This window comes from Vulpes lagopus, chromosome 6 (genome assembly GCF_018345385.1).
Source record: "Vulpes lagopus strain Blue_001 chromosome 6, ASM1834538v1, whole genome shotgun sequence".
NCBI classification, from domain to species: Eukaryota; Metazoa; Chordata; class Mammalia; order Carnivora; family Canidae; genus Vulpes; species Vulpes lagopus.
Window position 1 is genome coordinate 24,268,706 of NC_054829.1, and position 63,159 is coordinate 24,331,864.

A 63,159-nucleotide genomic window follows, 5' to 3' on the forward strand; every position below is an offset into this window, starting at 1 on the left:
CCCTGAGGAAGACTGGCTTAGTGAGTGCTCAATACACGTTGGTTCAATCAGTAAATAGGAAAATGGCCCTAGCGGACTTTTGTTATTCTTATCAGCCGTCCAGCATCTGAACTTGTCTCCTATGTTTGAGGAATTCATCCAACTCCAACAGAAGCTACACATTCCAGATAACCTCATTCTCCCTTTCAGCAGCTAGGACATAAGCTCATGAGTACTAATCAGAGCCACTCATCCCAGACTTCAAAACAGAAACTAATGATTGAAAGAAGCCAGGAACACAGGATCCCTTCTGGTCAGAGTGGAACCCCTACATATAGTTCCAGAGGTAGCATGCAGTGATGGTAATAAAGTAGAAAATCAAGTTCCACCTTACCATTCGTAGAGCTAGGGCCTGAAACTCCAATAAATATTCTCTAATAAAGTAAGATCCAACACAGTCAGATCAAAGGTCAAAAATTGGTGAGGGGAAAAAAAAAAAAATTGGTGAGGAAATGAGTCTGTCTCCCCCATTAAACCCAAACCAACCTCTTAACAGCAGCAGCAAATAAAAAACGGAAGCAAGCACTAGGTGGAGGTAGCCACCTTATATGGAGAAGGGGGGCCAGGCCTCCTTACCAGTCCAAGATCCTGGATAGGAGAAAGCAGAAGAAGGACCACAGTTCAAGCCTGACTTTTCATGAATGGCAATTCCAAGATAAAAAAGGGGCGATCCATCTGACCAACGTGGCTGGCAACCTTCCTATCTCAGTGGACCTGGAGGAGAGACAGCGAGAAACAAAGGAAGAAGCGGAGACCTCGAGCATGCTCTCCTCTATGTGCCCAACAATGACTAAGGAATGTAAATGCTTCCCTCTAAGTCCATGCTTTCAGCCAATGCATTAGGTGGTATGGCCAAGGAGCTCATTAGTACATAGATGTTAACTGAAAAATTGGAAGTGAGAACGGGGACACTGTTGGACTGACCTACCAACCAATCTGCACAGTATGGAGATGGAAAAAGCAAAGTAGAGAAAAAAAATCAGGAGAGAGCATGGTGAAATAAGCAGAATTCCAAAAAGGGAATGGCTATGCAGTGTGAAGTCATAACCATCAACCGAAGGGCTACTATATTTTGACAACTGCAAGTCACTGGTGAATCCAGCAAAAACGATTTTAATAGCAGTGAATGTAGCAACCAGGTTTTGGCATGGTGGTTCTCAGCCCCAGCTGCACCATTGGTTTTTTTTTTTTTTTAAAGATTTATTTATGATAGATAGAGAGAGAGAGAGAGAGAGAGGCAGAGACACAGGAGGAGGGAGAAGCAGGCTCTGTGCCGGGAGCCCGAGGCGGGACTCGATCCTGGGACTCCAGGATTGTGCCCTGGGCCAAAGGCAGGTGCTAAACCACTGAGCCACCCAGGGATCCCCATACACCATTGTTTTTAAAAATGAAGCCTGTTCCACCTCCCCATACTCATGTAATTGGTCTGTGGTCCAGTTGGGGGAATTAGGATTTTTAAAAATCTCCTGGGGTGGTCCTAACATGCAGCCAGGGTTAAAAAACCACTGCTTCAGTGGATTGAGAATTAATGAACAGGAAGTGTAAGTGTATTTTAGTGGTAGTCAAGGGGTTCAAAGGGTTCAGAAAGGTGTTTTCGTTTCAAGAGGGAATCTTTAAACATGTTCAAATGCAAAGCTGTGTCAGGAGTAAGAAGCTATAGCTAGACTGAACAAGGCATCTGATCCAAGAAGAGGGACTCTGAGCATAGGAGAAGGGATTTGTCTTGGGCAGGATAAGAACAAGAACGAAGTGAGGAAGGGTATATGTAAGGGTACACAATTGGGGGTACTCCTGTCTAATGCTTTATTACCTGTTAGGGGACGGGGGAGATTAGCTGCTGAGGTTGAGAGGAGGTGGAGGTAAGAAGAGTTAGAAATGGCCACAGTCTGCAATAGCTACTGACAACAGGATGGGATAAATACTGAGAGCAGTTCAAAATGTTGCCATGATTTTAGGGTGGCAAAGTCTGCATAATCATGACAATTGTTCATGGAAAAATACATGGCTCACTGGGAGGAGCAAGATGTAGAATCTACACATAGATTCTACATAAAATGGGTTCATTTAAGTCAAAGTCACCAAGGCCATTTATAAGTTTTCTGATATTTTTTTCTTTTTCAGTTAAAAACATTTGAATGAGGGATCTGCAAGGGTCAGAACTCACTTCTGGAGGAAAAAAAAAAAACATTTATTTTCATAATTTACATCTTAAAAATCTTTTTATATTCCCATAGTTTGAAAGCATCCAGTAACAACATTATTGGCCAGAGGTATTTTTAACTGGTTTTCAAGATGGAAAAGAAAAATTACATGTTTTAAAAAACTGCAAAGATTGAAAGGAGAGGTTAGCAGCTTACACATGTGTGTTAATCATGGTTTTTTTTTTTTTTTTTTTTTGCTTTTCTATAAAGTACAATGTTTTAACAGATTTAAAAAAACCCTTCTGGCTGGGAAAACACTGCCCCTCCCAGGGCTAGCTGATTCTTAGACAGCAAAGGATTCAGCCAGTAGCATGCTTTTGATGTGCAAACTAACCAGGTGTGATGGAGCCATACCCCCTCCATCTGGCCTGTTACATTCCAGAAGCAATCATCCCAGGCCCAGATACCAGATAACCACAGAGTGTATTGCAGCCCAAAGGCCCCAGAATAAGTCAAACTAGCCATTTCTGGACTGTTCACTATGCTTTGCCTTCCTAGAGGAAACCCCAATAAAGGCTCTGGCCTAAACCTACTGCTTGTTCCTGTCTTCTTTCTGCCTCCTGACCCAAACCTGGTGTTCGTCCTGTGGTCCTGAGTGACAAGCCGTGCCTTGTTTCCAGGGCAACTGTAACAACAAACTTCTTTCAGTGGCCCAGATATCTCTGAGCCCTCACTTAATCACCTTTATCAATTAAGTCCTACACACAAAACAGCATGAACATCTGAGAAATGATACCAGAGAACTCCTCTTTGGCCACACAAATTCCCAGAGAAAACGGGTTTGTGGGCATTAGTCATAAATTAGAGCCTAGCCCCATTCATTCAAATAAAACCGAAAGAAAAAAAATGGTTGTGATTTCATTACAAAGCTTTAGGATTAGAGTACCATATTCTGCAATGCTGAATCCATGAGTTAGACAACAACAACAAAAAATAGAACATGCAATTGCTATTGGCCACCAAGCCCTGTAGAATCACTGAAATGTAAAACAAAGACAATAGGGTGTGATTAAGTGGATCACTGAAAATTGATTTTTACATGCTCTGAAGTACCAAGATTAAGTCCTAGCAAAAGATCACCAATAACACAAGTATTTATTATACAACACTATGTACTCAGGGTGGTTTTTTCTTCCAATTATTTTCATTTTTGTCAGCCATATTTTAAAGACTTCATCATTATCATGCTGGAGAATACACGACATTTTCCCGGGAATCTAAGATGTAATGAACAAATATCATGAAATCATGGATGGCAGTACCTTACACAAATGTTTTACTGTCTATTGTGAAAAACGACTATCATTCACAGACTAAAAATTCATTGTTATATTTTAATCCACTTTAAAGGTTGTTTCCATCCACCTAAATATGACCTTGATGGCATTTTTCTCCACATCATTCATTCTCAGTATTTCCAGGAGATCTTTTAGGGGCTTTAAGAAAAAGCATGGGAAACAAAGACATTAACAATTTCTGCAAAGAATCATTCACAAAACAGGTCTATAGTTATGGAGGGAAATATACGTGTACCTCAGAGCTTAGGGGGATGCCCATATATTAAAACATTTAAGTACAGCACAGTCTGTGGTTCTCAAATCACTGGCGTGCACCAGAGTCCCCCAAAGGGCTAGTAAGACTGCCAGGCTCACCCTCAGTTTCCGATTCAGTGGGTCTGGTAGGGGCAAGTACGTACTGCTGCTGGTGGTCAAGGGGCCCCAGCACCCCTGACTAAGCATCTCTCCTTCTCTTCCTCATGCTTTCTCACTTCGGGACTTTGCCAAGATTGCCCTCCCTGGTGAACATCTTTGGGATCCGCCTCATTCTTTGATAGTGTGCTCGGAAAAGTTTTCACTCCAAAAACCCTGCAGTTTTGCCAAGTGCTTATCAGGTCTATTTGCGGTGACAGCCAAAGCTCTTCTGGCCCAAGGTCTGTTTTGCTGGGCTTGTTAAAAACCTTACAATCCACACTCTTCAGCAAGATCATTCACTTCCCTTGCTTCTTTTCAATGCTGCTGTTTCCAGGCATTTGACATTCATCTGTTTTGGGATCTTAATGTAGGTAAAAGCATCTCTGGGCCACCTTGCACTTAGTGTCACAGCAGAACCCACCGATTCCCTCACCTTTTCCCTCTGTACCACTTCTTGATGGGGTAAATCATAACTGACTGCTACCACCATTAGTAACTCCACTAGCTGGCATGACTGGAGCAGGAGATAAGAAAATACTGACAAGACAGCTCAAGCGTTAATAAAGGGAGCAGCTGGCACCAATGGCAAACTGCTTTTACCATCCCTCCTGTCACCCCATGCATCAAGATGCACCCTGCAAACTGTGCCCCCAACTGGACCACATCCACCACTGGTAGAGTCTGTTCTAGCCACTGTTTTCACCCAGTCTCTGATAAGGCTCACCAGACTTACAGAACACTATGGCTCCCAATGCTGCTACTTAGCTTTCTCCCTAGGAAACAAAAGGCGTATGGTTCAGACCACAGTAATGAAGCCAAACTAAAGAAAAGACCTGAAATGATCAAATTTCACCAGGAGCCCTCACCTGGAGCCAAATGGAGAAGCCCTCACATCAGCAATGACACTGCCAGCCTAGCTCCTTTCACATGACTCTAATTTGTCTGACTCCAAGTGACCTCTGTGATAGCCCTGTTCCTCTGCAGCTCCAGAACTTCCAATGCTGTGGTCCAGACTGTGTTTCTGATGCCAAAATGCAAGAAGATAGATCACAGTCATCTATGTGGGATTCATAAATAGTTTAATTACCTGTCGTCAGTGCGGAGCTTTACTCATTAGCAAAAAGGATGCCACAAGCATCACAGAATAAGAAATTTTATTTCAGCTTTTGGTCATTCTGCTGCCAAATGGCTTTGTTTGCAGCCTGTTTCACAGCTCAGCAAAACAATGTCTGATATTTTTAATTGCATTTGATTTCAAAAGACTTCAAGGTTAAATGCGCCTTATTTATCAAGCACACACCACTCAATAAAGATCACACTTTGCCCCACCTAAATTTGGCACCATGTAAACAGCTAATTCCCTCTTCTGCATGGGTTCTTACCAAAAAAGCAACACAAGAGTTGTGATGCAAATTAATCTGTTCCCTTTAAAATGCTGCATCGGGAAAACAATCTCAAATTCCCTTAAATGCATAAGCAACACTAATTTTTATGAATGATGCTCATGCAAGTGGATAATGTCTTGACTTCTGCTCCTTGTAGAAAATACAGAAGATCAGACAGGCAGATTGTGAAGCCAAGCTAGGATAAATCAGAAGCCTGAAATACGTAAGAACTGTGGAACTCCACTCCAGTTACCACTTCTGAGCAGATCAAATACATGTGAGCTCAATGATTATCCTCAAAGAAAGTCATGCTATCAGCTTTTTCAATAGACTATAAAACCTGATTTGAAATTATATCTTTTGTTGAAAGGTAACAGACTACTCAGTGTATGGTATCATACACTTTGCTATATAAAAAATAAATTTAAAATTTATGATTCAAAAAACACTCAATTCTAAGGTTATTCCTTCGGAATTGACTCATAGAAAACAAGCAAAGTAAGTTGGTTAATAATTCTGTCAGCATGCTCATGCGGCAGCTTAAAATGAGGAGCACAATTTACAACCCTGTATTGCAAAGTATTAATGGCTATTTCTTAGGCAATTAATTTTCTTCCCCACTTATTACAGGAAGATACGGCATTTTTGGATAATCCCCATTGTATGTATTCAAAATATGTAGAAAAGCATGCCCAAGAAAGATAATAAACATTCATGACACACTGTTTCAAAATTATGGGTCTCAGAGTGACTCAGATCTATCAATGAAAAACAAAAGATTATAACCCAGGGCAGAGGAAGGCTGAAAATCTGGGATTTTAGTCTTGGCTCGATCCTGTGATTTTTGGGCAAGTTGCTATACTCTGTGACCATTCTCGTCTCTGTAAAATGGCAGTACATCCTAGAGATGTTTAAAATGTAAATAAAGTTGTATATATAAATTATTTGTAATCACAGGTAGAAAAGAGAACTGCTTGGCAACAACAGTCTATCTGGACTGTGGAGGTCTGAATAAGCCATGATCATAGGACCTATCTCTTAAAGAGCCAGAGCTTAGCGCAAAGAAAATTATGTCCATGGATTTTTCCCTGAAATCCAACAAATTACATTAGAAATGTGTCTCAGGACACGATGGGAACTAGGTAAGAATGCACATATGACAATAAAACCCACCTTCTGCACTAAAACAACTTGGGAGTGCCACTTCATATTCAACAGGCACTTTATTTTCTATACTGCTATGGATACAGCCTCGAGGGATGACAGGAGAACCAGGGGTGACTCCCGGGGATCCTGGGTTGGCTTTAATGCTACTTCTCAACCCCATAATCTCCATCTGTCCCTCCCTCCACCAGACTTCTTGTTATGGACAACTGATATGTTATCCATCTTACAGAAAGTGCCATTTAAATTAGTTTCAAATCCCCCCCTCCAACTAGATTCACACATGTGCCCATCAACAAGGAAATCCTGGCATTAGCACTAAGAAGGACTATCCTTTTTAAAGGGAACAGGAGAGAGCAGCCCACCCTCACATTCTGTATGAGGAAAGGGGACAGCTGCGCTTTGGGGGGAAGGAGGCTCTGTTGCACTCAGCACCTATTCAGGAAGCACAGGAAATACCCAGGGGTGGGGCTGGGAGTTCTGTTAGCAGAGAAGTGGGCATTTAGAGGACCGTTTCTCTGTATTTCAAAGTAAATGTACTCAACTCGTACAAAAAAGAACCCTTCTGTCAACTAGGCCCCTGAATGACAGACACTCTTGATAATACTTTTTTAGAAAGGGCGGCTTCTCTCCAGCAGCTCCAGGCAGTCACTTATTCCTCATTTTGACAAAGGAGCATCCAACTTCAGGCATGGCTGTATATATAACTCCACACGCAGCTGAGCCGTCATAAACACGCCAAGTATAAAGGCGTGTCAAAAAGACATTTTTCTCCCCAAATATGGCCCCCAAGAAGCCATTATTATAATAGAGTGTGAATTTCTGCTACAGGTTATTGACCTATAAGCTAACAATAAAAATCCCATTTAGTACATAAAAGCTTATACTGTGACATGACTTATATTGTATTAAGACACAATACACAGACTATTTTAAGTTTGCTGAACAACTAAACCATTTCTTCATTATATTATGAATATACATATCCTCCTGTGGGAGAACACCAACTCTGGAGATGAGGCAAAGTATGGTGCAGCTGCTGAAGATCCCATTGGGCCATTTAGAAAAATGGAAGAAGTTCCCACCGTCCATGCTGCTGGTGTCTCCTCTGAAGCTCCCAAATGAGGACTTGGTGAATTTGGCTTATTGGCACTCTCAGTGAATCAAGACCATGCTCAAAGGCAAACTCTGTCTCTTGTAAACACAATCGCACACACAGGTCTTAACTCAGTGTTTACATCTGTCTAGAACTGGCTACAAATTTGGGACTTCTTCAAATGATATTAAAAGCTCTACATAAAAAGTATGCAAAAGCAGTTACTAGTTTTTCAAGAAAAGAGACATACCTGCAAAAAGCAACAGCTCTGTAAAAGGAGCTGTAGGTAGCTGTTGGGACAATGATAACATAACAAAGATAGCATAGGATGACCTTTTAAAAAAAAAAAATTGCTGCTGCAATACTTTACTTTAAAAAAAAAAAAAAACTGATTTCCACAACATGATTTTCTAAGAGAAAGTCCATTGCTTTGTTTGGAAGTAGGATCATCCTGGCGGTGAAAGGACTGGGAATGTCAATTATGATAAGCAAGACTCTGCAATACCAAGTCTAGGACGCATCTCACAACACCCAGTGGCTCCTGGTGGATGGAATCCTGCTCTTTAGCTGTATCCAGGGCTCTTTTCCGGTGGCATTTTAAAAAACGTAGCTGCAGCTGAGTCAGTGGCTTTCTCTGCGGCAGAGGTCCTGACCAACCACTCAGGGTTTGGAGGTTTCTGGACCTGTGATGCTGGTGTGGTTGGCTCCACTACATCCACGTGAACTGGTAAGGTGGTTACAATAAAAGGAAGGAAGGAGAGATCAAGGGGAGACAAATTAGAATCAGAGACACATCAATGCACAATTCTCTGAATCCTTTTATTTTATAACTTAAGAACCCAAGAGGCCACATAAGGCTTTTTTTTTTCTCAGTAAAGTATTTCTATACCTGAGAAAAATGGGTTCAACTGAACAAATATATAAATACAGTACAAATTCATATTCATATACTATAAATTCATAATGTAGTCATGATCATTTATTGCACTTATGTGCCAGGTAATATGCTATGTAGATACTGTACAACCATAATCTGATTTCCTAATGCAAACCCTTGGAGGTAGGAACTGTCATCTCCATTTTCTGGATCAAAACACTGAGGCAAAGATAGAACAGATATGTTGTTCAAGAACCCAACAGAGCTGGTTAAGTAGGTAGCAATATTCAAACTCAGACACTGGACTTCAAGCCCTAGGCTCTTTCTGTTACACGCTACGCCTCCAGTAACACAGTGTTTCCAATAAATAGCATATCATAAGAAAAATCACAAACTCAAGTCCAGCATTTTTCAACAAGGACACCAAAGACATTCTCAACATGATAATCATTGCTTGTGCAGGGTTGTCCTGTGTATCTTAGGACACTTACCATTCTGGACCCCATTCACTGAATGCTAAAAGCACTCCTCAGTCATTGTGATGACCACTGTCCTCACATTTACAAATGCCCCCTGAACAGAATGGTACAAACCACCATCACGCCCACTCTGTTCAGAGCAAATGAACATACACTAAAATACAGCAAAATCTAGAAAATTTTCAGTTTTACCTTATCACTCAAATAATCCTACTCCTAGGAATGTAACTAGAATAGTAATATTTAAATTGTGGGTCACAAAGTCAATTGAGTAGGTCATGACCAGTAATATTTTTCTTAATGAAAAAGAATAGGATATACAAAAGTGAACTCAAGAATTTATTTCAGATTTACATGTACACTCACATACATATTCAAGTATGAGTTCTTACTATAAGTTACTGCAAAAAAAAAATCTATAGGGTATGACTCTATGGCACATATGCAAGAGCTTCTTGAGGGTAACAGCTTTCAAACATTTTGGAACCTCAACCACAGTAGCAAGAAATACATTTGACACCACAACCCAAATCTCGGTCCTTCCCTCTCACACAAACACATGCACATACACACTCACTCATTCATATTTAGCTGAAAATAAATTTCATAAAACTGTACCTACAATTACTATATGGTATTCAACTACAGTAGGGAAAAAACCCTTATCCTAAGAAAACTTTTTTTCTATTTATTTTTTTTACTACAGTAAAATACACATAACACAAAATTTACCACTGTAATTTCTACATGTACAGTTCAGTGGCATTAAGTACACTCACACTGCTGTACAAGCATCACCACCATCCATATCCAGAACTTCTTCACTGTCTCAAATGGAAATACTATACCTATTAAATACCAACTCCTCCTCTCCTCCTTCCCCAGGCCCTGGCAACCATTACTATACTTTGTCTCTACCTATCTGACCATTCAAGGTATCTCATATAACGAATGACAAAGTATTGATCCTTTTGTGTCTGACTCACTTCACTTAGTATTATGTCATCATCCATGCTATAGCATGTCAGAATCTTCATCCTTTTCAAGGCCAAATAATACTCCCATAGCTATAAGTGTAAACCATATTTTGTTTATTGATTTATCCAGCAAGAGACATGTGGGTCACTTCTACTTTTTAGCTCTTGTGTATAATGTTGCTATGAACTTGGATGTACAAATATCTGTTTGAATCCATGCTTTCAATTCTTTTGGGTATACACTTGGAAACTGAATTGCTGGATCATATGGCAGTTTTACGTTTACAATGCTGAGGAACCACCATTCTCTGTTTCACAGTGGCTGCAATATTTTACATTCCCACTGGCAATGCCCAAGGGTTCCAATTTCTCTATATCTTTCCTAACATTTGTTGTTTCCTGTTCCTTGATATAGCCATCCTAAGGAGTGTGAAGTAACCCAGAAACAATTTTGCACATGGCTCTCCCAGAGAACAATGCAGTTGTTTTTCACAATAGCACAAAATGGGATATAATACAAATGTCCACCAGGAATGCTTAATTATAGTATGCTCCTCATATCATACAATGGAATACCATATGTACATGGTGGTAAAAAAAAAAAAGGACTCTGACAGGATACAACATTAATGACTTTTAAAACATAACTGGATGAAATTTGTAACTTATAAAATAAGACATCCCATTTACACAAGTCTCCAAAAACTCCAAAAAATGCTAACTAGACAATACATTGCTTAGAGAGCTATATATCTGTTAAAGCTATCTGAAAAAACTCCCAAGGAATGATAAATGATTAACAAAAAACATATTCAGGGGATCCCTGGGTGGCGCAGCGGTTTGGCGCCTGCCTTTGGCCCAGGGCGCGATCCTGGAGACCCGGGATCGAATCCCACATCAGGCTCCCGGTGCATGGAGCCTGCTTCTCCCTCCGCCTGTGTCTCTGCCTCTCTCTCTCTCTCTCTCTGTGACTATCATAAATAAATAAAAAATTAAAAAAAAAAAAAAAAATTTAAAAAAAAAAAAAAACATATTCACATAACCAAAAAACCTTATCAGGACAATGGTTACTTAAAAGGACAGTGGGAGGGTTTTATAGGTAATGTTCATTTTCTTAAAGTAGATGGTAGGTACATGGATATTTGCACTGTTGTTTTTCTTGACACCTTGTATATCTTCTATAAATGTTTTTATAGCCATTCAATATTTACTTTAAAAACACTTTTAACTTTAAAAACCATTTAAATGTTAAAAAGGAGCAGTAAGAAAAAAAAAAATGGGCAATAAGAATCTGCCCTATGACACCTGAGACAAGGGCTGACCTACAATGGAACTCCTGAATCCCATCACAGGGTAAGAATAATTTTTAGAATAACTGTTTCAGCTTTAAGATTCTATTCACTTATTCATATGAGAAATATCTACTGAGACCATTATCCGTGCTGAGTATTCTTTTAGATGCTCAGGGTACAGAAGTGAGCAAAACAGATAAAATTCCTGCTCTTGCAAATGTATCTCTACTAGCACTGGCCTGGTATTTGGAATCTGATCTAACTAGTTAACAGATTAACTGCTGGGTACCCTTCCAACTGCTGCTCTACGGGCATATATCCTACACCAGGGATAGGAAGGTCAGAAGAGGCTTTGGTAATGGCCGAAATAGGGCTCTGAATACAATGTCTTTATCATTCGCTTAATTCTCCTTTACCTAGAGCCATGTGTTTAATTTTCGAAGGAATGGGATTCGTACACCAAAGGTTCCATTCTTGTCATTCTGATGAAGAAAAATCATCTCAGAAATGAAATCTGGTTTTCGGGATCCCTGGGTGGCTCAGTGGTTTAGCGCCTGCCTTCGGCCCAGGGTGTGATCCTAGAGCCCTGGGATCGAGTCCCACATCGGGCTCCCTGCATGGAGCCTGCTTCTCCCTCTGCCTGTGTCTCTGCCTCTCTCTGTGTGTGTGTCTCTAATGAATAAATAAATAAAATCTTAAAAAAAAAAAAGAAATCTGGTTTTCGAGTTCCTTATGTTTCTTTCTTATAGCTAATCTCAAATCTTAGAGGAAAATAACCCATCTTTTCTTTTCCAATTACATTCTTTAAGAGCATACAGAGCCAATTCGCTTCAGCACGAGGTAAAGACTTCCCCTGTTCTGGGCATTCCCTCTTCTGTTCTGGGCATTCCCTGTTCTGCTATTATGGAAACAGAAGCAGGTTTACACAGTTACTTGCTAAAATCCAAGGGTGGTTCTGTGCAGGTTATAAAGCCATAAAGAGAAGGGGAGTGGATATAAAAAGAAGAAAATAAAGGTGCTACTCTTTCAAGAAGAATCTACTTAATGACCCTAATGAAAAGGTCTTTTCCTGAGTATTAATATAAAAAGACAAGGAAGACAAGTTACTCTTTTCTGCTCTTCACCTCTCTAGCCTTATTAATACCTTTAAATTCAGTCAATCTCAACTCAAAACTTTCCACCATTGGGGGTGGGGAAAAGGGAAAAGATTTGTGGCTGCATGTTTAAGAAAGAAGCTGAATTCATCACAGTGACAGGGGAGAGTGTTGGCAGAGATCTGAGCTATTTATTCTTTTAGGAAAATCCTATAAAGAATGACACAAGGAAGCCTCTATCTGCAGTCGTGTTCATCACACTGGTGAAGAGTCCGATAACAGATGTATGCAGTAGCGTGATTTAGTGCCAGGAGCTGGCCCCTGATGTGTATTAATACAGCGGCAAAGCGGAACGCACCTCTCTTCATCACTCATTTCTATAAAAGAGGTGGAATCCGAGATGGCCCGATGTTAGGCAGAGCAAGCCCATTTGTTCTACTGACTGATGGCGCGGGCTCGGGCTGTGTCCTTCACCTCCATGGGGCACTCAGGTTGTGGATAGAAAAAAAAGAAAATGTTCAGTGAAGCAGACCTTAGTCAACAAGTGAGAGGAGGAGTCGGGCTCAGTAGGAGAAATGCTTAATGCCGAAGTCTTGTTTAGTACCCCCAGTAACATTTCCTGATTTGAGTATGGAACAGGTTTTTAAACTCTTCTCAACAGTTGTCTTCTGAACATTAAAAGCTAAAAATAGAAGCTGGATATTGAGGGGAAGAAAGAACAAAAGATAAAAGAGGGGAGACTGTGTTTTAATACTTCCAATACCACAGACTGGATTCTGATGCAGTCTTAATTTGGAACCAATGCTATCTTACATAACACAAAATACCTGAAGTATGTAAGAGGGCAGGCTCACTAGTGTCATAGGGAAATCAATTTGACCTTGGCCCCACAATTTATCATCCATGTGACTTTGGACAAGTGATTAAACCTCTCTCTATAAGCCTCAATTTTCTCAGGTGTAAATTGGGAATAAAAACAGCATCTCCCTTTTAAGTTGTTGCAAAGATTAAGTGAAATAATCCATGCAAAGTAATCAGCTCAGAGCATGGCCATGTAGAAATCACTAGAAAAAATTTATTATAATTATCAGACATGTGATTAAGATTGTCCAGTAAGAACCATTATCAAGCAGCTGCCCCAAACAGAAGCTCAAAGAGGTCAATTTCAAAGTATGTTGAAACTTTCTAAATTAAGGGAGGGGGACAGAGTTTCCTATTTCTGAACTCTACTCTTCACTCATCAATCAACTGATCTGATCTATATAATACATAGTATTTTCTGAAGAAAATAATCTATGATATACTCAGTTTCCTCAGAGTGAATTCACCATCATCAATAAAGTAACTATAGGTATATCTGATAGGTCATACAAATAGACATGATCTTTTTATCCAGAGCAATTCATCCTCAACTGTATTGAAATAACACAAAATTTCCTGATTACCAATTATGTTTAACTACCTTTTCTTAACTTCAAAGAAAAATACCTACATTCAGTATTCTTTCTGATATAAATAGCAACTACCCCCCAATTTTTTAAGGATGACATACATGTAAAGTGTATAAATCATAAACATATGATTTATATATATAAATGTATATATATAAACTCATACATATGTAAAAAATATATATGTAAAAATATACATATATATGTAAAAATATACATATATGCATATGTAAAATATATATGTAAAAATATACATATATATGTAAAATTATATTCCATATATATATGTAAAAATATACATATATATGTAAAAATATATTCCTACCCAGTTGATGACATAGAGCATTTCTCAGACTTCTGATTATGTCCTCTCTTGGTCACTACCTCTTCACCAAAGATAATCACTATTTTGGTTTCCAACCAACAGGTTTTGCCCAGAAAGCTAAAAGGTTTTAACTTGAAAAATAGTTTTTAATTAGAAATTTCATGACTAGTAAAAGTATCATTAGCACTCTACTACACATAAAAACAGTGAGAATTTATTATACTATGTACCAAGTAAGAGAGTAAATAAATCCATGTGACTCCTTGGCTGCTGAATAAACCACCACCCTAACTGGATTTTCATTAACACAGACCTAATTTCCTATCTGTGCTAGGACAAAAGCACAGATGACTGAAGATTGCTGGTTGTAGAATACTGGGATTCAAACAAGCCACGTGACACAGTGTAAAAGCACAGATTTCAGGGTTAGAGAGAACTAGGCTTGAATTCTTTTTTTTTTTTTAAGATTTTATTTATTTATTCATGAGAATACACAGAGAGGAGAAAGAGAGAGAGAGAGAGAGAGACGCAGAGACACAGGCAGAGGGAGAAGCAGGCTCCATGTAGAGAGCCTGACATGGGACTTGATCCCGGGTCTCTAGGATCACACCCTGGGCCAAAGATGGCGCTAAACCGCTGAGCCACCCGGGCTGCCCTAGGCTTGAATTCTTAATATGAGTGTGACCTTGGGCAAATGCCTCTCACATTCTCATTTCCCCAAGTAAAATGGGAATAAAATGATCTAGCTTATCATAAAAGTTAGATGAAAAGGTATATAAAACATAACTTAGTGCCTGACACACAGTAGGTGCTCAATAAATAACTACATACAGTTACCTGCATTTGGGGTAGAGAGAGATGCTGTGGCCACAGGTTTCCGCTTCCTCTTGATGTCACGTGAACATGGGGGTCCCAAGTGTATGTTTGCCTGTCTGCAGATATGAGAAAGAAAAAACATTGTTTTCACTCTGTAATTCTTATTGTAAGACATTATGTTCAGCCCAGATAAAATCCCTGACCCAACACAGACATACACTAACAAGACAGGCACCATTCTTTGTCATCAAGTGTCACGTACAAGATTATTCAGGATTAATCATAACTCATTCTTTATGCACAATATACACCCATTCTAAACTTCTTACCTAATTTCAGAATAGCAGACACTCAAGATTAATTTCAATAAATGTGTTTCATTACATGCTGATTTTTGTACAATTATTTTTCATAAAAACTATAACTGCAATTGTTCTAAACTCACTAATGAAATACCTACTCCCAAGTGGTAATATATTGAAAAGTTTAATGCTGCATGAACACAGATATTTGCATAGAATTTTAATAGCAATTTTAACCCTTCTATCACTATAAATCTGGATTTATAGACACTATTAAGTGTCTATATCACAAGTTAAATAAGTTTGATTTCTGTGATTTTTAAAAGTATTAATTACTTGCTAATAATATAATCCCTCATCTGAATATTCAGCATACTCTAGTAACAGAACAGTGGGTATTTCAAAGCTTGCAAAAAAGCAAAAGACTGAAAGACAATGGACTTAACACTAAACAGCTGGTATGCTATTTTAGTTGCCTGAAACTTCCTCCTTCTTCAAACTAGACAGATCCTACCCCTAATTAAGGACCTAGTTGATTCTCACCTTTCCTTGAACATTCAAGGCCTTACTCACCATGAATCATTATTTAACTGGTATACATATATCTTGTTTCCCTAATGAGGCTTAATCTCCTAGAGAACAGGGACCATATTTATATTTCTTTCATAATTTTCCAATGATCTACTAACCTCAGCACAAGGCACTTAGCTGACGGCCATTAAATATCTGTTGACAAGAACTGATATGAATGAATAAAAGTTCTAAAAACCAAATAGTCAACTGTACAGTTAAAAGTGGCTAAAATGGCAAATTCTATGTCATATATATTTTACCACAATTTTTAAAAAATAGAGTATGTAACATATAAAAAGGATTCTAGTAAAATTATACTAGACTGAACTCCTATTTGGTAATCCCAGCTGGGGATTAAGTCTCATGGCTTAATGATCTTAATACTAGAACTTCAGTCAAAACTAAGACCACCTAGTTAACAAAGCACCAAGATAACTGTCTGGACAAATTTTCCTATTCAGAGGGCTCCCAATCTGGCAAGCTCCACAGTTTAAAAGCATGCATGGGGGCAGCCCAGGTGGCTCAGCGGTTTAGCACTGCCTTCAGCCCAGGGCGTGATCCTGGAGACCTGGGATCAAGTCCCACACTGGGCTCCCTGCATGGAGCCTGCTTCTCCCTCTGTCTGTGTCTCTTCCTCTCTCTCTCTCTGTCTCTCAAGAATAAATAAATAAAATCTTTAAAAAAATAAATAAATAAAAGCATGCATGTAAATATATATTCTTTTCTCTATATGCAAAATCTTAAGAATCAATTCATTTTTAAGCAAGAACAGAATTTAACTGAAATCATAAGATTTTCGGAATGCAAACAACACTACAATAGGCAGAGATTTACAGTATAAAGCCCATGTTTGGGGAAATTCCATCCAAGTCACCTTGTATTGATAGCCCTCTCTTCTATGTGGGAAAAGAGTTAACTTTTAAGTATCCCAAGCCATGAATAGTTAATTCTGAATGCCCGAAGTGAAATGTAAATATTAATGTGTAAAGTAGGGGAAAACAATTCATTTTTTATACCTTATCAAAGTCCTGAGAATAAATCAGCATGTTGGTTTAATAACAAGAAACACAGATGATGGAATATCATAGATAGGCCTTCAGTCTAAAGGGAGAGGAGGTAATTCCCTCTGAAGCCAAAGACACAGAGAAGAGAGTGATTCTCAAAACCAAATTTTGGTTTTTCTTAAAACAGAGAAATGTACAGAATAGGACTCCCATCTTTTTCATAAACACGGTACTGGAGTACATACAGATCCGACCTCAAAATGACCACTTTGCTCTAATCCTTTTTGGTTTTTTTAAAGATTTTATTTATTTATCCTGAGAGACACAGAGAGAGAGAGAAAGGCAAAGACAGTCAGAGGGATAAGCAGGCTCCATGCAGGGGCCCGATGCGGGACTTGATCCCGAGACTCCAGGAACATGCCCTGGGCTGAAGGCGGCACTAAACCGCTGAGCCACCCAGGCTGCCCCACTTTGCTCTAATCCAATCATCCTCTCCTCAAGTACTTCAGAAAGAAAAACAAGTCAAATAAAGGGTAGTAGGATATATTCATGCTTCTTTACCTTAAGCTCATTAAAGGACTCTCCAAAACTTTTTAGATTAAACGTTAATATCCTTTCAATCTAAACTATGTTATTAGATGTCAGGACAGTGGTTACCCTCGAGCTGTGGGGCAGAAGGGAGGAGGGACAGTGACTAGACAAAGCACCAGGAGCTTTTAGGGTTCTTTCTGATAATGCTCTGTTTCCGGATCTGGATACAGGTTACTTGAATGTGATTTCATTATCCTTCATTAAAAAGTCTAATTTTAAAAATTGCAAAACAAAAAACAAAAACATTGCTTCTTCAAGATCGATGCAAAATGTTTAATTTTATGAGATGCAAAATGAAAAGTGTATGAAAAGTACTCAAGACTAAGATATTAATTCTTGGAGTATCCACTTGGGCTGAACAAAATAAATACTGCCTTTTATTTCCACACCATCCATCATTTTCAGCTTCGTATGTTTGATATATTTCAGTAAGACAGTTAAGGGCCCCTATTATCCCTCCTTTATTGACCTAGTCAGTAACATTTATCTCACATTTTCAAGAAATGACACATTTGGGAATAAAAAGATGAAATCATTTATGTACAAAGATATTTAAACTTTTAATAATTTTAAATAGCAATATGGTGTTTTTAAAAATGCTTATTTTAGTAAAATGAAAATAAGTATTACTTACTTACCACTACACATATAGATCATTACACTACTACATCTTAGGGGGCTGCTGCAGATGCAAAGACTCAGGTGGTCCTTACCATACTCCGCCCCTTCAGGCCTTGGTTCTTGGATCCCCACTCTGCCCTACTCAGTGATGGTAATGGAGGGCTTCAGGGTTACCTGTTCCTACATTAAATGACCTCTGACTGCTAAGCCTCCAACCTGTTACTTGTTTCTGTGGTAAATATCTACTTCTACCACCCCATTCTCATTCTTCATGGTTGGCCTGAACATTCTAAATCCTTCTAACTTTGAAAATTCTCTGGTGATAACTTAGGAAAGAACTGAAGGTTTTGTAAGGAACCCAGGTAATAAAGCTTATGAAGTCAACCACCTTATTTTGTTGTAAAAGTATGTATTTTTCCTTTCTGCTCAGGAGGTTCTTTTTGCTTCGTTCATTGTTCACTGCTTTTACTGAGGTGGTGAACAAGAGACAGTCTCATCCCTATAGGATCTAGTAGCCTAGTCTTACTTCTAGCCACACAGCTTTTCTAGTTACAGAATCTGGATAAGAGAGAAAATGAGGCAGGGATAAAGAGAAGCCATGTTCATTCCTAAGACTCAGTTTAATGCTCCTTCTCTCTTAACACATTTCTCTTAAGACCATTTCCAGGTTGGAGAGCTATTTCCTAAGAAGTTAAATAACATCACACCTTAGGTCTGAGTACAGAAGGGATATTTGTCTCTCACTACACCCCTTACTAGTAAAGACGTAGGAAAGGAAAAAGAGAAACAGTCAAATTATTATAAAGGACAATAAGACATTTTCCTTCTTTTTGGTTTTAAGTGAACACTACTAATTAGTAGAGTTCACAGCTTAGGAAAAATCTATTTTTCCCTTTGAGGGCTCCGTCTGCCTGGAAGGGACCTTGCAGGACAAAGAGGGAAAGAGACCCAGAAGCCTGGAGACCCAGAGCTTAGAGCTTAGAGCAAGAGGACTTAAAAAGGAGACAGGACATGGAACCTGCCATGCTGTATAGCACATTCCGAACATTAGGACACCCTGTTCAGGAGTGGAGAATAATCCGTGTGGTACTGGAAGGGCCCCTTGTGTTATTTTTGGGAGCCTGAGCTTGGAAGTATGCACCTGCTGCAGCCCCAGCTCCCTATTCAAGAGGCAGTTCCAATTTCCATTTGTCCCCAAATAATTCCATATCAATAACTACAGACATAAGAAATTAAGGAAAGGGGAAAAAATATGACCTCCCCCCACTCTTCATTTGGCTCCCTTTCTTCCCAGTGTGTTGTGTCTTTAATTTGTGTTCGTTTGCTTCGATAGTATCTGTCTACTTTCACAAGATAGAAATTGAAAAGGGTCAACACACAAGCAGCTCTCACAAAGGACAGGGAAAGTCAGAGCTTTCCCTTCTCACCAATACAAACAGCCCCCTCCTTTGGAGGTATAACAGGTAGAAGATTTAACAGGATTTTTAAAAATTCTTTGTCAAGAGCAGTATACAGTCATTCCTGTGTTGCAAATCATGAACTGTATATAGAGGGAGGGGAATCTTTCAATTATTCAGGGGGCCAAAAGGCTAAGTATCAGTTCGGCTGAAATTTCTACCAGGTGAAAACTTCCTTCTCAATAGAAGTGGCAATGGTTATCAGAATCACATAAGGAGATTTTTACAAAATATGCATGCCCACCACGCTGGGGTGAGAGAAGAACCAGTAAGCTTCTACCTGCTGTGTAAATTACTGAGTTTAAAAAAAAAAAAAAAAAAGCCAAATTCCCAAAGCCAACCAGTTAATAAAAGATCTAAAAATTTAAACTAAAGAATAACAGAATGATTAAATGAAAATTAATTTAAGTAAAAATGCTGTTCCCTAGTATACAAGCAATTACCCTAGAGAAAAGACAGGCTACCCTGGTTCTGTTTCATCTAATCTGGGCCTCGGGAGTTCTTGGGGGCACTCCTCCTTTCACAGGCATAAGTATTTCCCCTAAAAATACCACATCCAGCAGCACTGGCCAAAAAGGACTAATGAGGGGTGGGGGTGAGGGGTCGGGAATGAGCATTAAAAGCAACAGATACAGTCTTTAAAAATCTGACTTCAAAAAAAAAAAATCTGACTTCAGGAAAAGTAACTAAATTCATTTCATAAATGTGAAGGTGAATGCTGAAGATTAGCAATTAATTGAAAGAGTATTCTGTGTATCCACACATAAACACAACATTTCTATTTCACTTTTCAGTGCAGGTAACTGAAAGATCAGGTGAGTTGTTAAAACTGCAGTGTTACTTAGGAAACTGGGCAGATCACTATGTCCCTGGGGCAGGAATGTACTTTTAGGGGGAAAAAAAATTACTTTGAGAAATACATGCATGTTTAATAGAACCAATGTTGGCAAAAAATAACTGAAGTGGCTGCTTTAGATTCAGAACAAAGATGTTTAGAGTCGCTCCTAAGGAGCGAAAACAGTCTTTATCTGTCAATGGCAAGCCAATTTAAGGAATAGTTCACCTTCAAAAATTCACTCAATTTTAAAATCCATTGAAAAGTTCACTTTTTTAACATGGAAAATAAAAATAAAATTTATTGTGAAAAGGTATTTATTTGCTGTATTTTTTTCTTAGGCACATACAAACAAGTAATATCGGGAGAAAAAGTTATTGATATTTCTAAGGACCAAAGGTCATATATATCATATATTCCAATTATTCTCCTTAATTACTAATCTACTCCCCTCAATTATTGTTAACACAAATTTATGGAGGCCTACCCTATGTAAAGCACTCTGCTGGATGTGGAGAGGGTATACACAAGATGACCGAGCAGAGGGCCCGTCCCCGCAGAGCGACACAGTGAGGAAGGTCGATATGTAAAGAACAGATACAAGACATTGATCTGTAATCAAAGAACAAAATGCTAAGGTAAAATGAAGGAAAGGAGGATTAAATTTAGGGAAGTAGAGAGGCCCCTTCCTCACATGTGATTTTATCTTTGGGGTTAACTGACATTTATGAAACACCCAGTAAGGGAACTATTTTCTGAGATTTGCACACAGTAGGGTCTGGGCCTGACATTAGCAGCAGCTAGTGACAGAAAACCACAGTTAGAGGACACAGAGGAGGCTTATCTAACAGGAAGAGATCCCACCAATTCTAATAGTGTTTTCACTCAAACCTAATCCACAAACCTAACCTACAGCAGTCAGGGCCAAACAGCTCACTAGCACCTGAAAAGTCTCTGCATGCTCCTTCCCTTGGCTGGGCCAAGGTTGGCATATATCTCAGAGTGGTCACATGCCACCCCACAGGAGCAGAAAAGTTCTGCACCGATCGGAAAGTTGGGTCCATTACAGTGGCCGGAGAGGGAAAATGCTTTCATCACCCCGCTCAGGCAGTAAGATGCCAGCCAGCTGAGAGCTGCTGTCAACAAGACCATCCGGTGAAGGACAAAAGATTCAAGAGCTGTACACTCTATGACAGGAAGTTCCAGTAGGACAGGGCAGCTTTGTGGACAATATCACAGCAGAAACATTTCCTCACACATGGCCAAGGCTAAGGCACTGAAGAGGTGGGCAAGGGCTGCTGTGCATCACAGCATCCCCAGCAGATATGGGACTAATAAAAGGTTCTTTCCCCTTAGCCCTGAGGTAAAACCTGAGGCTGTTTACTATGGCACCAAAGGTCAAAATTAATAGCGTGAATTGAGTCTTCTTCTTGCTCTTTGAAACTCCTTGTCAAGTGGCACAGCCAGCTGGGCACACAACTCTGATATGCAGATCATAACGTTTGTGAACAGATAAAATGAATTACAATGAGCACAGGCTATCACATTTCAACTCTCTAATGGGAGGAAGGTTTCTCTTTTTTACTCAAACACTGTCCAAATGCCTCCTCTTATAGTCCATCTGAGGCTATTTATGCACCTCAAGAATCTGTACATCTCATTAGCAAATGACTCTGGAAGCCAACCTGAAGTTTATAAAGCTGTAATTATCCTAAGGACATGGTAGGAGTAGTGGCAATGTAACAAAAATGATCATATTAGCTACCAGTATGCTAAATGGTCAAATATTTTGTTTTGATCCCCACTAGCCCAATAAAAATGAATATTTCCATTTTTGAGATAAGAAAATTGAGGTACAGGAGGTTAAGTCATTTGCCCAGATAAAACCAATATTCTTATCCAGGACTGCCTCACACTAATACCCACTAACATGAAAAAAAAAAAAAAATACCCACTAACATGAAATTAAAAACTTAAAGAAGGGATAAATGGAAGTAATGATACATTACCAAATCACCACCCATGATAGAGGAAAGGTCAGGAAAGTTGGAGAAAACTCAAAATTGCCACAAGACACTCAAAAACCACAACTGGTGACTTGTGCATCATACAGAGATGTAACATTTGATAAGTTCTAGTTATGGTTTTCTACAGCAATCATGGTAAGAAAAGCTATCCTTCACAATCAATAAATCTCTCATTTTAGGAAAAGCTGCCTCCAGCACTAGCTCCTTATTACCATTCTAGAACTGTGTCCTTGACAGCAATACCACTGCCTCTACCAGAACACCAATCACACCATCTGCTGTTTGAGCAGCAGCAATTCCTAACACGGATAACAAGTATCACTACTTTAATACAACATCCCAATACCAGCAACCAAAACAACCAAACCAAAACAGCTGGTTTATGAAGTTCATCCATGTACCCTGCCAACTACCCAAACACCTACCCAGCAAGTGAATCACTATGTGCTGGGCACTGTGCTAGATCCTGACATTCTCTTCTTCACCTCAGAAGTCTTCCAAAGTGAAGATTAGTCCAGCATTCCACCTTCCATAAGGAATCACCACGCAATACCAAATCAAAGAGCTCATGCTGAGTATGAAATGAGATTTCCTATTAAGAAAATTACAAAGCAGAGTCATGAAATCATATGCATTTAAGGTAACAGTTCATAACCCCAACTGTGTATTAGGGTAACCTGGCAACTTTAAAATAGTGCCATTGCTCAGGCCTCATCCCAAATCAGTTAAATCAGAATCTCTGGAGTGGGGTTCAGCATGGCTATATTTTTTAAAGCTTTTCAGTGGATTCAAAAGTGCAGTGAGAGTTGAAAAACGCCAAATTTAAGTATTTCTAGAGTGGTATTTCTGAAAACCTCATAGCCTATAAATCTATCAGGTGGTACAAAGACCACAAAGACTCCCTTACTGATCCATTGCACCTGCCATCTGGGCTGTATTAAAATAATACATCAATACAGTGTTCTCTTAAAATCACAGTCCCATCATTTCCTTGTTTTTAGCAATGAAATACTAATCAAAAGAGTACGTGAGGTTACCCATGGCCTCCCAGTGGCCCCCAGGCCTCACCCTGAGAACCAGAGCTGAATGGCTCCAGTAGTGAGAGGGTGGTTGAGGGGTCCTCAGCCTCTTGCAGTTGAGTGTTTGGGTGAGGGGAACAGGCAATGTCCAGGCAAGAAGCAGCCTCAGCTCAGTAACCCGACAAGAGGAAACCTTCACAGTTCAGGCATGATTATCAAACTCTTTGTGCTCTTAAAGGAGAGTAATTATAGGCATGTGAAAAAAGGGAAGCACTCCCTGAGGAACTCTTCCTCACATGCTTCCCAAGAGGCACCAGGGCCATTAAAAATTCCATGATGAAGAGGAAAAACAGCCTGGGAACAGCCAGGAGGCAATACAGCAAATTAATACACCAGCCCTCCTCGGGGAAAGCTGTGATAAAACAGGAAACACTTCTCTCTTCGCAAAATAAAATTATACCACTAATGATAACATAGTCACCACACACACACACACACACACATCGTTCTAATGATAGGTGTGAAATTCCCAAGGCTGCCCAGACGCTTTGAAAGAAATCTTTTCCTACTACAAATAAAATGGAACAAGAAAAAGATAAAATTTACATTCGAAACAGTTTTTAATACAGTCATTCACCTGCCTCTTCCCTGCCACCACAACTCTTTAACATTCCTTGCTAGATGCCAGGCTTTGTTAAATGGTGTCCACTCTGTGCAAAGCCAACCATCCAGCTCTGAAGTCCATCTAGTCCTTCAGCCACACCAGAGCTAGATGGCTCCTTCTCAACTGACTTCTTGCTGGGCAGGGCCTGACCAACCCCCTACCCCTTCAAAGGAGTGAGAGGATGCCCTGGGGGCTCAGGGTCTCATCACCCAGGGTTTCTAAAAATTGCTTAGCAGTCACTTCTGCTGACCATTTCCCACAGAGCCATAGCTGCCAAACTACTGACTGTGCTCCCTCATGAGTAAAACATTTCCACAAAAACCCTTTATGTATGTAATAAACATTAATATATATATATATATATATATATATATATATATGCTACTGGATTTCTCTATGTACAATTTAAAACAAAACAAGAAACCACATTTTTTAAGGATCAGATAATATACGTAAGTTTAAAAAATGTCTTCCCCTACCCCAAAGAATGCAACCCTCTGTGTATCCATTGCCCTGGGAATGACATCTAGAAGGACAAGGATGAGCTAGAATTGTCTACATTCCCTCACCTTGTTTGCAGCAATGGTCTAAAGCAATAAGCAATATTTCCCTAGAGCTGACTGTATCAGAAACAGAGCCTAGACTTCCTTATATTTCCAAGTCTGGCCACAGCACTGTCAGCAGGAGAATGAAGACAATGATGTGGATAATAAGATATATAAAGAAACAAAAAGCTGACACCCACTCCAGCCAGGATGAGGCTTTAAAAGCAAAAGGAAACCTGATAAAAGTGCGGATACTGATCTCGGCACAGCATGGCACAACTCTAGGTAACAGAGGTAAATGGTGGAGGGCAAAGAATTCACTTTCTGCATCTGACAGGATATGATGCTATTCATATAATCTTCCCAAAGAGTATACACAGCCATTATTTCATGTGGTATTAAGACAAAAAAGCTGGAGGACTGCTTTTCTATGCAATGAAATCTTGGGTCTTTCAAAACAAGTTGAGGATCACCTCCTCTAAGAAAACCTCCCTGAGCCTCTGACTTAGAAGCCTGTCTTTTGTGCTTCGTATCATTTTGGTGCACATTTTTACAAACTTGTCACTCCACACTGTAACTGATTTCCATGCCTGACTTTCTCAAAAGAAACTCCTACGGGTAGTAGCTAAACAAACAGCCTGGCACATGGTATGGAGTCAATAAGTGCGGACTGAGTGAATAATGAACAAGCAGCATGCTACTAACGACAAGGCCTTACAGAAGTAGTTTATGATCATCTCACAAAATTTTCCATGTTCTTAGTAACAACATTTGTGAGGGTCTCTCTTTCAAAAGACTTTCTTCTTTGATATATTACTTCTTCTATAGAAGGGCTGGCAGTTGGCAGTAGTAGTAGTATGAATTTATTATAGTGGAAGTTCTCATTGGATCTGTGAAAAGATAATTCCTTGTGCCCGCACACCAATCTATGAACATATCCATGTAAGAATGAATTAAGAAGAAAAAAAGAAAAATCCATATCAGAATCTTGGAAAAAAATCCTCTGTGCTACTAGAAATAATAAAAGTTCTATGGTTCAGCCTATTAGCTCCTCTTTTGTGCACAATAACCCTGCTAGGAGATGCTACCATTAAAACCACGTTTACTTCCCATGTCATCTAACTCCAGATAATTTATATTGAAGGACACAGGATTCATTCTGCCACACTGGCAAAGGATTCATTCTGACAAATATATACCGAATGTCTAGTAAGTGCCAGACACTGTGTTAAATGCTAGGGATATTATCAGGAAACAAGATAAAACAAAGTCCTATACTTCGAAGCTTTTACACTAGTGAGAGAGACAGGAGAAAAAAGTTGGAGGGGGATGCCCAATGAGCAAATTCATTGTAGACTGTGATAAAGCTTTAGTGGAAAGAAATCGATGAGCAGAGAGCAGTGGAGGTGGCTCCTTTAGATAAGATGGTCTGAGAGGTCCTCCCTGAGTTGAGATGAGACGTAGCCAACCATGAGAAGAGGCTTAATACAGGAGTCCAGACAAAGGGAGTAAGTGTGAAGATTCAGAGGCAGGAAAGGGTTGCTATTTTTGATGAACAAAATGGAGCTGAGCTCCCTGGCACCTCTCCCTGGACCTCTCCCCTAGTGAGGAGAAAGAAGTATAAGAAAGGAGGCTGGAGATGCAGGCAGAAGGTAAATTACACAGAGTTTTGCAGGTCATGGCAAGAACCATTTAGCAAGAAGAATAGAAAATATAAGTCAGAAGACTTAGGGATGCTTGGGTGGCTCAGGTGGTTAGGTGTCTGACTCTTGATTTCAGCTCAGGTCTTAATCTCAGGGTTGTAAATTCAAGCTCCGCATTGGGTTTCACACCCAGCAAGGAGCTACTTAAAAAACAAAACGAAAAAGAATCTATGCTCTAATACAAGTTAGAAGACTTAGGTCATAGTTGAGACTTAAACCACATACTAGCCATGTGATCATAGGAAAGTTACTTCAACATTCTGCCTCAGTTTCTATATCCGTAAAACATCTACTGGCCTCTAAAAGTTATTATAAAGATCAAATTGGATGCTATACAGAAATACACTTTATAATTTGAAAAGTGTTATAAAAAAGGAAATGGTATTATCTGAAAGAAAACCATCCCTAGAAGACAATTACCTGGCAGAGCAGTGTGCTGGTGAACATCTTCGGTGAGAAGCATCAGTGAGAACGTCCAAGGAATAAAGGGGAGACAGAGGATTAAACTGCAGGAATAAATGAGATTATTTTAGAAAAGCTTATATGAAAAAAAAACAAACCCACAAAACACCCTATCCTAAAGAGTGACCTGCTGTTCGATTACTTTTTGCCTCTTTGACCATTCACAACCCTTTTACCATACAGTAGACATCATTCACTAAAGTTGCAACCATGAATATAGTATACTGATCCCACACACCTCAAAAAAAAAAAGGCTATTCCTTGGGAAGTAACAATTTTTCAAAAACTTTTAGAACATGACAATTACTTAAATGGCATGGCAGGAGATAGTACTTTTTAGGGACGCCTGGGTGGCTCAGCAGTTGAGCACATCTGCCTTCGGCTCAGGGCATGATCCTGGAGTACCAGGATCGAGTCCCACGTCAGGCTCCCTGCATGGAGCCTGCTTCTCCCTCTGCCTATGTCTGCCTCTCTCTGTGTCTCTCACGAATAAATAAAATCTTAAAAAAAAAAAAAAAGATAGTACTTTCTATTTGACATAACAAGAACTTAGGCTATTGATTATTAGCCCTTGTTCCTAAGAAAACTAGTATGAAATTATCTTTTAATTTTCTTATCCTGATCAATGTTTCCAGTAAATAACTGGTTAACACATGCCAGCAGCAGAATTAAAATACCTAACATTTAGGGATGTGTGGGTGGCTCAGCATTTAAGCGTCTGCCTTCGGCTCAGGTCATGATTCTGGGTCCCAGGATTGAGTCCCACCTCAGACTCCCTGAGAGAAGCCTCCTTCTCCCTCTGCCTATGTCTCTGCCTCTGTGTATCTCATGAATAAATAAATAAATCTTTAAAAAATAAAATACTTAACATATAATTCCAGTCTATCCTTGAGTTGCCATACATTAAAAACTACATAATTTCTTTGAGCTTTACTGTCCTCATCTGTATAATGGAAGCACTGCTTATCTGACCTATTTTACAGGACTACTGTGGGGGCTAAGTTAAATACTGTTTTTAGTTTATAATTCCAACTTCTCTTCTGTAAGACTTATCTTAAAAGGTGGTTGTGAGGATCAAACCTGGATACAATATATAAAAATACCTTACCTTCTGTTTTCTAGCTTTCTTTGGACTTCTCCCAGAATAAATAATCCTCTCCCCAAATATTAGAACAAAATGTATCTTAAGACCAGAAGAACTCTGAATGATAATTTCAAAAGAACTTACAAAGAAGTATGACTTTCGGCAAATCATTTAAATCTTATTTGTAAATAACAGATCTGGACTAAGTGATCATCACAGATCCTCTTCTGCCTTTACATCCTCTGATGCAAACACAATTGGTACCCTGGCTTCATGTTTCCCAAGCTGCAGTCTCTCACATACCACCTTCATGACTTTTTCTTTATCTGCTCACTGCTCTTTATCTGCACTGTATTTACATATTATTTTTCTTCATACCAATTACTTTTACTCAGCCTTGTCCTCACTGTATTTCCATGGAACAAGATTGATATAATGATTATATTTTTTAAAACAAATTATAACTTAATGTAATAATCATATGTCCAACACCATCTACAATTATCTCTTAAATACACACCAGTTAGGTTTATCACTGCTCTAATTCATTTTGAAATAGTAACTTCAGGAGGAAAGTTCCAAGTCTAAATTGTACATCAATTTAATAAGTCCTAAGTAGTCAAAACACCAAACAAAAACTCTGAGCAACAGGAAGCCTGAGATTTTTACCTACCAGTCTTCATTTATTTTATACCTAATCGACATAAGGCAACCTCTATTCCCACAAAAATCAAAAGCTTCAAACATTAAAGGAACATATTGATAGCTGCTGTCAGTAATTTTTAAATTATGACCCCTACAAAGGCCCAGATTTGCCAGGGGCCCTCTGCTAGGGAGTCCCGAGGGAAGGGACTAAGAGACTAATAATAAGTCCACTCCCAACAGCCCACCCTTTTTCTGCTCCCTGGGTGCAGGCTTCACCACTGTACTTCTCAGCGCAGGATGCTGGTGCTGAACTGAACCACAAGCAAACAAGGTTTATTCTGATTTCTTACTGCAAAGTTCAAAACTAAAATAAAAAAACGGATCCCTATGAGATATACATGACAAGTAATAAATCGAAAAACACAGTGGAAGCTAAAAAGGGGAATCAGCTACAGTTCTTATCAGTGAATATCAGATAATCTTAGACAACAGTCCTCTAAAAAAAAAAATCAGAATAACAGAGGGAACAGGAGCCTTACCTCATGTGCACAAGCAGAAATGTGAGGAAAATCAGAAGCCAATGCTTTATTCTTTCTAAAGAAAAGGAAATCAAATGATAAAATAAAGATGACAAAGAAAAGCGATCTTACCTGATTTCGTTCTCTTTTCCCAGCTGACGGTAACCAGAAACTAAAGACAGGGAGAGAACAGGAAAGAAAATAAAAGCAGCGGTTGGCAATTATAGAGGAGGAGAAGAAAACAAGATGCTGGGGTAACCAAGTGAAGACCAAGAAAGAACTGGGGAAAAGGAAGAACTGGAGGAGAAATGGAGAGGGATGGTAAGTGCGTACAAACTTTTTTGTGTGAAAAATAATTCTTCAAAGGAAAAAGCTTTGTAATGAAATATAAAACACTGGACTCTAAAAACAGACCAAGATTACAGTGTAACACCAACATACTCTCAGCTGCGTGGTGACAACAGATTCCCAAATTCAACGAGAACACAAACCATATTCACATCTTGCCTATTTTGTAAATGACGAATTTGACCAGGCTAATGAGTATGGACCATGAAGCATACAGGAGACATCCAACAGCCAATCATGTTAGGGGACAAAGCTGTCACAATAAAGTGCAGAATAATTTTCCTATCACTGCACACAGGCTTTCCAGTTGCATGTACCACAGTAGTGAAGACAAAAAGATATTTCTCTAGATAGAGGTCTAAAAATGGGAAAAGCCTATAGGAGAATATAGAGGCAATCACCCTTTTTGAACAAAAAAAAAAAATTTAAGAGACAGAAAAATGAGCTTAAAACAGAATATTCTGTAAAGAAAGATGTAAAATTATCAGTTTGCAGATGACATGATACCATACATAGAAAACCCTAAGGACTCCATCAAAACAGTGTTAGAACTGATAAATGAAATCAGGAAAGCTGCAGGATAAAAATCAACGTACAGAAACCTGTATTTCTCAACACTAATAATTAACTATCAGAGAAATGAGAAAACAGTCCCATTTACAATGACATCAGAAAGAATAAAATACCCAGGAATAAATTTAACTGAGGAGGTGAAGGAACTGGACACTAAAAACTACAAGATAGGGATGAAAGAAACTGAAGACACAGATATATGGAAAGATATTCCATGCTCATAGCCTGGAAGAACTAACATTGTTAAACTGTCCATACAAGAATTAACATTGTTAAACTGTCCAAAGCAACCTACAGATTCAAATCCCAATAGCATACCTCACAGAACTAGAACAAATAATTCTAAAAATTTGTATGAACTACAAAAGACCCCAATACCCGCAGCAATCTTAAGAAAGAAGAACAAAGCTGAGGTATCATGCTCCCTAGTTTCCAATTATACTTCAAAGGTATAGTAACCAAAATACTATGGTATGGACATAAAAATAGATAATGGAAGATTAGTGGAACAGAATAGACAGCCTAGAAATAAATCCATGCATATATAGTCTATTAATTTACAACACAGGAGGCAAGAATATACTACAGGGAAAAGACAGTCTCTTCAGTAAACAATTTTGGGAAAACTGGACAGCCACATACAAAAGAAGAAAACTAGATCACTATCTTTCACCACACACAAAAATTAATTCAAAATAAATGATTAAGGACTTCAATATAGAATTTGAAAGTATAACATTCCTAGAAGAACACATAGGTAGTAAGCTCCTTGACATGGGTCTCTTTTTTTTTTTTAATTTTTTTTTTTTTAATTTTTATTTATTTATGATAGTCACAGAGAGAGAGAGAGAGAGAGAGAGAGGCAGAGACATAGGCAGAGGGAGAAGCAGGCTCCATGCACCGGGAGCCTGATGTGGGATTCGATCCCGGGTCTCCAGGATCGCGCCCTGGGCCAAAGGCAAGCGCCAAACCACTGCGCCACCCAGGGATCCCGACATGGGTCTCTTTTGATTTTTTTTTTATGACTCCAAAGGCAAGGGAAACAAAAATAAATAAATAAATGGGACATCAGACTAAAAAGCTTCTATGAGCAAAGGAAATCCTCAATAAAACAAAATGGAAACCTCCTGAATGGGAGAAGATATTGCATATCAGATAAAGGATTAACATCCCAAATATATAAAGAATTCATATAACTCAACAACAAACCCCCCCCCCCCCCGCAAAAAATTAAAAGATGGGTGGGCAGAGGTTGTGAAGAACATCTCCCCAAAGACATACAGGCCTACAGGCACTATAGGTACTATTGAAAGATGCTCAATATCAATGAGATATCACTTCACGCTTGTTAGAATGGCTATTTCCAACAAAACAATAACAAGCGTTGGTGAGGATGGGAAGAAAAGGGAATCTTTGTATATCGTTGGTGGGAATGTAAATTGGTGCAGCCACTCTGGAAAACAGTATGGAGATTCCTCAAAAAATTAGAAATAGATCTACCATGTGATCCAGCTATTCCATGTCTGAATATTTATCCAAGAAATATGGAGACACTAACTGGAAAAAATATATACACCTCTATGTTCACTGAAGCATTATTTACAATGGCCAAGATATGGAAACAACAGTGTCCACCAGTGGATAAAAAACATGTAGTGTATACATAAATATACATACACACAATGGAATACTACTCAGTCATAAAAAAAGGAAGGAAATCTTGCCATTTGTGACAACATGGATGAACCCTGAGGGTTTAGGTTAAATGAATAAATCAGAGAGAGAAGACAAATACTGTATGATATCATTTATATGTGGGATCTAAAAACAAATGAAAGAATAAAACAAAACAAAACACATAGGGAATGGATTGGTAGTTATCAGAGTGGAAGGGGGTTGAGGGGTGGTTGAAAGGGCTCCGTTTCAAGCTGATGGATGGTACTTATATCTATGGTGATGATCACTTTGAGGTGGATAAAAATACTGAAAATTACAATGTTGTACAACTGAAACTTATGTAATGTTATATGCCAAATTTACCTCAATATAAATACATAAGTAGTAACATCCTAATTGGAGGCTACTTTTAAAATGCAATCACCTGTACATATAAACAGCAAAGAAATAAAAACTAGTCTAGAAAGGAAAAAAAAATCTCTGAGTTTAGGGTGTTAGCCATGTTAACTGTTGTGAAGTACAAATCTTTACGATTTTCTCAATTAGCTCTAAAGTCAGATTTCTACGTTCCTTCATAAAACTTCCCTATGCTTCCTACTCTAAGGAATGGGCTAGGATAATGCACAAATATATAAGCACTTACTCCTTCTGCCGAGGGTCACTAATGATGTGGCCTATCCTCTCAGTACTTAGGCTGGTCTCCTGCAAAGGCAAGAAGACAAGAGTGTCATCTAACCACAGAAACAAAGTATGATCTGTCATCAAGTTCACACTTTCCCAAAACTGTGCCAGCAACCAACCTCAAAGGCACATGTCAAATGTCAATCTTAAAACCCAACAGCAAGTTTATTTCTTTTTACGGGAATCTATTTTAAAAGGTTATTCTAGAGTTTTCTCCAGTGTTCCAAAAAAAGTCATTACAAACCTTGTTTACTATATTATATAGCATTTTAATACAATGAGTTATTAAAGTATATAGTAGAAAAAACAACTTTTAAAAATCCAACAACAGCTGATTATTAACAGGCTGCACACCAAACTCCCTCAGATCATATGATTACAGCCCCAAAAACCATCATGATGGGAAATTTAATTTACCCAGTCCTCACTGGTAACACCTAAAATCTGCTAACTAAATGTACACATCTTAAAGGAATTTTGTAACTTAAAAAAAACTGTTACCCTATCTTGTCTGTTAAGCATCATCTCTTAGAGTAAAACAGATGTTTGTACAAATTGGTCCTTAAATTTAGGGTTCTTAAGACTATAATATGAAATCTTACCCATAACACCACAAGCAAATCAGAAACTAATCACCTCCAAAAAAATTAAAAACTGGCACAAGGCACTCACCCTTCATTTAACTTGAGTACATTTACAATGAATGCCTATGACTGTACCTGGGGAAGTGCGCTGATAGTACATGAATAAGAGTTATACACATATGAGTTAAGTGATAAGATGAGAGAGGATAAGTCATGGGCGTGAATGTCAAGCCTGTTACATTTGTTACTGGGCAAACATTATGATCGGTATTCATTTATGTGTGCGGATTAGCCTAAAATATTAGGGTTACACATTTTAGCAGAACTGACTCTAGAAAAATTGATGCGAGGTCAGATTCTGGGTGGGAGTGGAGCTAAATGAAAAGGCGTCACATACTGTATTCTTCACATTCTTCATCCCTTACACACATACCTCCTGGTCACAGACATAGCCATAGTAGTGGGGCCAAGGGAAAGGATGAGTGAAAAATGAGCTATTTGTTACTGCAGAAAAATTATTAACTTAAAGTGCCGTAATGTTTAAATTTACAGTTTATTACTGTGTAAATTACAAGCAGTACTTTGCGTAATTAGCAGCTCGCTGGCAGAGAGCTGTGAATGAAACTCATTATTTATGATTACAATTTAGAAAAAGAGCAGAGATGTGGGGGAGGGGGAAGTAGGGGGGCAGAACATTGACCTCTGCTAGAAATGACAAATATCCCTTTAAGGTGATGAAGATGAATTAAACAAGTAAATATTATCCTATTCATTTGAAATTCTTAGAGGCACATCCAATAGGCCCTAGAGTTTCCTTTCAGGCAAGCTAAAGGAAGCCTTCAAGATGAACTGATTTACTTCTCTGGAAATGGAAGGCTCTTATTTTATAGGAGCTGAAACAAAGTAAGGTAGATAGTAGGTAAAACATTATCTTTCAAGCCTAACTAATACACAGAAAAAATAAAACCATCTCTCTGCTTCCTACTCCCAACCTCCTGCCTCCCTCCACCTCATGTACTCCTACCCTATTAGCTGTCCTATTAACTAAGAATAAGCTCCCAGAATAGCAAAAGGAGCATTTTCTTGTCTGAGAAATCAATGAGCCAAAAGAAGAAGATATCGTTCTTCCAATAATCAAATGTTTTTCTAATTAAGAGATTTGAAATTGAATTTAAAGATTAAAAATATCTCCGTTCACCTGGAAATAAACAGTTCTCTATTTCAACTACAGAACAGTAGCTCCCTGAGGGTAGCCAGGCTGTGGCTGTGATCACTTGTACCTAGCCTGGCACAGAGCCTGACACTTGGTAGGTATTCTAAATATTTATGCAGTGAACGAATTAATGTTCTGAGATGCCTCTCACTCCCTTGCCTTTTGCCCACCACCATTTTCTCTAACTAGGTATGAGCCCCAGGCTCAACTTACCTTCAATCTCAAAGCTAGAGTAAAAAGTTAATTAAAATAATTTTTAGGAGTACCTGGGTGGGTCAGTCAGTTAAATGTCTGCCTTCAGCTCAGGTCATGATCCCAGGGTACTAAGACTGAGCCCTGCTTGGGGCTCCCTGCTCAGTGGGGAGCCTGCTTATCCCTCTCCTTCTACCCCTCCCCCCACTCATGCTCTCGCTCACTCTCTCTCAAATAAATAATATTTTTCTAAAAATAATTTTTAAAATTTAAATTAGAAAAGATAAAAGTACAACTGAGTTCAATTCTCTCTTCTGCTACTTCCATTTACCTAGCTTCTTTGAACCCAAGTTTTCCTCATCTGCTAAGTGGAAACATCAACTGTTCTACAAGGTTGTTGGAAGGATTAAATGAACTGGGTGTCCAGCAGAGCCCCTGGGCAAAGGCAGAACTGCATAAGTGGTAGAAATTCCTCCCTCATGGCCAAGGAGAAGCTGTGAAATCTGAGGTTTTCTTTCCAGTTTTTTTTTTAAAACAAATTCTAGAATCAAAGTTAGGACAGAAGAAGCATTCATGAATTCAGGAGGAGTTATAAAGAAGCCAAGAGTATTTTAACTTCTATAATAATGATAAAAGATTAATCAAAAGAGTAGAAGAGACAAGATCAGGCCTGTAGATTTATAGACAAACTGTCATTAACAGTGTTTGCTTTGTCGAAACTTCTGTATGAGTTAAGCTTCATCTTTTATGTGTGTTTCCATTTATATCCTATATAAGGTTCATTCTTATGAACTTGCAAAATATTTCAGTTGGCTTCATTTACTCCAGGGGAGTTCTGCAGCACCTTTGATTATCAAGGTACACAAATCCCAAAGGGAAAATACTGTCTTCCCAGTGAGCCCAGTAGACAGTGAGAGCAGTTACCTTCCCAGCAAGCCTTCTTCGGCCCTTTCTGAGGCATCGAGCTGCAGCTCCAGGCAGACGATTCAAGCGGGCATGGTACCCTAAAAAAAAAAAAAGAAAGTCCTCAGAAACAGAATGCAGAAGACTCCTTAGTGATGATATGCCTCTAGTATACCAAAGGCCTTCCTCCCCAGGATCTTACTAGACTGACCCTTAAGCTAGTATCACTAGTCTATTTGCCAAGGATTTATTATTATCATGCTTTTGCAGTATGATCATAGGTGTGTCTTTACCTCTGACCTAGGCATCCTCACCTACAAAGGTGGGATAATCACTTGCTCAGTCCTATCTTACATAGCTGATCTGAAGACTCGATGAAGTAGCACAGGAAAGGTACTCTATAAACTGAAAACACCACACAAATATAAGGCACCATCAACAATTTCTAATTACAAATTAAATGCTAGTTATTATCTCAAAAACATGTAAGTCATAAAATAATAGTAAAAATACCCTGTAGAGTATAAGCCCATTTTTTCTAGTTGCTGTATGTGTTCTACACATTAAAAAAACACAAATGGAAGAATCCACACCAAAGTGTTATCAATGACACTGTCTCTGGGTATGGAATTATAGGCATATACTTGTGTGCATTTTAAGAGGTCCATAAAGAACTTTCAGAAATGGTCACTGAAACGTTTCATGAAAGTTATTACCGTAGCAAACATGTGCCTGCCAGGCAATAATCTTTACCAAGAGCCAACTGTTTTGAAAAGGATTCTCAATCATCCAAATTCATTGTAACAAAATGCTACAGGAGTTAACAGCTCTCGGCATAATTCTGATCACCAAGAGATGCCCAATAAATACTTGATAACTGACTAACCAATTGATTACTGATTACTGGGCACCCTAGAATCATAAATTTATAGAGCTAAAAGAAACCTCTGCAACAGTTTGCTCAAAGTCGCTATTATTTAAACTGATGACCCTGATGGCCCAAGGAAATAAAGTGACTGTCACAGTCCCAGAGCTAAGAAGATAGTACTGGAGAATATTATCACCACAGTTCCTTCCCCTTGTCCTAGGCGCTTTCCACTCTACCTTGCTACATCCTAAGTAAAGGAAGAGCAAAGGGAAAGGAAGTATTTGTGTTTAAGTCCATAATAATAGAATAAAATAAAAGTTATTTAAGGAAATTATTTTAAAATCATCCAATTAAAAAAAAATGTCATTATACCTTGTATGTGAATGTTCTTACTGAAATCTGTTCTCTTCCAAGATCCAATACTTCAGGTTCCCACTGAGCACTCCATAGCCCATCGGTTTCACAGCAGGTAAGCAGCAGTGACACGCTGCTAGGCTTCCTAAATCTGGCACAAATGGCAATAGCAAGCTGAAGGAATGCCCTGCTAATAGATATCCCAAGAGTCTCCATGGGTTGATTTAGGTACGAATGGAGAACCTCAAGCTTTGAGACTCACCCTTGAATCTTCTAGAAAAATCCCTGGACTAGCTCCAAAATTCAGATAATTAATTCATGCTCAGAGGCATGAGTATGCTTGCCATGGGATGATTCTCCCCAAAGAGAACCATTAAAAGTGTGGAGCATTTTGGTCTTCTCAGAACTTACCTCTTTGAGCTGGTCGAGAAGGTAAAAGGAATGTGGAATCAGAAAGTTTATCCAGTCCAGAATCCATTCTTTCTACTTCAGAGCAATGATCAGGAGCCCACTTAGGCAGAAGATTAGGGACAGTGAATCCTGGGACACACTCTCCCTCATAGAACCAATCACTCTGCTCATCATCCCCTAAAATAAAGAGATCATATCAAAAGCTGGATAAATCTCATTGGCTACGATACTGCCACTACACAAAGCTCGTAAGTTGGAATTTTAACATGCTCCATGGAAAGCCAAATGCGAGGATGGATTCTCAGATTTGATTATACTTTTCAAATAAAGTCAAAACACAAAAAAATTGTTTTGATCCTTCTTCTTGATTCATATTTTGATGAAGACTAGAGTATCAACTCATTTCACATACTGTTTTACACTGGACCTCTTTTGAGAGTAAAAAACTAATAAAGTTACCATTTACTAAATCCTTAGCACCTATGAGGGTCCATGCTAAAAATCTGTAAGTATGCTATCTCTTCTAAACCCTACACTAATTCCAACTTATAAATGAGGCAACTAAAGCCCAGAGAAGGCAAATCAAGTCAGTAAATGATGAAACCAAGATCTGAACCCAAAGCCTGACTAACTCCAAAGCCTTAACACAAAAATAAACTGCCTCTTATGTACCATTCTATGGTATAAATGGACTTGGGAGTTCAAAGCCCACAAATGTTTCTCAACTCAAAACTAGTATTCCTGAGGGATGTAATACTTGCATTTCTCATAATAGGAGAATAAGAACTGTATACCCATACCTCAATTCTTCCTTGGTACCCCATTAATGGGACAAAAAATTACCTTGACACTAGCAATCCAAGCAACCAGGAAGAAACTAGAGACAAACAATATAACTCCCCACGGCTTGTCATGAAGTTAACACCAGTTCCCCAAGGCGAGACTCTTCACCACCAACAAAGTCACAATTAGACCCATATAGCCACTCTTGGTTCAAACCTCTTTCTACTGGCGAGGATGAAACATCTCAGTTTGCAACAGAACTCGTTCCCGCCCACAAAAAGTAGTAAGACAGATAAGTTTAGGTCTGCCACTCCATACTCCTTTCAAAATAGCAAGAATGAAGGAAATTATCCCAAGAATATCTAAAGAGTTCACAATGCATTCATTCTCTAAGGTTTGCTGGATCCCTGGAAAACTGCTCAGGCCAAGTTAAACACATGAAGCATCAGATTCATGAGTTACTAACATGGATGGGCCAGATAATAACTTTACACTCACCTTGGAAATCTCTAAAAAGGAAAATGAAATGCCCATAAAAAAATTACTCAAAGTGTTCCCTTACAAAACCACACCACCAACAGCTGTTTCTCTAGAACACTGGTTCTCAAACTTCAATGTGCATCAAAAGGAGCAGAAAGGGTTGTCAGAACACAGATTGCAGGCCCCTATCCCCTCAAAGTTTCCAATTCTGGTCCAGGAAGGATAAAAAATTTGCATTTCTAACAAGTTCCCTAGTGATGCTAAGCTTACTCCAGGACTACATTTTGAGAACCACTATCCTGACAGCCTCTCATCGAATCAGGTACACAAATGATAGGCTAAAGAATTAAGAATGATTAGTTTCTTTAGATGAACTAAAGATAGGCTTTAAAATTAACAATTAGCTTCTCTGCATGTCACTATACTAATTCCTTTCTTATTCATAAGCATTCCTTAGGCCATTTATTAAATAGTTAGCTACAGCATATTTCCTGAAGACAACTGGTATCCCGTAATGGGGTTTATTTGGGGTTTTTTTTTTGGTGGGGGGAGAGGGGGTTCTTAAGCATTCACTCAAGCTTTTTGAGAACACAAAAATGGACTCACTGAACTGGAGGAAACCTTGTGAAATCATCTAGACCAACAGTCTCCAACTCTGAGTTCATTAAGATGCATGATGCAGCAGCTCCCCCAAAAACTATTGCCAGGGAATAAGGAAGAGCCTGCTGGGTTAGGCTCCAGACTTCTCTCCTCCTGCTTTAACCAAAATAGATTTAGCTGCTTTATAATCTGAGGTTCTACATCTAATTCTGTTTGAGGGAGAAGAAGGAGAATTTCCCCCTTATCTGGGTTTCCCAGTAACTATTTATTAAGATCTTACTATGTGTGTGTGTGTGTGTGTATATATATATATATATAATATGCCAGGCATATACATATATGCCAGGCAACATGTTACCCACTGTAGTTGCAAAAAATAAAAAAAATAAAATAAATTACTGCTTTGGAAGGTTTTAATGGAAAAGACACATACCTATAAACAATAATGTCATATGGTAAGTGATAAGAAAGCACTAAGTACAGGGAAAGAAAAAGTAAGGGTTCTAGAAGATGATACCTGCACTGAGTGTGTTATCAGTTGGAATCCTCAGGAAGTGCAAACATATTTAATGGATAATTGAGACTTTAATGAAGTGACTGTTTACAAAAGTGTAGACAGTATTAAGAGGTACCAATAAGGGATGATGAAGAACCCTGGAGCTGCATGGTAGGGAATCTTTACCCTTCCTAAACCTGAAGCAGCAAGGAGAAAGAATGGTTATCAGAAACCAGAGAAAGGTGATCCCTGGGTGGCTCAGCGGTTTAGCACCTGCCTTTGGCCCAGGGCGTGATCTTGGAGTCCCGGGATTAAGTCCCACATTGGGCTCCCTAATGGAACCTGCTTCTCCCTCTGCCTGTGTCTTTGCCTCTGTGTCTCTTATGAATAAATAAATAAAATCTTAAAAAAAAAAAGAAAAAGAAAGAAATCAGAGAAAACTTAGGTAATATAGAAGGCTGCCAAATAAAAAGGGAGCCAGGGAAAGCTACAATCCAATGTGGTAGACTGCATTACTGTTTCCAATGCTTCACTACCTCCTTATGATAATACATCCATGCCTTCTGCCTTTTACCATAGAGTTCCAGAGCTTTCTCCTTGAGATAGAGCATACTTCTTCAACCAACTGATACTGGCTTGTCATATAACTTGCTTTAGGTAGTAAAACATTAGCAGACCTAATTCAAGCATAAGCTTTAAATATGTATGGATGTTCTGGTTTGGTTATTTAGCATTCATGTTTCCCAGCATGACAAGTCCAGCCACATATAGTCATTGCTCCTCTGATGGAGTTCCCAGGATAAGATACACTGAGTAGATACAAACCTAACTTAAAGCCTGGAGACCAGCTGAGCCCAGGTTAGATCAGCTAAACCATAGCCAACCCCCAGCCCCATAGCAAGAAATAAATGTGGTAAACCACTGAAATTCTGGGGCTGTTAACAGTATTATCATGATAAAAACTTGACTAATACACTATCTCATTCACCTTTCTCCATTCCTCTGCTAATGCCTCCTATTGATCAAACCCAAAAAAAACCCTGATGCAGTCCATAAATAAGCGCTAGAGGAGCAAAAGGAAAATTGTGTATGACCAACCATTCAAGAAAAGGTAAGGATGAAATCTCTGGCAAAGACACCGGCAGAAACAGAAACATGGAAGCAAGGAATAACATAGCTTTGTGCTGAGAACTCCAAGTATCTAAATATCATCAAATGTGTGAAGTTGACACAGAGAGAAAAGCTGAGGCTATAGAATATTCTAAAATCTTCCATCATAAACCAAGGATTCCTTCAGTAGAAAGGTTTCCCAAAGGCCAAACTTGATCTGTCGTAACAGGTCCACACTTTCTTAATCTTGGATAATTAAACATCATAATCTTTAAAACACATTATGAGGGGCACCCCTGGGTGGCTGGCTCAGTGCGTTAAGCATCTGCCTTCAGCTCAGGTCATGATCCTGGGGTCCTGGGATGGAGCCCCGAGTCAGGCTCCCAGAACAGCAAAGAGCTTGCTTCTCCCTATTCTCCCTGTTCATGCTCTTTCTTGCTATGTCTCTCTCTCAAATAAATAAATAAAATCTTTAAAAAAGAGAGAGAGAGACTTTATAATACTTCATAGAACAGTATATAAGCAAAGAAAAAGGAACATTTGTAATTCTAAATAGAATGCACTAGTTCATTTACAGAAAGACAATCAGACTTCCCTGGTAGGAGACAAAAGAATCAAGACCCTAGCTGCAACATACATGGGAGTATACACACACAGCCTCTAGTGACACCTAGCTCCCTCAGAATCAGAAAGGGACAGAAGCGCTCCTGGGTGGCTCAGTGGTTAAACATCTGCCCTTGGCTCAGGTCGTGAACTTGGGGTCCTGGGATCAAATTGCACATCCAGGCTTCTCACAGGAAGCCTGCTTCTCCTTCTGCCTATGTCTCTGCACTTCTATCTCTGTGTCTCTCATGAATAAATAAACAAAATCTTAAAAAATTAGAAAAAAGAAAGGGACAAAAATGTACTCACAACAATCTCCACCATAGGAGGAAGTTCAGCAACTCCATCCACACCCACAACTCTGAGGCATGGGTGAGATACCCTCCCCCATGATCTCTCTCCAAAATCAGAACTTGGATCCTGAGTCTCACAGTTCCAGGATTCCTCCAGTTACTAGGAAGCCTATCTGGATCAATCTGGACATTTAGCCATTGTGCATTGTCCTTCAATCACTTAACCCTTAAAGAAAAATTACTAGGTCACAGAGGTAAAAGGGACTTTAAGACATTTACAAATCCCTTATTTAGATTAATAGAACTAACGTCCAAAGAAGCTATATGAAACTATTATTGGTACAAAATTAGTGTGGTCCTAGCAAGTCCACAGGACAAAACAAAGTTTCAGATTACTATTTAGGTTGTAAAAATAAAGAACTGGTAATTACGATATCCCAGCCTTATTCACAGTGTTCTATACTAAACTTTAGGAGTTTTAGGGCAGGGGGGTGGGGGTGACTAGGTGGCAGGCACTGAGGTGGGCATTTGACAGGATGAGCATTGGGTGTTATTCTGTATGTTGACAAACTGAACACCAATAAAAAATAAATTTATTAAAAATAAATAAATAAAATAAACTTTAGGAGTTTTAAAATTAGAAAGAAGATGTTTTCTATAATATATTAAGCTAGAACAATTAAGCTCATTTATAAATAAGGTTATAAAAATAATTTCTTATGTAAAATGAAGAATGTTTTAATATACAATAAAAGAGTATAATATAGAAGATACTTTTTGGTGCTAATAAAATTGGCAACTTCCCAAAGTCCCATCCTTGACACTATATTCCCCTAATCAATGATTATTAAAGTCTGAACTACCTGCATAAAAATCATTGCAGATACTTGTGAAAAATTCAGATTCCAGGGGCCAACTCTAGACCTATTTGATTTCTAGGAGCTCAGGAATTTTAACAGGTGACTTTTATATGCTCTGAAGTTTGAGAACCATTGCCATAGACAACCACCATCTTCTCAGTAGGTCATTCCTCTAATCATTAGAATCTTCCCAGAAATACTGAACCAACCTCCCAAAGCTGGGATCAAGATTACCTTGCCTTCCTTCGTCGTTGGTAAAGAGTCCTGTGTCACTGCTGCTACACACGCTGCTGGTTTCACTGGAAAAAGAGTCAAACACAAGAGAACATATCAGTCCTATGAAAAACAAAGCGGTGCCCTTTCTTCTGGTTTTCAAATTGAACATCCCAAGTTTCCCTAATTTCACTCCAGTTCATTAGCCAATGAGAAATGTAAATTTCACACTCAAGCCATAGAGGAAAGCTTATTAAAGCTTTTACTTATATTTCAAAGTACTTTATAAATATCTAAAGTCACAGAAGTAGGGGATCCCTGGGTGGCGCAGGGGTTTGGCGCCTGCCTTTGGCCCAGGGCGCAATCCTGGAGACCCGGGATCGAATCCCACATCAGGCTCCCGGTGCATGGAGCCTGCTTCTCCCTCCGCCTGTGTCTCTGCCTCTCTCTCTCTCTGTGACTATCATAAAAAAAAAAAAAAAAAAAAAAATTTAATTAAAGTCACAGAAGTAATCTCAACCTGGCTAGGTATATCAAACAACACAAATTTAAAAATTTACCAACCCATTTTATTTTTAAATACTGTCAACTATCAGTTTCAAATGAAACTATACAACTTTAAGACATCTAACATATATCAAGTTTTCTCCGCATTTACACAGTGGCTAACAAAAATCCATGAACAGGAAAGAAAGTCAATATGACCAAAATTATGTTTTCTAAATTTAATGTCTCCCTGATATGAAGTGGGTACAACAAAACTTATTTTCAAAACAGAAGGTTAAAACTAAAAATATAAAAACAAATGCCATGTGAAACCCATTGAAATAAAAACTTTGCCCTATAGAATTCTGCTCAGTTGGCTTCATTTCCCAACCTATTGCTAACAATTGATTCTGCCTCTTTGGATGCTGTATTTCTTTTGCCTAATCGTCATTAAATTTGATTGATCTGGTTCAAGAAAAATTTCTCTATTTTTTACATATATTATATAAGCTATTTCCTTGATTGGAAGTGTTTCCTTCCAAGCTAGTCAATTTTTTTCACCTACTCTACAAGATGGAAAAAAACCAAAGCAAGGAAGAAACATTATCATACTGTATAAGGAATAGGCTTGGCAAAATCCCAGTCTATATTTCTGGAACAAAAATATGAAAATATTTTGTATTTTGCAACATTTCCAAGTATCTTGTCAACACTATATCCTTAAAATGCTGATTAAATTAAGTAGCAATGCTTTCCTCACTTATCTCTGAATAGATCTATAGCAAGAGCCAATAAAAAATACTCGATTTCTTTAAAGATTCTTTCATTTTATTTGCTATAGCAAGAGCCAATAAAACATACTCGATTTCTTTAAAGATTCTTTCATTTTATTTTCTTCTGTACTTGTAAGTGGGAACTTTCTCACATGTCATTCCAAGAAATGCCCTACAAAACTATACTAGATTTTGATGGATTTAGAATCCTCAAAGAGCTATAGTTAAATCCAGAAGACATCCCCACTGAGTTCTGCACTCTTCCTACCTCTGAGTTCAAGGAACTGCACCTCTTGAATATAATGGTGTTATTTTTGTGCTTTTGGAAAATTCCTAAGAATATCAGTGGTCTAACTCCCTTGAATTCTACTACACATTTTCTCATATTACTACTTTATTATCCTCCTCTGGCCTTAAAGATAAAGCATATTTGACATTTTTTAACTCCTCTTGAGAGTAAGGAAAGCTTAAAAAGTACATTAGACCATCGAACAAATATTCTATCCCACCATCATGTTATTTACTTTAGCAGTATCACTAACTGAGATTTAGTGATCAGCAAACAACAGCCCGCCATCTATTTTTGCATGACCTGTGAGCTAAGAGTGTTTTTTTACAGTTTAAATGACTCGGGGTTAAAAAAAAAAAGGAAAAGGAAAAGAAAAAGAAAAAGAAAAAATATTAAAGAGTATTTTCTGACATGTGGGAATGATATGAAATTCAAATTTCAGTGTCCATAAATAAAATTTTATTGGAACATAGCCACAGTTATTCATTTACATATCATCGATGGCTACTTTCATACTACAACAGCAAAGTTGAGTAGCTGCAACACAGAACATATCACATACAAATCCCTAAAATACTTACTATCTGGCTCTTTACAGAAGTTTGCTGATCCCTGCTCTACATGTATTACAAGTTCTACTTGAGTATTTAACAATTTAAAAAAACTGTTTGCTTTATTACCAAATCTATCAATTCTTTTCCCCATTCATTTCCAGCCACTTATAAGTACTACAAGATACAGTGCTTCCTTGATCCTTTTCACGTGGGTTCCATTCTCTCCTCGTATTCTAAGCAAAGGGGACAAGCTCAAAGAAATCCAGATCAAGAAAGATGTTGGTAACCTGAAGCCTTCCTGTCAACTGTACATTTTCTATTTTTCTCAACAGCATTTAAGAAGACTCATTGTTTTTGAAAATGCTTGGATTAAGCTTTGTCTAAGCTTTCCATATATAGTTAATTTGAGGAATGGCAATGATGTCACAGAAATATCACCAGGATTTTAAGGCTATGAGCAAGGGAGATAGGTATTTTCTTCATAAAGAAAATAATCTGTCTTACAGGATGCTAATTACATAACAGTATCACCAGTCTACTGGTATTTGAAAATGACTATTTCATCAGATAGACATTTGCTAATTCTATTTATTCCCTCAGAAGGACTTGCATTATGGAAACCTAATCATATGTAAGAAATTGTTAGCATAATTTGATGAAGACAAAAGTGGGAACTTCACGGCTGGAAGTCTGCACATAAACACTATGATACATCATGCAAAAATGTAGTGCTAGCTAGAAAAATAGAAGCAAATATTTCCCCTTCCAAGTTATAGGCCAAAGTTGGCCAGTCTTGCAGACTTCATTCACTTCTGGCTCAGAGATCATGACTTCTCTGGAAAAAAAAAAATCAGATTAGTGGAACTTTAATAATGATTTAGTCAACTATAAAATGTTAAGTTAGCTAAACAACAGAATGTTTACTATTTTATTAAAACTAAGCTCCTATCTTTCAATAAACACAAGTTTCTTTTACACTTTTATATATAGTTCACAAGGTCAAAAAGTTAAAAGATGTCAGGATCCTACATGTTCTTCCTATTCCAAAATCTTCAAATTTGTTTATAAGTTTTTTGCTATGACCACAAGTAGTGCCTTTAGTGTCCACTCTACTTGTGGTCTTCCAAAGCTTAGTCAGGAAGACAGAAACTCAGCCTTTGTTAATCTTCAGAAAAAGTAACTAGACAAAACCCACAAAGATAGCAGGTATGAAATCTTGTCTTTTCCCAAAATGGCAGCAACTCATACAGGCATCAATGCCTCCTGTCTTTGGCTTGGGAGCTGTTCTGTACTCCCTATTCTCACATGATTCTAACTATAAATAGTTTGCATACAAAAAATCTTCCTAGGATCTCTAAAATTTCTAAAAATGTATTAACCCTACAAATAATTTATACAACATTCAAAAAATTCAATCCCAAATTGGGGCAGTAAGTTTCTCACAGAAAAAGGAGGAAGAATCCCCACCCCTATTTCTCCTAAACTTTTACTCATTCACTTGGTAAGCATTTATTATTTACCATACACCAGAAACTGCTCTACCCAGTACTAAAACTAACAAGAAAACATGTCAATAACAATATCAAGGTGTACATTTTATTAAAAACCTAGTCTAGACTCTGGGAGAAGGCTGTGAAAACAGAGAAGAATGCTTTCCAAAGAATAATACTCTGCAAAGGAGGTGGTCAAGCCTACATTTTAACCTTATGACACTGAAAAACCACATTTCAGAAGCCAAAAAACATCTCAAAAGTACTCCTGTGTGAGTAAAAATAGTTACAATATATCACACTTCTCTACAGTGGTTTTCACTAAAAAATGTTCCCACACTTAATTCAACAGCATAGGCACCAATTTAAATAAGACACAAATAAAATTAAAGCCTGGGTTTTAAACCAATTGTGTAACCTTATTACTATAACATTGTCAGAAAAGCAACTGAACCACATCCAACTGAAATAATGGATATGTAAAGACAGTCACCCCAGATTACAGTTCCAGAGACTTTCCTCCCACAACATTTTATAACAAAAACTTTTAACATATGAAAAAGTTGAAAGAAGTTCCAGTTACCATTCATACTCCATCACATCACCTATTGCACATCACACATTACAACTACTATTTTGCTTTTTCTGTTTCATCACACACCTATACATCTAACCTTCCCACCCAGATATCTTTACAATTCAAGGCACTTTTGGCAGACCAGATGATTGGGCATGGCATCCATTCTCAGAGAAGTAGATTATCATAGGAATCAAGCTTAATAAAACACTATTGATACCCCACATCCACTTGAATAATTAATTCCAGGACAAACACTCTTAGCTAAACACTGCAAAGCTTGGTATGAACTTTAAAATGCAATCACCTGGGCGGCCTGGGTGGCTCAGCGGTTTAGTGCTGCCCTCAGCTCAGGTCATGATCCTGGCGTCCTGGGATCGAGTCCCATGTCAGGCTCCCCGCATGGAGCCTGCTTCTCCCTCTGCCTGTGTCTCTGCCTCTCTCTCTCTCTGTCTCTCATGAATAAATAAATAAAATCTTAAAAAAATAAAATAAAATAAAATGCAATCACCTGAACTGCTCTTAAAGGAGCAATTAAAGGGTATTTTTTCAAGTTAGCAAAAACTCTCAGTTATAAAGTTTTTAAAACTACAGTATTTTTATTCTACAGAAAAGATCAACGTTTCGGTCTTATTTAGTTCCCTAAATATTGAAACTCATGCTTGTTGGTAAAAGCACAGTCAATGGAGTGAAAACCCCATCTCAGTACCTAAAAACATCAGCACTAGCTCTCAACTCAAAGTCAATTTTACCCCCTTTATCCCCCCACCCCCACCCTTACCCCCCTCTGCATCCACAGGGTCATTTGGCAATGTCTGGATAAACATTTTGTCAGGACTTGGGAGCAAAGGAGGGGCAAGTTGGTGTCCTACTGGCCATCTACTGGGTAGAGGCCAGAGATACTGCTAAACATCCTACAATGCACAGGACAAGCCCTCACAACAGAGAATTATCTGGCTCAAAATGTCAGTAGCATCAAAGTTGAGAACTCTCATCTATACTGAACCAACCACAGGATGGAGAGGGCAGAGCATTATGTTAAGGGAAATACCACTTCAGAGGAAGAGAGGAGGCTGTGCACTTCTGCTGGATAAAGTCAGCCTTCAGGGACAGAAGTCAACATCCCATAATAGCAACAATGTCATTCTCATGTCAGGGCCTCAAAGAGCCTGAGGCCTCTGGATCCCAGGAATCATGAGAAGGTGGCCGGATGGACCTTCAGGCCAACTGATAAAACTGCAACTGCTCAAGTAGTACAGATCACCCCTCCCTGCCTAGCCCAGGTAGAAAGAAGATGTTACAGAGAAAAGAGAGAGAGAGAGATCCAGGCTGCGAAAGGAAAGATCTTGCTCTTTTCAATGTCCTCAATACCTAGCAGAGTACCTGGCACACAGCAGGCATTCAGCAAATGTTACATAAATGGAATGAACTCCTTCAGATCAACTCTACTGCTTCCCCTTGCATGGCCTTCGCAGCATGCCACTTCAATCTAATCCTACTTCCTGCATGTGAAAGGCGAATGGGCTGTTTTGAGGATGTGATGACATGAAGCATGTGAACCCACGCTGCGAATTCTAGAGCATTACATAGAGGCAAAGGATGAAAGATTCAAAAGCTACATCTAGGGAGCTAATTCTGTATGTGCCCATTATTATTATTTGAGACATTAATAGTAATTTCCTGACAGTTTTTTTTTTATTAAAATGGTAATCTCAATTCAATAGGGCTCTCATTAATACTTCAAAAAGAAAAAAATGCTATGGTAATCAAATCTATTTTCATTTTGAATGGAAAAATAAATGTGGCCTATGAAACCTAGTATTTTCTCTGGGTTTCATCCAAGAGAGGCAGACACAGCTCTAAGCAGATATCCAAACTACATGTGTCTCAAGAAGGAGTTTGGCCTTCGAATTGAGTTTAAGAAAATTATCAATATAACTGTGCCTTGAGACTACTGTAGCCAGGGCCATCAATTTGACTGCAACAATGTAAGTCTGAATCTAAACCATCCAGCTAAGCTGCTTCCAGATTCTGGACTTCAGGAACTGGAAATATTTATTACTTAAAGCTACTAAACTTTAGGGCAGTTTCCTTCTGCAGCAATAAATAATACTGCATTTTTATGAATTCTTTTTTGAAAATAATTCCCTACTTTCTAGCCCTAACAAGAAGCTTCTAGTTTCCATAAGACAAATCTCTCTGAATTCTCATAATGGGGAAGAAAAAAACACAGCTTGTCCTCTGCCCTGACAGCTTGCTGATTCTTTGGTATTCCTAATCACAAAGGACTGTAAATTCAGAACTAAATGAGAGTAGTTTATACCTATCTCAATTAAAATAAAGAGGTATAGAATTAGTCTATCACCTATAATCACAAGGTAAGTTAACACTTCAGTTCCTCACCCACTGAATTTTTTTTTAAGTAGGCTCCACTCACCACTCTGAGATCAAGACCTGAGTTGAAAAATAAATAAATAAATAAAAATAAAAAAATAAAAAAATAAAAAAATAAAAAAGACCCGAGTTGAGATCAAGAGTCAGACACTTAACCAACTGAGCCACCCAGGCACCCCTTTTTACATCTAATTTGAAAAGAAACAAGCAGGATAGAGTTTAGGGCCTATACCATCATGTTAAAACATTAGAGGTTTTCATTTTAATTTTTTATTAAATAATGCATTTAACAAAAGTTTAAAATTATCTTAGAATTCAGAAAAAACAAAGGAAGTCACTCCTAAACCCAGAGCCCAAAGACATCTTTGCTCAATTTTTTTCCTGGATCAAGGTGATACATTTACAACCATATATAATCAGACTTCAGAGTCTAAAAGTAAATATGACTGAGGGAGAGGTTTTTCAGAGAAATATCTCACATCAACTGCAAAATCATTCTCACAGTAAGTTATAAGTATGTGTAATGAAGGAGTCTTTTCGTTTCATTTAGAGGAGACCATGAAAGAAAACCACCTCACTGGTTTCACAGGCTCATTAACTCAGCCCCTGCAATCAGGTACACTTTGTAAAGAATAATTTTCCTCACAACTCTTCTATTGTGCAGGGGGGCTGTGCCTTAGAGAGACCCACCCACCCTTTTAAGACTTACCTTTCTTTAGAGCTAAGAGTGATTCATCTTCAGTTAGATGAAATGTCTTTTCAGAGTAAATTTTTAAAGAGCATATATTCTGAGACCTGAATGTCTAAGAATGTCTTTCTGCTGCCTATCTATATGAAATCTATCTTGGCTATATATAAAACTCAGGGAGGAGTGGGAGAACAATCTGCCCCCCCCCCACTCCAAATTCTACAGATAACTGTAGCCCCTCACATTTAGAACTGTAGGGATAAATGCTGGCCTTGTTTTCATCCCTTTTGAGATTGTTCTTTATACCCGTTCCACCCCCACCACCAATGCAGAATGTAAAATTTTGCCAGGGTATGTCCAGGTAAATGTCTTTTCATTTGTTTACCATTTTAATCTTTATACTTAATTTTTTCAACCCAGGAACACTTTTTCTCTTTAGTTGTATTCTTAAAATCGTTATTCTATTCTAATGCTTCAGTGTCTTCCTTTGGAATATTCACATACTTACAGACTGGCCTCTGTCTTCCAGATCTATCCACTTCTCTGTCATTTTCACCACCTCTCTGCATTTTGGGAGGGCTTCCAAAGTTTTCCACATTAACTCGATTTTCAGCAAAATGAACTGTCCTATTTTAACACTGCAGTTACATTTCAAATTTCCCTACAATTCTCCTCTCATACTACTGGGTTTTCAAATAGCCACCTTTCTGTCCTTACAATTTAAGGCTCCTGTTTCAAAGTAAAATAAGTCAGTCAGAGAAAGGCAAACACCATATGAGTTCACTCAGATGTGGAATTTAAAAAAACAAAACAGATATACATAGGGGAAGGGAAAAAAGAGAGGGGGCAAACCATAAGGGACTCTTTACTATAGAGAACTGAGGGTTGCTAGAGGGTAGGTAGGTGGGTGGGGAATGGGCTAGACAGGTGATGGGTATTAAGGAGGGTACTTGTAGTAATGAGCACCACGTATTATATGTTAAGTGATGAGTCACTTCCTGAAACCAGTATTACACTTTGTTAACTAGAATTTAAATACAGACTTTAAAACAAACAAACAAAACCAACCAAACAAAAACAAAGTGGCTAAGTCTTCTTGCATCCTAAAGATTTTTGAAAATGTTCTTCTGGTTTCCACTGGCAATAATTTTCAAAGATGCGTTTTTCCTCTCAACTTTTGAGATGATGTTCCTTTTCCCTTATTCTGCAGGCCTTGTTCAAAAGCCTCTTGTTGAGCACTGGTTCACCTAGAATCTGATTACTTGTCAATAGAAAGGGTATGTAAATTACCCGATTCCATTCTCTATTTCCCTGGACGTGGGAAACATGCTCTTCTCACATCTACAACTGGCCAAGACTATGTGCAGAGCCCCTAGCCTAATAACTCAGTGTCACTGGTAGGCTTTTCTTTCATATAGCTATGTTGGACTAAGGATCTTCTAACTCTCATTGCCTTATTCTGATCCCATTCCAAGGGTCTGCGATATATAAAACATTATGATTTCTAGAATGCATCACTAAGAGTGATTTTTCCTTCTCTGCCCATGCCAACTGTAAACTTTATTCTTGGCAAATATATTTCCCAGGACTCAATTTGCTGTGACTACCTCTACCCCAAACACAAATAGACACATAGAAAACACTCATTTCCTATCCAACTGTACTCTGGAAGTTAAAGCCTCCAAATAAAAACTGAAAGATACAGATTGGGAAGTACAGTAGTCCTCCCTTATCCATGGCAGATACTTTCTAAGACTCCCAGTGGCTGCCTGAAACTGTAGCTAATATTTAACCCTATATATACCATTTTTTTCCTATACATACATATCTATGATTAATTTATAAATTAAGCACGGTAAAAGATAATCAATAAAATAATAAAATAGAACAATATGTATAATAAAAGTTTTATGAATGTGGTCTCTTTCTCTCAAAATATCTTGTTATACTCACCCTTCTTAGGATCATGTGAAAGGCTGAAATGCCTAAGAAATGAAATGAAGTGAGGTGAATGATGCAGGCATTGTGAGTGAGTACTAGCCTACTGCTACTACTTCTGATGACATGTCAGGACCTGATTGTGGGTAACTAAAACCACAGAAAGAAATGATGGATAAGAAAGGAATACTGTACGCAACAACACTCTAGCTCAAACGTCAGCTGCCTCATTTTCTGGCTGAAGTGGACCTTGCACTTTGAACAAAGGTCTGACCGTAGAGAAAGGATGAAGGCCCTCACTACCCACCTTCAGTGCAGGCTCAGCCCTGCTGATGTGGGCTTCCAACCGCACATCTATCAGCCTTGTGGCTTGAGGAAATCTTGGCAAGAGGCCAACTCTAGGTCCTAGGTTCTGGTAATGTGAGTTTACAATGTTTTATGTCTTCATAAGTATCTTAGTGGGCAGCTGATGCTGCTTATCAGATAGATGGCTTTTGAAAATACGAAGCTGCAATGACGCATTGGAATGAGGCTGTGATTGAAAAGAATGACAGAATCTCAGTGTTGCAGGGATCTGAGTGGTCACGCAGCGCAACCTCTCCAACTCTGTAATAACTCAGGACATGGTCACCAAGGCCCAGGCTCGAATCCCTTCAGTGACCTAAAAATCATTACCTCGTGAAACAATTCATTTCATTTGTAGAGAGTTCGAATTTGGGGATGTAATATTTTATACTGAGGCAACATTGAACTCTCTGTACTTTCTAGGAGTCCTACCTCTGTCCTCTGGGGTCCCACAAAATAATCCGAACATATTTATTTCAAGAAACAGATCTTCAAATACAGTAGTATCAAATCCACCTCCAAAGCTGCCTTAGTTGTTCCTAAGGATATACCAGCAGAACTGTGAATAATCCATGTAGGCACACTATGCCGGCTATTCAATATCCTCAAATGCAATAGTACCATTTCCAACAATGGCAAATGTACTCTTGGTCAGCATCCCCAGTTATGGAATACAAACAGAACCACCTCAATCTACTACATATATTCTTTCCCACAGTTCCAGTAGCCCCTGATTAATGACCAACACTTGCAAAGAAGGCTACTTACCTTAACCATGAAATAATGAATGCTATTGATCCAACAAGCTACTGCTATGGAGAATTACTGATCACCCAATCTTTGGTTAAAATGGTCCTCATTTAGCAATTTCTCTGTCACAAATACCTGGAGCAAAGCATGCTCATAATTAAAGAGTTTGGGAGAGTAAAAGTGAAAGGTGATGGACAGAGATCCCAGCTTTTTCCCATTTATTCTTGCTTCTGAGCTATTGTTTGTGTCAGAAGGGATATTGATTTTCTATAAAAATAAGAAAACAAGAGGCACCAAGGGGCCGCAGAAGGTCAGCCTGGGCTGGAGAAGGAGGGAGGAGGTTTAGCACTCTATCTCTGTCACTTGCCTTCTAAGAGAAGGGAATATTTTCTTTCCTGTGAGATTGGCCTCTAATACATCACTCAGGAAGGCTCCTGACTGAGACTTCAGGCCAACATCAAACCAGTTCCCTTATAAAAGAACAGAAGCTAAACTATATTCAAGGGAAACAAACAAATGATGTGTTAGTGAAGAATAGAGCAAAATCATGCTATGAATCACCTAATAGCTGCTATACAGACGATATGAATAAAGACAGAAACTAATTTTACAAAATAATTGCTCCATTTTAGAATGGAATGCACATACACAGGAAAATATTAAAATAATAATTGATCTTTTGCAGGCGTAAGAAACTTTTACATCATAACCACTTTCAGTTCCTCAGAACTCCTGAAGGACTGGTTGGCACAGAACTGAAGGAATAATAGAAAAAGTAAAGGAATTACTGGTCAAGCTTAAAACTATTCCATGGTTAATTAGTAAAGTTTAAGGAAATTAGAAATAAAGCTCTTTGGTTGAGACATACATTTTCAAACCTAAAACATCTGATACGCATTTTTTAAAAGAACTCTATCCACTGACAAGGCTAAGTTAAGCTTAATGATCAGCCTGATCCTAATAATTTTACCAGTAGGATCATACAGGCTGACAATCTTCAACACCACTAATAAAAAGTAAAGTTCTAGTAGCACCTGGGTGGCTTAGTTGACTGAGCATTCAACTCTTGATTTTGGCTCTGGTTGTGATCTCAGGGTTGTGAGATCAGGCCCTGAGTTGGGCTCTGTACTCAGCAGGGAGTCTGCCTGAGATTCCCTCCCTCTCACTATGCCTCTCTGCACCCACCCCCATTCTTGTGAACATGTGCATGCACTCTCTCTTCTAAAACAAATAAATCTTAAAAAAAAAAAAAAAAAAAAAAAGTAAAGTTCTACACTTGAGCTGTAGGTGAACAAACAGGCACATCTAAGCAGATTTATGAAAGAATAACCAAGAGTCTTAAAAATATCTGTTAATGCAGAAAAAAAGATAGGAAGATTTCTCACAAACCAACTCCCCAAAAATCATATAATATCCAAATTGTAAATTATTATCTACTTAAACACACACTAATGCTAGTCCTATCCACAAGATGGGTTTAATAATCAAGGCAAGATTTTAGTTCCATCTTACTGTTGGGAAGCTGAACATAATTTGCAGTCAACCTCTCTTTCTCCAAAGAGTAGATTTAGGAGGAAAAGGTAAGAAGCATTTCTGTTTTAACTACAGATGAATCAACAGAAGTCAAAGTATGTTTAAAACTCCTAAAAAATTAGATTCTAAAGAAGAATTATTCTCATTTTAGGTCTGCTACTACTCCATCAACTACTCCCTCAGAGCTTCAAGGACTTGGGCGTCCATTATTAAAAGAACTCTAAAGTCATGGACCAGGCAAAAAGCACAAATGGGGTATTTGTGAGAGAGAATACACAAGGTATTCTCAATTTGAAGAGAATAAATATTTCATAAGGATTGCTGCCTACTTCAACTTATTCAGGCTCTCAGATAACTAGAGTGTTTATGACAACCTATGTGCAATAAATGTGGGGGCGGGGGACTGGAAAGACTGAAGAACCTCACTGCTAGATTACAGACTCTATGCCTGGAACCATTCCTGAACTGTTATCTTAAGAGCAGACATAGTTAACAGTCCCTCACCTACAATGACGTCATAACAAGAAATTCTGGGAAAGAAATAAACACAAGCTATCACAGCAAAAAACAATTTTTAAAAATCACAATTCTCAACAGTAAATTATTATGTTTGATACTGAAACATATTTAAATGACCCAACCCGGGATCCCTGGGTGGCGCAGCGGTTTGGCGCCTGCCTTTGGCCCAGGGCGCGATCCTGGAGACCCAGGATCGAATCCCACGTCAGGCTCCTGGTGCATGGAGCCTGCTTCTCCCTCTGCCTGTGTCTCTGCCTCTCTCTCGCTCTCTGTGTGACTATCATAAATAAATAAAAATTTAAAAAAAAATAAAAATAAATGACCCAACTGAGGGTTTTGATATTGTGAAAGACTGTAATTGACTAAACATTTATTTGATTAAAAACATCTTGATAAGAAAACTTTTATAACCCAAAATTATGCATATAAATTGAGAAAATAGGACTTAGGATATACATTAGAAGAAAATGAGGGAAAGCAAATTATAAGCCTACCTGGTTGTGCAGACTGGCAAATATAAAGTTACTCAGAAAAACTGTTAAAGCTTGATTAAAAGTCGCCCATGAAAGGTACAGGCATAAAGATTAAGGAGCTTTTCCTATTACTGACATAGCTTTACCTCATAATTCCTAAGATTTATGTCTTTGTTTTTCAGACGAAATTCAGAAGCAAAGTCCTAAGAAAGGCCACACATTCTACGGTTGTAAAAGTTGCGATGAGACAGAAAAAGAGCCATGGAAAAGGCAAATTCAAAGGGCAGCAAAACATGGTTGTTACATATGAACCTTGGAATCAGGTTCAATTCCCAGTTTTGCTACTGGGTGACCGTGGGCAAATTATCTCAATACTATGAACCTTCATCTCCTCTTCTAAAATACGAACAGCAGGGCCTACCATACAGTGGAGTTCTGACCATTCAATTGGGACTACCAGCCCAAGAGGCAGCACCTACAAAGGCACTTGGTCTGATACTATGAAGGGGATGGGAACAGTGTAGGGATGCCATATATCCTGTAAAGCAGGGACACAAATGTTTCTGGCTCAATGGCATTTGGTGTAAGACTAATGGGATTCAGTACCGTTATTCTCAAAGCCCACCATGTGTTCAGGCGGCTTGAATGTCAGCCATAAAAAATAAACTCAGTGCAGTCAAACTGGAGGGAGCAGACAACAGAATGATAGCTAAAGCCGTAGCTAAAGCCATGACTCTTAAGGGGAAAGGCAGCTTACCAGGAACATACACAAACTCCATGTGCCTGGCACCAACATTTTCTCACATACACAAACACACACACCAGCCTCTACTGAGACCCTTGTTCTCACATCTACATATGATCTACATGGCATAAACTGCAGTAAATTGTTTTTAAAATAAAAGTCATGGTTATGCATGTGAGGTATGCATTTTAAACAATTTTTAGAAACAAATGCGTTTCATTATACATAGCTTTCTTGACATACGGAAATAGAATCAGGAATATACTGTAAAAAGCTAGAGACAGACCCTAGCAGATTGCTTAAAGGAGGGGCTACAAAGTCAGCATTACAGTGGCTAGCTCTGAAAGAAGGTTGAACTCCTCAAGACTATGGATTTGTACTCAGGGTAAAAATAACCAGGACAATCTCTGACTTAGTAAGGGAGATCTCACCATTCTGACATGTTCTCATCAGAGCCCTGTTTTTGTTCATCTGCTTCACACTCCATCCTTTCTTTCCTTCCTGTTTTGCTTAGGAAAGTCCTATTTTCTGCTGATTCACACAACCCATGACCTGATGAGGTCCAGGGAGTATTCTCCTTCCAGCGGGACAGGCGCTGCTTCTTAGCCGACTTGAACCTGCAGCCTCTCTCATAGCTCCAATCTGACACCTTGAGCTTCTGCTGAAGGCTGGCGGCCACCTCTGACGTCACTCGCTTCACCTTCCTCCGGCGCCGGAGTGGTCGACATGGTGCATTTTCGGTAAAGGAGTCAGATTCATGCCAAGAGTGTTGCTTACTCTTCACAATGGCATTGAGAGCTGGGTGCCGTTTGGCTACCATTGTGTCATCAGAGTCACTAAAGTTGGCAACAGGGGCCAATTCTCGACAGTCCTTAATGGCCTCATCGAGACTTGACTCAGAGGCCTCACTGTAGCAGCAGGTATGCTCTGCCAGGTGGGTGAAGTCTGAACGGCGCTTCCGGCCTCTCCTTTTGCGAAGCTGCCGCCTCTGCTGCCGAGGGCTCAGAGCCATCTCCTCCCACAGCTCACCAAGCTTATTCTGCTCAGATGTCTGCTCCAACGCTGAGGCTAAGTCATGTACCAGCTCATCCATGAGGCCACATCTGCCCAAAGAGAGTTCAGAAAAAGAAAAAGAAAACCTGAATAGGATCTGTTGTTTTAAGGTAAGTTTATAAAATACATCACGAGACTGCAGAGCCTATCTGACTTACAGAAAATAAAATCACCTTTCAACTGGCTACACTTAAGATTGTTCCTACCATCCTTGCTCCCTTAAGCCACTAAAAATAGGTGTTTGGCCCTTGTTAGGAACCTCAAGTCAATGTTCTTAAAGCACAAGAAAGCAAACACTCACCAGATCACAACTAAAATACTAGCAAAAACAAGCAAACCTTGGGAAATAAATCGCTCCTTCCCTTTTTCCCAATTAAATTTGTCACTAAACTATCTGATGATAAAATCCAAAAAGATTAGAGAAAGTCTCATTAGACAGGAACAGAAAAACACACAACTTTAAAATCATGGTAAAAGAACTGCTCCATGGTCTGGGATCCCTGATAAGAATGCTGCTAAAGAGAGGAGAAAGACAACTTAGTAACACACTTTAAGGATCACTGCTTGCAGTTTTAGTGATCCAAGAAATTGTAGTAACCCAGATTTGTATTCTGAATGGAAAAAAGAGACTAAGTCTGTACCTATTCTGGTCCCAACTACCACCTGGAAGCTAGAAGGAAAGGAAATTTATTGGATATATTGTATATTTTTTAACAATTAGCAACTTCTAAGTTCTTCTCCCAACCTTCAGAAAATTAAGTGATCATCCTAATTATGTGCTTTAGTATCAATCACACAAAAGGAGGATATAGCTGAGGCTGAAATGACAGGGATTGATGGAGTCCCTAAAATTTCTAGCTAACTGCTTTCTAAATTCTATTTTTGCATTCATTCTTGTCAAACCGTCATACATCAGGGGTCACTTCAGAGGCAAACCTTCCAAGGGATGCGGGCAGTAGGAGCAATTTCCAAAACGCCCTTTAAGAGGGAAATGTCCAACATAATTTGTACAACACCTTATTAAATACGTATTAAATTAACACCTCTTCCCTAGCCCTTGTGAAGCCTAGAGTATTTCAAGTCCATAACTAGAATTTAAAACTGTGTGGCGCCACTCCGAGGCCCTATTTCCGTTCATGCAGCTTACCTTCTGCAAAGGGCTTTCTAAAACCTATTTTCACGCTGTCCCCATGCCAACGAATTCAAAGGCAAGAAAAACTGGTGGGCTGGCTTATCTGCCACATGGACGGGAGCCATGGGGACACCTAGTTCCAAAACTACCAACCACACAAAACGTCTCATCGTGGCAAAAGCCACAACAGCACAAAATGACCACTGTCCCTTTAGGCAATACAAAGTTAGTTTAAAACGCCCTGAAGGGGGTTTGGGAGACAACTACCCCTGAGACCAAAACAGATGTGGGGACAGCACATCCAAACCTACTCCCTTAATAAAGAAATAATGCTTTAAAAACTGGGGCAGAACTGTACACTTTAGGGGATCCCTGGGTGGCTCAGTGGTTTAGCACCACCTTCAGCCCAGGGCGTGATCCTGGGGACCCGGGATCGAGTCCCACGTCGGGCTCCCCGCATGGAGCCTGCTTCTCCCTCTGCCTGTGTCTCTGCCTCTCTCTCTCTGTGCCTTTCATGAATAAATAAATAAAAATCTTAAAAAAAAAAAAAAGAACTGTACACTTTAACGTGGAACAAAGTTACAGAACTTGCAGCTGTTTGAGCAAAATCCCTTCCTAGCCGAAGGGCTGCAATTCCAACAGCTGGGGACACGACCCTGAGCTCCCCACACCTTCAGTCCTCAGGTGCGCGCTCCAAGACGACCCCCTTGTCCAGCCAGCCCTCGAGGAGAGGAAAGGCTAAGCCACGCAAACACAGGGCCGGGAGACGGAGAGGAGTAAAAAGGGGCAGGCGCAGGGTCGCGGCGAAGGACGGGGGGCGGCAGGAAGCAACTTCTCATTTGGGCTCACCCGGGCAGGGGGGTCGGCCCTTCTCGGGCACAAACTAACAAAAAAAAAAAAAAAAAAAGCAAGTGGTGGCGACTACGCTCCCTCCGTGACCCAGGGTCGCAACATGGCCACACGTGAGGAAGAGCTGGGTTGGAAGGACTCCCCCCCCCCCCCGCCCCGGCCCGCCCCCGAAGACTAAAGCGAACACGGCTTGGGACACCGAGCTCACACCCTGTCGGCCTGCCCAGAAGAGCCAGAAAGAATAAAGGAGAAGAGGGGACTGTCGCCCCGGAGACGCCCGAACCTCACTCCCCGGGATGGGGGCGATGGGCCCTGGAAAACAAGGCCCAGCCACCCCCGCCCCTCCCGCCAACCTCCGGAGCCCCGCGGCGGCCACGGCCCCCGCCCCGGCCTCCGTCCGGAGCCCCGATCCCCGCTGGCGCCGGCCCCCTGGACCCCGACCCTCTCAACCCACTCCGCCCCCTCACCAGCTGCCGCAGCCACCTCCAATGGCCGCCGCTTTTGGGGCCGAGTCTCCCCGCCGGGGTTTCCCTTCCTGACCTCATTTCCGGTCTGGGCCGGAGGGGTGGGGCAGCGGTGGAGTGGGAGGGGCTGGCTGCTCTAGAGGGCCCGCCCCCGCCCGGCACTTCCGGTCCGTGGCCGCGCCCACTTCCGCCCCGCGGTGGGCGGGGCCTTGGCGACGCCGGGGGAAGGGGCTGGGGACCTCAAGGGGCGGTGGTTCGGGGCGGGCGGGCGCGCTAAGGGGCGAGGTCCGCGTCTGGGGCAGGTCAGCCCTCTCCAGGGCTTGGGGACGTCAAGACATTGGGCGGTAGGGAGGGACCACGGCCTCACCCTTGTTTGCTGACCTACTTTTACAAAGGGTGTGCGAAATTGAGAAATGCATCCTCATTCTTAACTGTGAGAGTGGGTCCAACTATAAGCCGGTACCTTTGCAGTGAATCAGTCTTACAAATACAAATGCCTTGAGCAACAAGGCAAGTACTATTGGATTATAAATCTTAAGTATAAAATTGATACCCATGAGTCTATACTGACATGAGTAAACTAATGAGATGAATACTGGCATGAACAAAGTAATAAATGGGGAAGGGGGATAAATCTCTGGTGCAGAAGAATTGTGAGGAATTTATGTAGATAATTCACCCTGCAGTGTAACTCCCAGCTCCTTGAATGTGGGCTGTGTGTAGTGACTTCCAAGAGTATGGCATGGAAAGTGGGAAAACGAGGATGGTGGAGAAATTAGACAAGCACTACCTCAGCCAGGTGACCAAGGTTAACATGAACAGTGATAAATCATGTGGACCCTACGTAGGCTAGATAGGACGTGATGAAAGTGGCATTTTATGTCTAAGATACTTTCCTTCCAATACACCCACTCTAATCAAGAGAAAAAAAAATCAGACAACTCCAACTGGGGGACATTGTACAGAATGCTTGACCAATATTCCTCAAAATTGTTAAGGGAAAAAAGTCAAGCAAAGTCTGAGAAGTTGTCATAGCCAACAGGAGCCTAAGGAAATGTGACAGCTAAATGTAGTGTGGTAGCCTAGATGGGAGCCTGGAACAGGAAAAGGACATTGGGTAAAAACTAAGGAAACTTGGATAAACAATGGACTTTAGTTAATAATATTATCTCAGTGTTGGTTCATTAATTGTGACAAATGTTCTGTATCAATGTAAGATGTTAATAATAGGGGAAACTGGGTATGATGTAGACAGGAATGGTCTGTAGTAGCACCTTTGTAATTTTTCTGCATACCTAAAACTAGTCTAAAGTAAGGTCATTTTTTAAAATGCACATACCTTTTGACCCCGAAATTCTGCCTCTAGGGAATTTTTTTCTGAAGAAAAATTGGAAATAGGAGAGAGAGATGAGATTAGAAAAAAAAAATCCTACAACAGGAATTAGTTATCTAAATTATGGTACATCTATGGGATGGATACCTTTGAAGCCTTTTAAAATTGTTGTGAAAGTATATTCAATGAATGAAAAGTCATCAGTTTCTGATTGTGTACATTTCTGCATGACTGTTTTACTCCAATAAAAAGGGTATTCTAAAAATGGGATCCCTGGGTGGCTCAGCAGTTTCGCGCCTGCCTTTGGCCCAGGCGTGATCCTGGAGTCCCGGGATCGAGTCCCGCGTTGGGCTTCCGGCATGGAGCCTGCTTCTCCCTCTGCCTGTGTCTCTGCCTCTCTCTCTCTCTCTCTCTCTCTCTCTCTCTCTGTGTGTGTGTCTATCATAAATAAATAAAAATAAATCTTTTAAAAAATGTAGCATATGGCTGTATTCATGTTTATAGGAAATTAAATCTGTACTTGCCCAGAAATAAAAACCAGAATGATACACTACACATCATTCAAAATAGTTGCATTACAAATGACTGTATCTTCTACCCGTTAGTTTTATGGATTTTCAGAATTTTCTACAGACGAAACTTACTATGTAAAGAATTAATGAAAAGGACAAGAAGGACTGAAGTTTGGAGCCAGCATGACTAGGAGAGTGGTCAGTACTATTTGCACAGCTAGAGGAGTCAAGAAGAGAAACAGATTTATCAAGAAATTGATTAATTCCATTTTGGACACACTGAATTGGTAACTCCCACGGGAAAGAAAGAAATGTTCAAAAGTTGTCCACAGCCATCAGCCTTCTTTTCTGCTTAAGTAAAGTTCTCTCCCATAAGCGACCTAAGTGTCCATTGATAGATTTTTTAAAATCTTTTTAAAAAGATGTGGTGTATACATACACACACACACCAGAATATCAGGCAATGTTTAAAAAGGATGAGATGGTGCCATTTGCAACAACATGGATGGACGTAGCGGGCATTGGGCTAATTGAAGTAAGTTAGGCTGAGAAAGACAAATACCATATTATTTCACTCATGTGGAATCTAAAAATACAAATGATTAAACAACAAAAAGCAGAATTAGACCTATAAACACAGAGAACAAACTGATGGCTGCTTAGGGGGAGGGGGAAAATGGATGAAGGAGAGTGAGAGATACAAATCTCCAGTTAGGGAATGAATGAGTCATGGAAATAAAAGGCACAGCAAAGGAAATATAGTCAATAATATTGTAAAAGCGTTATATGGTGATAGATGGTAGCTGCACTTGCGGTGAGCGTAGCATAACATATAGAGAAGTTGAATCACTACAATGTACACCTGAAACTAATGTAACATTGTCAACTAATTCAAATAAATGAATTTTAATAAATAAAATAAAACTATGGAAAAAATTCTCTCCCATTAATCACAGCATCTCCCATGATGTCAGTTGCCTCAATCAGCTCTGGAAGCTCCTGTATTTCTTAAAACCGAGCTTTTATTTTCAGCTTTCTGCTAGCTATCTCTACAGGTTTACACCACCAGCATCTCCAATTTAAGACAACAAAACAAACCTTAGTTTCTTCCATAGTCCCTATAAAATCTTCTCCACTGTTCCCTGTTTGGGAAATGTTATCACCATCATGCAGTCACCCAGGCAAGAGACCTCAAAGTTATTTTTAGTTCTTGCTTCTTATATCCCTTTATCTAGTTACATGCCAAGCCCTATAGATTCTTTTATGGTATTCTTACACTCACTTTCCCTATCTTGCTTTCTCTGTGCCGTTGACCTGGGTAGGCAACCACTCTTCTAGATGGTCTGTCCCCAAGCAAGTTATTCTCTACACTGCACCAGAGTGAGATTCTTGAAACACAATTTCACTTCAGCCATCTTTCACTACCTCCTGCATCCTACTTGAGCACACCAGATCACTTGCTATCTTTTTTATTTTTAAGATTTTGCTTATTTATTTAAGAGAGAGAAAGAGATGGAGAGAGAGCATTAGTGGGGTGAGGGGCAGAGAGACAGGGAGAGAGTCCCTCAGCAAACTCCTTGCTGAGCACAGAGCCCAACGTGGGACTCAATCTCACAACCCTGAGATCATCACCTGAGCTGAAATCAAGACTCAGATGCTTTACCAACTGAGCCATCCAGGCACCTCTCACTTGCTATTTCTTGAATACCACTAAGATTCAGGGTGATTTAAAGGCTGAATGTCAATGTCACCTCCATGAAGACTTCCCCTTGCTTGCTCACTCTTTTGGGCTCAGCACTTGCTGGTATTTCAGCATTTTCTTCATTCAACCTGAATTAGAGTCAATTATGTGCAAGTTTGCCTCCCCTACTAAATTACTCATTCAAGAAATATATACTAAGCACCTATGCTCTGGTGATAGAGCTGTGTGAACCAAATGAAGCCAATCCCATTGCCCCAGAGATCTTGTCCTAGCCATTGTATTCTCCTCAATGCTCTGTACCTGGTAGGGGCTCAGTAACTATTGTCCCAATTTTAGTATATGTGCTGCCGAAGCGAGCATAACTATTGTCAATTAAAAAAA

At 39.3% G+C, this 63,159-nt stretch overlaps 1 protein-coding gene across 4 annotated transcripts; it reads right to left on the reverse strand.

Annotated features, from left to right (window-relative positions):
• Positions 1-2,224: 2,224 nt before the first annotated feature.
• On the reverse strand, positions 2,225-59,318 carry GPATCH2L (G-patch domain containing 2 like). Of its 4 annotated transcripts, XM_041758994.1 has the most exons (11): positions 59,051-59,148; positions 58,590-58,801; positions 56,165-56,836; positions 42,201-42,265; positions 36,742-36,918; positions 35,130-35,209; positions 32,179-32,237; positions 28,959-29,013; positions 26,649-26,734; positions 14,909-15,003; positions 2,225-8,300 (listed from the first exon to the last, which is right to left on the reverse strand). In XM_041758994.1, exons 3-11 carry the CDS (start codon positions 56,824-56,826, stop codon positions 8,140-8,142), a joined length of 1,440 nt encoding a protein of 479 aa, XP_041614928.1. In that variant the 5' UTR covers positions 56,827-56,836; positions 58,590-58,801; positions 59,051-59,148; the 3' UTR covers positions 2,225-8,139. The 4 variants fall into 4 exon arrangements, with proteins under 4 accessions (XP_041614928.1, XP_041614927.1, XP_041614926.1 ...); XM_041758993.1 differs by lacking the exons at positions 58,590-58,801; positions 59,051-59,148 and adding an exon at positions 59,235-59,318; XM_041758992.1 differs by having other exon boundaries at positions 58,590-59,171.
• Between the last annotated feature and the right edge of the window lie 3,841 nt (positions 59,319-63,159).

Coding starts and splice junctions, on each gene's coding strand:
- GPATCH2L (XM_041758993.1), bottom strand. CDS start 56,826: ATGGATGAGCTGGTACATGACTTAGCCTCAGCGTTGGAGCAGACATCT. Junction 29,014..32,178: donor AGTGACCCTCGGCAGAAGGA/GTAAGTGCTTAT, acceptor CCTTTTCTTTAG/AAAGAATAAAGCATTGGCTT. Junction 8,301..14,908: donor TCTCTCTACCCCAAATGCAG/GTAACTGTATGT, acceptor CCACCTTACCAG/TTCACGTGGATGTAGTGGAG.